Source organism: Podarcis raffonei, chromosome 6, assembly GCF_027172205.1.
Source record: "Podarcis raffonei isolate rPodRaf1 chromosome 6, rPodRaf1.pri, whole genome shotgun sequence".
Classification (NCBI taxonomy): domain Eukaryota; kingdom Metazoa; phylum Chordata; class Lepidosauria; order Squamata; family Lacertidae; genus Podarcis; species Podarcis raffonei.
The window spans coordinates 772921-829743 of NC_070607.1; the positions used below are offsets into that span (position 1 = coordinate 772921).

General features: G+C 44.3%; 2 protein-coding genes and 1 long non-coding RNA gene across 10 annotated transcripts; all 3 read left to right on the plus strand.

The window, feature by feature from the left end:
• Positions 1-1655: 1655 nt before the first annotated feature.
• PLPP6 (phospholipid phosphatase 6) lies at positions 1656-19545 on the plus strand. 4 transcript variants are annotated; one of them, XM_053391045.1, is made up of 4 exons: positions 1957-2075; positions 6647-7097; positions 16519-16624; positions 19322-19545. In XM_053391045.1, exons 2-4 carry the CDS (start codon positions 6680-6682, stop codon positions 19362-19364), a joined length of 567 nt encoding a protein of 188 aa, XP_053247020.1. In that variant the 5' UTR covers positions 1957-2075; positions 6647-6679; the 3' UTR covers positions 19365-19545. The 4 variants fall into 4 exon arrangements, with proteins under 4 accessions (XP_053247018.1, XP_053247020.1, XP_053247016.1 ...); XM_053391043.1 differs by lacking the exon at positions 1957-2075 and adding an exon at positions 1656-1761 and having other exon boundaries at positions 16519-19545; XM_053391041.1 differs by having other exon boundaries at positions 16519-19545.
• Positions 19546-25434: 5889 nt separating this feature from the next.
• LOC128415167 (flavin-containing monooxygenase 5-like) lies at positions 25435-56025 on the plus strand. Of its 5 annotated transcripts, XM_053391037.1 has the most exons (10): positions 27513-27603; positions 28060-28226; positions 32365-32535; positions 33504-33692; positions 37610-37772; positions 39125-39267; positions 41977-42176; positions 50937-51289; positions 52238-52310; positions 55208-56025. In XM_053391037.1, exons 3-10 carry the CDS (start codon positions 32401-32403, stop codon positions 55551-55553), a joined length of 1602 nt encoding a protein of 533 aa, XP_053247012.1. In that variant the 5' UTR covers positions 27513-27603; positions 28060-28226; positions 32365-32400; the 3' UTR covers positions 55554-56025. The 5 variants fall into 5 exon arrangements, with proteins under 5 accessions (XP_053247014.1, XP_053247013.1, XP_053247015.1 ...); XM_053391039.1 differs by lacking the exons at positions 27513-27603; positions 28060-28226 and adding an exon at positions 25435-25523; XM_053391038.1 differs by lacking the exons at positions 27513-27603; positions 28060-28226 and adding an exon at positions 25435-25518.
• LOC128415169 (uncharacterized) lies at positions 33701-37588 on the plus strand. Its single transcript, XR_008330879.1, has 2 exons — positions 33701-36094; positions 37266-37588. It is a non-coding gene; the product is annotated as an uncharacterized LOC128415169 (long non-coding RNA).
• Positions 56026-56823: the final 798 nt, after the last annotated feature.

Consider the following 56823-nt stretch of genomic DNA (forward strand, 5'->3'; position numbering starts at 1 on the left):
TTGCATGTGAGTCAACCAAAGGCCTGGTTGAAGAAGAATATTTTTGCCCGGCACCTAAAGGTGTATAATGAAGGCACCGGGCAAACCTCCCTGGGGAGAGGTTCCACAGAAAAGGAGCCACTACAGAAAAGGCCTTGTTCTCGTGTTACCACCCTTGGGACCCTTCATGGAAGAAGGGCACACAAAGAAGAGCCTCAGAGGATGATCTGGAGGTCTGGGTTGATTCATATGGGGAAATGCGGTCCTTGAGGTATGGTGGTCTTAAGCCAATAAAGGTACCACACAGAACTGTTAACAAGCCCCCCTTACCCAAGTTTCAGCCCTATGGAGAAAGATGAACCCCCCACCATTCTAGCTTATTCACTTTTATTACTTCCTTCCACAATCTGGAGGGCTATTAAATGGACTAGAGTGCCATATTGTGAAGAGCAAAAAAGAGGACGCTATGACGACTCTCATTTTAAATACACCTACTATATGTAGGCTATAGAAGTTGTGATCTATTGCTGAGCGGGGCATGAGAAGAGGAAAGCAAGTCTTCAACCACCAGTTATGTCTATGTCTCTTCCGGAAAGTATAGCCAGTTTTCAAAAGCAGAATTCAATCAATGTGTTGTTCAAAGCAAATAAATGCAATTTGTCCCAGATACAAACACATTAGGAGACCACTGCTAAACCCATGGCTCATCTACTAAGCTCCTCGGGTGAGCCTGGGCTTTCCTGTCAGGCTGTGTCTCGCTTATGAGAATAAAATGTGGAAGAGAAGAATTATGAATGCCATGAAAGGAAACCAGTTTCACTTTTCATGGGTTCAAAACAGAACATGGGAAGTCAGCAACATAAGCAAGCCAACATGGCAGCTTACTCCTGGGCAAGCAAGTGTGGGGTTGATATATTAACTGCATTTATATTGCCTCCCAAAGCAGGAGTTCTCTGGCCATCTCCCAAAGTGAAGCAAAATGGCTAGAGCTATGAATTAAAATTCAAACAGATGAGTGCCTTGGGTCCTTTGCCCCTTGGCTAGGAGCTGAATCTGTGCTTCCTCCATTAAAAATTCACTTTATCGCAATGACCACAAGGTGACCTCGAGCATTATTAAAGGTTGTATTTAAAGAGAGAGCGAGGGAGCGAGCAATGGGAAGTTTGCTGCTCCAGCTCCGTTCAGAGAGCTTGCTCGAAAACCTTCCGTGCCCTTTGCATTTGGGAAGCAAAGTGTGTGTTGGGGGGCTGTCTATGTCAAGGGTGGGCCGCCCCGGGCCCTGAGCCCCCGTCTCATTCCTGTTAGATTGAGCTTCCAGAGGCTTTTCCTTTATTCCTCGCTTCCCCCCACGAAGGCGAAAGAAGGCGCCAGGAGACCCTGTCAACGCCTGGGCCTGGGCGTCCTTGGTGGCGGATCCCCGTCGCCTCCGACTCGCCCAGGGATCCCCAACCAGGAAAGGCTGGAGCTGCAGCTGAATGGATTGGGGAAGTGCGCCAAAAGCTGCGAGATGAATTTATACCTAGGAGGCCGACGGGTGCGTCTTAAGGAGAGGCACCCGCCCTGTGGAGGCCGCCTGCCATCACGCGCGCCGGGGATCTGTGAAGGCCCTCAAGACAAATACTTCGGGCGTCTTGTGATTCTGACTCCTACAATCCCTTAGGCCGGCCATCTGCCCGAGGATGTTTTGTCTGAAACTCTTCCTGCCTGGCTGGGCTGGATGACCCTCGGGGACCCCTTCCAACCCAAGAGGCTGGGAAGCGGGCTGCGGCCAAAGAGCGAAAGGTCGGGTGGGCGGGCCACGCCTTGGCTCCCTGAGGGCGCCGTGAGAGCGAAGGGAAAAGGCCGAGGCCAGGGCGGTCGCTTTCATGAGCCCAAACGGCCGCCCGTTTCTAAAACAGGCCGGCGGAGCGCGGCGTGTCGTGTGAATTTGACCCTGAGGGAAAGGGGGGGAGGGGCGTCCTCGCCCGCCTTTTCTTTCCCGCCAGACAGCCCCGCCCCTCGGCCGGCGGCTGCGGCCCTATGGCGCCGGGCGGAAGCGGAAGCCGAGCCCAAGGCCCGCCTCCCGCGAGAGCCGCAGAGGGTGGCGAGGTTGCTAGGTAACGGCGGGGCGCGAAGGCGGGGGGGGGGGCGGCGCTGGCCGGGCTGAGGGCCCAGGGCGCTTGGGGCGCTGGAGGGGCGGGCGGGCGTGAGGGAGGCCCCCCCGAGACCTTTCCAGACCAGGGTCAGAGAAAAAGGGGCCGGGCCCAGAGCTGCCGCCCAGGGCCGCCTTCGCCCCTCCGGGAGCTGAGCCCATGGGGGCGGAAGGAGAGCTCCGGGCCGGGCTGGAGGGAGACTCTTCACGCGCCTAAAGGGTTGCCTCGCTAGGTTAGGCTACTGCAGAGCATTGCACGTGGGGCTGCCCCTGGAGACGGTTCGGAAGCTTCGGCTGGTGCAGAATTCAGCCGCCAAGTTGCTCACCGGGGGAAGCCGGTTCGGGCTTCTCACGCCGATCCTGGTCCGACCGCACTGGCTGCCCGCTAGCTACCGGGTCCAATCCAAAGTGCTGCTTTTGACCACTTAACCCTTAAAGGGCTCAGGACCACCTACCTCTCCCCCTATGAACCGACCCGAGCCCTGTGATTTTCAACAGATTGCTTACATTTTGTTCCATTTACATAATAATAATAATTAAAAAAATTATTTATACCCCGCCCTCCCTGGCCAGAGCTGGGCTCAGGGCAGCTAACACCAGTAAAATTACAATAAAAACATAATAGAAAAAAACCCAATTTAAATTGCAGCCTCTTTTTAAAAGTAGCCCATAGATCAAAACCGTAAGGGGAGGGAAACATAAGGGTCAGACTGAGTCCAAACCAAAGGCCTGGTGGAACAGCTCTGTCTTGCAGGCCCTGCGGAAAGATGTCAAGTGCCGCAGGGCCCTAGTCTCTTGTGACAGAGCGTTCCACCAAGTCCGGGCCAGTACTGAAAAGGCCCTGGCCCTAGTTGAGACCAATCTAACCACCTTGCAACTTGGGACCTCAAAAGTGTTGTCATTTGTGGACCTTAAGGTCCTCCATGGGGCAGACCAGGAGAGGTGGTCCCATACGTATGTGGGTCCTAGGCTGCAAGTGGGCTACAGCACTTCTGTTCTGCTTGTAGGTATCTGGTTTGCCACTGTGAACAGAATGCTGCATTTCATAGCCCTTTGGTGTGATCCAGCAGAGCTCTTCCTATTTTCCCAAGTTCTTATAACACCTTAGGTTTCTTACTGCTTAAGTAATCTAAAAAGTAAATCTTTTGCTGATTGTGGAGAGGAATGAAAGCCATATTTATTATTCACAAATTGGTTGCACACAGAAAAAAGTTTTGATCCTCTTAGGTTTATGAGTTTAAAGGTTTATGAGTTTAAAGTGTGCAGAAAGAAATGGATGTGATACAGTCCTCTTATATGAGTATCTCACATTTAATATGGGGAAACTTGTCTGTTAGTGTCCAGCATGCATATTGTACCCTACTTTTCTTGATCCAACTTCAAATCGCATCAGTGGACTGAAACTTGATTTAACCCCCCCCCCATTACAAAAACCTTCAAAAAGAAAGCAGCTAAATTCTGTGATATGTATACATAATTCCGTCAAGCCTTGCGGGACCTTGCTCCCCCTGGCGACTCACTGACTGAGCTTGTTGATGGCTGGAAAATCCAGCTCCTGGCAGCCATCGATGAGATCGCACCTAAGCGCCCTCTGCGACCCCGCAGAAACCGGGCTCACTGGTTTACCGAGGAGCTTCGGAAAATGAAGCGGGATCTCAGACGGCTAGAGCGAGTATGGCGGGGTGCCCATGACGGAGCCTCAAGAACATCTTATAGGGTTTTTATGAAAACCTACGAGATGGCAGTGAAGGCCGCTAAGAAGTCTTACTTCTCGGCCTCCATTGCATCCACTAGCTCTCGCCCGGCGCAATTATTTAGTATAATTAGGTCTTTAACGTCCCTTGAAGGACAGCCAAATTTAAATAACAATCTGACACACAGCTGTGAGGCATTTGCGAGCTTTTTTGCGAAGAAGGTCCTGTTGCTTCGCCATGACCTCCCTGCCAATTTGGGTACAATAAAGGAACTGGAGGCCCCTCGACTGTCCTCGGGTCCAGTATTGGACCACTTTGACCGGATATCCCCAGCCGATGTGGACAGACTCCTCCGAGCTGGAAAGCCCACCACCTGTCCTCTTGACCCGTGCCCGTCTTGGCTGATTAGAGCGTGTCCAGACGAGGTGCGGGCCCCCCTAGGGGATATCATCAATGTGTCCCTTGGCACCGGGACATTCCCAGGGGAACTGAAGGAGGCAGTGGTGCGCCCGCTTTTAAAGAAAACATCATTAGATCCCTTAGATCTATCCAATTACCGCCCGGTTTCGATTCTTCCATTCCTGGGTAAGGTGATTGAGAGAGCGGTTGCTGTACAGCTTGGTAGGTTTCTGGATGAAACATTGGCTCTGGATCCATTCCAGTCCGGCTTCCGCGCTGGTCATGGGACCGAGACGGCTCTGGTCGCCCTAACAGATGATCTCCGCAGGCAGCTGGATCGAGGCGGGTCGGGGCTGCTGATTCTTCTAGACCTGTCAGCAGCCTTTGACATGGTCGATCACGAACTCCTGGACCACCGCCTTGCCGACGTGGGGATCCAGGGCACAGTCCTTCAATGGCTGCGCTCGTTTCTCTCTGGTCGGGGACAGAGGGTGGCGCTTGGGGAGGAATTGTCATCACGCCACTCCTTGGTGTGTGGAGTGCCTCAGGGTGCGATACTCTCCCCAATGCTTTTCAACATCTTTATGCGCCCCCTCGCCCAGCTTGTCCGGAGTTTTGGGCTGGGTTGCCATCAGTATGCCGATGACACCCAACTCTATCTGTTGATGGGTGGCCATCCTGACTCGGCCCCAGACACACTGACCAGATGTCTGGAAGCTGTGGCTGGATGGTTACGTGGGAGCCGGTTGAAGTTAAATCCTTCGAAGACAGAGGTCCTCTGGCTGGGACGGGACAATATGGGATTGAGGGGGCAACTCCCATCTCTTGCGGGGGTGCAATTAGTGCCAGCACCGTCCGTTAAGAGTTTGGGTGTAATCTTCGATACCTCCCTCTCTATGGAGGCGCAGATTACAGCTATAACAAAGGCGGCATTTTTTCATCCCCGCCAAGCTAAGCAGTTGGCCCCTTATCTCTCTCGCCCTGACCTAGCCACTGTGATCCACCCGGCGGTCACCTCCAGACTGGATTATTGTAACTCGCTCTATGTGGGGCTGCCCTTGAGACTGACCCAGAAACTCCAGTGGGTACAGAATGCCGCGGCGAGACTCCTTATGGGGTCTTCGCTGTGAGATCACATTCATCCGGTACTATACCAGCTGCACTGGCTCCCGGTGGAGTACAGGATCAGGTTTAAGGTGCTGGTTTTAACCTTTAAAGCCCTATACGGCCTAGGACCCTCGTACCTACGGGACCGCCTCTCCTGGTATGCCCCACAGAGGAACCTACAGTCTGCAAATAAAAACATCCTGAAGGTCCCAGGCCACAGAGGTTAGGCTGGCCTCGGCTAGAGCCAGGGCTTTCTCGGCTGCGGTTCCAATCGGCTCTGTCACAAGAGACTAGGGCCCTGCGGGACTTGACATCTTTCCACAGGGCCTGCAAGACAGAGTTGTTCCACCAGGCCTTTGGTCAGGGCGCAGCCTGACTCCCTCCTCTGGCAACCTGCACAGAATTTTGCTTAACGGTTGCCATCAATTTGATTTTAATTAATTTTTATAATGAAATGTTTTTAGAATGTTGGATTATTTGATTGTTGTTAGCCGCCCTGAGCCCGGCTTCGGCTGGGGAGGGCGGGATATAAATAAAATTTATTATTATTATTATTATTATTATTATTATTATTATTATGTAATTTTGCATGTTCTTGCTTCTTGTAAGTGAACTGGAGGTCCAAAATATGTAGGACACTGAAGTGCTGCCCTCTAGAAATCCTCCACCTTGCCCTTCCAGCTTCTGAGATTTCAGCAGGCACTTGCAAGATACTTTTATATCCATGACAGCTAGAAATATGCTATTTCAAAAATGATGTTGAAATCCTTAGCATGCTGAATTCTGCACCCCTATTCTAAATTACATGAATGTGTGCTACAGCTGCAGAACTTTGCCATCAGTACCTGCATGTTTGAAACAATAGAAACTGGTGATTTATTGGATAACTGAAATAGACAATGCTATAGTTAAATGCTAGCATTATTTTATTTTATAGCATTATTTTAAACACACCAGTTGGTTGCTACTTGTAGAATGTGGAAGTGTGTAGCTTGCTTACAATGTTTTTCGGGGTACTTACTGATCAGTACAGATTTTTATTTGTCTGGTTTTTATTGCTTTGTTCAAGCTAAAATAGCTTTTGAATCTCAAAAGCAGGTAGCTCTAGCAAATGCTGCTACTTAACTGATTTAGACTACAGTCATATAACCACTATGTGGGAGTAAGACCCACAGAATTCAGTGAGATTTTTTTTCTGAGTAGACATGTGTTAGATTAGGCTGTGTTGTCTGTAAGAGGGAAAGGGGCACAATATGTTAAAATATGTGATTGAAGTATTAATGCATTTATTGCATAGACTGATGAATCAAACTGCCCCAACTTTTTATCTTCCCAGTTCTTCCGACAAATCAGCGACATCCGCACTATCATGCCTAGCCCTAGGAATAGCCCAAAGAGTAGCCGTGAGAGACGGGCCCCAGGCAGCAGACTGGAGTTCCTATCACTGACAAGTCAGAGGAGCTCAGCACCCCCAGAAAGCCCTTCTCATCGCAAGGAATCGACAGCCAGCGCTGGTCCTCCACAGGCTTTACCTGAAGAGGACTGCATGAAGCTTAATCCATCTTTTGTGGGTATTGCCCTGCGCTCCTTGTTGGCTGTTGATCTTTGGGCCTCTAAACAGTTGGGGGTATGTGCTGGAGAGAATTCCCCTTGGGGCAGTGCTCGTCCTCTGATGAAGGCTGTAGAGATTTCAGGACATGGCATTCCTTGGTTGGCTGGCACATTGTATGGGCTCTGTAGAAGTGCCAGCTCAGCAGGCCGTGAGGTGCTGCTCAACCTGCTCTTTGGTAAGAGCTCCCTTTCTTATCAAAGCTTTATCTTGTGTGGTCTTTGCTTCCCATATTTTTTATCTGATAACTGTGGGGAGTAGCCCAGCTGTCAGTGTATCTGGGAGAACTGGGCGGAGAGATTTCCCCCATTCATTCTATCTTTCCCTAAAATGTCATTTATGAAAATGATGTCCCATTGCAATGTTTTCTACAGACACGCTGGAAGCTATCCCTATCTGCATTAGGAAGATGTATATAACTAAAAAAAATTGGAGCTATAATAATTGTGTTTGACATACCATTTACTAATATTTTTACCATTACTTATATTTATTATGTCATATTTAAATCTGAGCTTCCACTTCTAGAAAATCTGGCTTGTGTTTGTATTTCAGACTTATTCAGCCTTAGAGTGCAAGGGCACAAAGAGTGTTGTGGCCATGACACTTGCCTTCATCCCAACCTTCCTGTGCTAAGGGGGAAATTACATACAATATTAACTATTGCAACACTCCAAAACTTAGTTTGACATAGAATCATAGAATCATAGAGTTGGAAGAGACCACAAGGGCCATCGAGTCCAACCCCCTGCCAAGCAGGAAACACCACCAGAGCACTCCTGACATACAGTTGTCAAGCCTCTGCTTAAAGACCTCCAAAGAAGGAGACTCCACCACACTCCTTGGCAGCAAATTCCACTGTCAAACAGCTCTTACTGTCAGGAAGTTCTTCCTAATGTTTAGGTGGAATCTTCTTTCTTGTAGTTTGGAACCATTGCTCCGTGTCCGCTTCTCTGGAGCAGCAGAAAACAACCTTTCTCCCTCCTCTATGTGACATCCTTTTATATATTTGAACATGGCTATCATATCACCCCTTAACCTCCTCTTCTCCAGGCTAAACATGCCCAGCTCCCTTAGCCGTTCCTCATAAGGCATCGTTTCCAGGCCTTTGACCATTTTGGTTGCCCTCCTCTGGACACGTTCCAGTTTGTCAGTGTCCTTCTTGAACTGTGGCGCCCAGAACTGGACACAGTACTCCAGGTGAGGTCTGACCAGAGCAGAATACAGTGGCACTATTACTTCCCTTGATCTAGATGCTATACTCCTATTGATGCAGCCCAGAATTGCATTGGCTTTTTTAGCTGCCGCGTCACACTGTTGGCTCATGTCAAGTTTGTGGTCAACCAAGACTCCTATATCCTTTTCACATGTACTGCTCTCAAGCCAGGTGTCACCCATCTTGTATTTGTGCCTCTCATTTTTTTTGCCCAAGTGCAATAGTGCTGCTGCGTCTCTCTCTTTTCTTATTTATGGCGCTTATATCCAACTTGGCATCTCAGAGTAGTCCCAAAGGGGTTTCCAATCTAATAGAAGTACAGGGGATGTACAGGGGATGTATGGATGTTGATGCCATGGTTCTTCATGAGATAGGTGCAGTAGGCCAATGGCCATGTATGAAAACAGTTTCTCCTGATTTAGATGAACCTGTACAGGTCTACCCAAATGTTTCATCCCAAACTATGTTTCGTATGTCATCCAAGTGGAACCTGCTGCCATTGGTTTTCCTATACAAGTCTTTTCAGGAACACGAATATACCAGAAACTCCCCGTTTATGTGCTTTGAAAGCATGCGCAACTGTGCACACATGCATTGTCGTGAACCCAAATGTGATTTTAAAAATGACAAAAACAGCTGTAAAAGAGTGCAAGAAGGTTAAAGAAGGCGCGAAAACAGCTCCTAGCAATCCCACAGGGCAGGGTGGATTTGATTAAATAAAATCAATTTAAATCACTAGTCAGTAAGACTTGATTTAAATCGTTTTTTTTACAGAAAGACTCATTCTTGCTGGTATAACTTTAATATTTACAACCAGATGAAGGTTTCATTTTTGGAATAATAAATTTTCAGAGTGGTTTTTACAGTTACTGTATTTTTTTTTTAATATAAAATATTTATTGAAGTTTTCCAAAACATATATCACATATAACAAAACAAAAACATCAACAACGAACAAAAAATACACACTTAACAAAAAAAAGGAAAAAAAGAAAGAAAGAAAAATTCCACTTTTTAAATTTCAAAAATCCATATCCCTCTTTCCTGACCTCCTCACATCCCCCTTTTTTTGTATTCCTCTTTATTCCGTCCAATTCAGCAAATTCTAACCCTTTTTCCAAACTCGTTTAAAATTATATATTTCCAGTTATTATGTCTTTAATTTCCCATATCTTGAACCTTTACACCACCTTATATACTTTGACATAATATTATTCTAGTCATACCCCCTCCTTATTAAGATTCCTCTTTTCAGAACTCTTTTAACCATGTCCCAAATGCCGTGTTGCCTTCACCTCCCACATCATTTTAACACTCAAACATTTTACAATATTTTTGTAGATAGTTCTTAAACTTTTTCCAATCCTCTTCCATCAATTCTTCCCCCTGGTCACGGATTCTGCCAGTCATTTCTGCCATCTCCATGTAGTCAATCACTTGCATCTGCCACTCTTCCACGGTGGGTAAATCTTGTGTCTTCCAATACTTGGCGAGAAGTATTCTTGCTGTTGTTGTTGCGTACATAAAAAATGTTCTATCTTTCTTTGACACCAATTGGCCGACTATGCCCAAAAGGAAGGCCTCTGGTTTCTTAGGAAAGGTAAATTTAAATACCTTCTTCAGTTCATTATATATCATTTCCCAGTAAGCCTTAACCTTTGGGCACATCCACCAAAGGTGAAAGAATGTTCCCTCAGCTTCTTTACATTTCCAACACTTGTTATCAGGCAGGTGATAAATTTTTGCAAGCTTAACTGGGGTCATGTACCACCTGTAAATCATTTTCATAATATTCTCCTTTAAGGCATTACATGCCGTAAACTTCATACCGGTGCTCCACAACTGCTCCCAGTCAGCAAACATAATGTTATGACCTATGTCCTGTGCCCATTTAATCATCGCTGATTTGACCGTTTCATCCTGTGTATTCCATTTTAACAGCAAGTTATACATCTTTGACAAAATCTTAGTTTTTGGTTCTAGCAGTTCTGTTTCCAATTTTGATTTCTCCACCTGGAAGCCAATTTTTTTATCCAAATTATAGGCCTCTCTTATTTGATAGTAATGAAGCCAATCTCGCACTTTGTCTTTTAATTTCTCAAAACTCTGCAGTTTCAATTTGTCACCTTCTTGCTCCAAAATTTCCCAATATTTTGGCCATTTGGCCTCCATATTGAGCTTTTTCTGGGACTTAGCTTCCATTGGCGACAGCCACCTTGGGGTTTTACTCTCCAACAAATCTTTATATCTTATCCAGACATTAAACAATGCTTTCCTGACAATATGGTTTTTAAATGCCTTATGAGCTTTAACCTTGTCGTACCACAAATATGCATGCCACCCAAAAACATTATTAAAACCTTCTAAATCCAAAATGTCCGTGTTCTCAAGAAGCAGCCAGTCTTTCAACCAGCAAAAAGATGCTGATTCATAATACAATTTAAGGTCTGGCAGGGCAAATCCACCTCTTTCTTTTACATCAGTTAGAATTTTAAACTTTATTCTAGGCTTCTTGCCCTGCCAGACAAATCTAGAGATATCTCTCTGCCACTTCTTGAAACAATCCATCTTGTCCAAGATTTGCAATGATTGAAACAAAAATAACATTTTTGGCAAAACATTCATCTTAATAGCTGCAATTCGACCCAACAAGGAAAGCTTCAGATTAGACCAAATTTCTAAATCTTTTTTAACTTCTAACCAACATTTCTCATAGTTATCTTTAAATAAATTCAGATTCTTCGCAGTCATATTAACCCCTAGGTATTTCACTTTCTTAACCACAGTTAGACCTGTTTCATTCTGAAACTTTCCTTTTCCACTGGTGTTAAATTCTTCTCTAAAACCTTAGTTTTTGACTTATTTAATCTAAATCCTGCCATATGACCAAATTCTTTAATCAGTTCCAAAGCTCTTTTCATACTAGATTCTGGCTCCTGTACTGTCAAGACCAAATCATCTGCGAAAGCTTTCAATTTATATTGTTTAGCTCCGACCTGAATTCCTTTAATAGACCGGTCCCTTCTGATCATATTCAACAGCACCTCCAGGACCAAAATAAATAATAATGGAGAGATCGGGCAGCCCTGGCGTGTTCCTTTTTCTATCATAAATTCTTCAGTCACCACATTATTTACTATCAATTTTGCTTTTTGTTCTGAATAGATTGCTCCTATACCATTTTCGAACCCCTGTCCCACTCCCATCCCTTTAAGATTTTTCTTCATAAAGCTCCAAGAAATATTGTCAAAGGCCTTCTCCGCATCAATAAAAACTAACACTGCCTTCGTATTAATATTCGTTTGTAGCAACTCCAAAATGTCAATTATATTCCTTGTGTTATCAGATAAATGTCTGCCTGGAAGAAAGCCTGCCTGGTCCTTATGTATTACTTCAGCTAACACTTTTTAAAGTCTATTGGCTAAAATGTCTGCAAAAATTTTGTAATCCACATTTAAAAGGGAGATGGGACGGTAGTTCTTTAGTTGTGTCTTTTCAGCTTCTGTCTTAGGTATCAATGTGATGTATGCTTCTTTCCACGACTCCGGCGCCTTCTTCCCTTCCATAATCTCATTGCAAACCTCCTTTAATGGTTGAATTAAAAAGTCTTTCAAAGTCCTGTAATACTTGGAGGTTAGCCCGTCCGGCCCTGGAGATTTGCCCAATTGCATATTCTGAATGGCACCTTCAATTTCTTGTTCTGTAATTTGATGGTTCAATGTTGTTTGGTTTTCTTGAGATATTTTTTGTAATCCATTGGTTTTTAAGAATTGGTCCATGTCAGTTTCTTTCTGCGGCCCTTGCGTGTAGAGTTGTTTAAAATATCTCTGGAAACACCTTCTAATCTCCACTGGGTTCTGTATATTTTTCCCTTCAATCTCAAGATTTGTAATCGTATTTAACTTCTGTCTTTTTTTCAACTGCCACGCTAATAGTTTTCCACATTTATTAGCTGACTCAAAAGTCTTTTGTCTCATTTGTTTAATTTTCCATTCTACTTCCTGATTAATCAGTTTCATATATTGTACCTGATATAACTTAATTTCTCTTAAGATCTCTTTTGAGTTTGGTTTTGATCTTAGCTTCTTCTCTCCTTTTATTTTCTCCAAAATTTTTCCTTTTTTCTCATTTTGAGATCTCTTTTTTATTGCATTCTGTTGAATCAAGAACCCTCTCATAACCGCTTTACTTGCGTCCCAGATTACTCTTTTTTCCACTGTAGTTTTCAGATTTACCTCAAAGTAGTCTCTCAAGGGCTTTTGGGCCTTCCTTACAATCTCTTGATCTCTTTGCAAGGTGTCATTCATCCTCAGTTTTTACAGTTACTGTATATCAAAAATTACTGATTTGGTTATACTATTAGAAATACATAGACAGATAATTATGAAATTATTGTGAGATTTAATAAGTTAACTTTATATTTGGACGTTTCTGCTGTACTTTACTGGAAGGAGAAAAATAATCATTTCCTCAATAACAATTTAAACAATTTATTTAACTAACACAATAACATTCTAGCACATGTATCCATATTTGTTGAACGGTTTTTTTAAAAAAACACTTAGACTGGGTTTTAGCACACATGAAAGACTTAAAACAAATCCTTATTTCCTGATGAATAGCCTTTGGACTACAGTGGTACCTCAGGTTAAGAACTTAATTTGTTCTGGAGGTCTGTTCTTAACCTGGGGCCTCCTGTTCTTAATGGGGCCTCCTGCTGCCGCTGTGCCGCCACCGCGTGATTTCTGTTCTCATCCTGAAGCAAAGTTCTTAACCCGAGGTACTATTTCTGGGTTAGCGGAATCTGTAACCTGAAGCGTCTGTAATCCAAGGTACCACTGTATGTTGTTGTTGTTTAGTCGTTTAGTCGTGTCCGACTCTTCGTGACCCCATGGACCAGAGCACGCCAGGCACCTCTGTCCTCCACTACCTCCCGCAGTTTGGTCAGACTCATGTTTGTGGCTTCGAGAACACTATCCAACCATCTCATCCTCTGTCGCTCCCTTCTCCTTGTGCCTTCCATCTTTCCCAGCATCAGTGTCTTCTCCAGGGAGTCTTCTCTTCTCATGAGGTGGCCAAAGTACTGGAGCCTCAGCTTCACGATCTGTCCTTCCAGTGAGCACTCAGGGCTGATTTCATTAAGAATGGATGCGTTTGATCTTCTTGCAGTCCATGGGACTCTCAAGAGTCTTCTCCAGCACCATAATTCAAAAGCATCAATTCTTCGGCGATCAGCCTTCTTTATGGTCCAGCTCTCACTTCCATACATCACTACTGGGAAAACCATGGCTTTAACTATACGGACCTTTGTTGGCAAGGTGACGTCTTTACTTCTCAAGATGCTGTCTAGGCCTGTCATTGCCCTTCTCCCAAGAAGCAGGCGTCTTTTAATTTCGTGGCTGCTGTCACCATCTGCAGTGATCATGGAGCCCAAGAAAGTAAAATCTCTCACTGCCTCCATTTCTTCCCCTTCTATTTGCCAGGAGGTGATGGGACCAGTGGCCATGATCTTCGTTTTTTTGATGTTGAGCCTCAGACCATATTTTGCGCTCTCCTCTTTCACCCTCATTAAAAGGTTCTTTAATTCCTCCTCACTTTCTGCCATCAAGGTTGTGTCATCTGCATATCTGAGGTTGTTGATATTTCTTCCGGCAATCTTAATTCCAGCTTGGGATTCATCCAGCCCAGCCTTTCGCATGATGTATTCTGCGTATAAATTAAATAAGCAGGGAGACAAAATACAGCCTTGTCGTACGCCTTTCCCAATTTTGAACCAATCAGTTGTTCCATATCCAGTTCTAACTGTAGCTTCTTGTCCCACATAGAGATTTCTCAGGAGACAGATGAGGTGATCAGGCACTCCCATTTCTTTAAGAACTTGCCATAGTTTGCTGTGGTTGACACAGTCAAAGGCTTTTGCATAGTCAATGAAGCAGAAGTAGATGTCTTTCTGGAACTCTCTAGCTTTCTCCATAATCCAGCGCATGTTTGCAATTTGGTCTCTGGTTCCTCTGCCTCTTCTAAATCCAGCTTGCACTTCTGGGAGTTCTCGGTCCACATACTGCTTGAGCCTTCCTTGTAGAATTTTAAGCATAACCTTGCTAGCGTGTGAAATGAGTGCAATTGTGCGGTAGTTGGAGCATTCTTTGGCACTGCCCTTCTTTGGGATTGGGATGTAGACTGATCTTCTCCAATCTTCTGGCCACTGCTGAGTTTTCCAAATTTGCTGGCATATTGAGTGTAGCACCTTCATGGATCACCACTGTATAATGTAACTTAAATAGAAAACTATCTTTAGAAAGATTTTTCCTCCAAAAGCATTTTTTTTTTTTGAAAATCCAATTGAAATAAAAAAAAATCCCATGTGGGAGCTGGTGCGGTTCACCCCAGTGATGGCTAGTCCCAGTGACCCGGACCATGCCAATCCCAGTAAGCTAATGTAGGGCCCCTTAACCCAGTGGCCCCGTCGCAGCTGGCAGCCCCGGAACAAGAGCCAAAACCAGGAACCCCTACCGAGGGACACCCCAGACCACAATGCATACGCAGGCAACCGGCATACCTTGATGACTACAATGGGAACTTAGAGGGGAGGGGTGTTACGTACTAAGCTTGGATCCTAGAACCATAGGCATGTAGGATCCTAGAATGAAACAACCTGGTTGGCCTGCAGGAGCAGCCCAATTAGACCCCAGCCTATTAGGCTGGTAGGATACTAGGATGCAACAACTCATTGGCCGGCAGCAGCAGCCCAATCAGGCTCCAGGAGGGAAAAATAATCAGGTGGTGCTCATTGTGTAAAAAATGAATATAAAGCCTGAGGTTTTTGGAGGAAATTCAATCACTGTTCCTTTGAGCTGAAATAAAGAGCAGGAAATTACTACTCAACTATTTCAAGCAAATTGGTTTGAAGGGAGTGATCAACAGGAGTTTTGTGGAATTTTGGGAGGAGGAGGTTCTGAAGGAATTTGGGTTGTTTTTTTGAGGGTTATTTTTAGCCTTTCTTTGAGATGGCACCTAAACACATGGCATTGTAATCCTCCTTGGGTGATGGCAAACCCAAGAGGTGGAGGAGAAATTGGAAGTGCTGGCCTGTTTACGGGATGGCATGAGAACGTGTACAATGGATGGCAGAGTTCTGGAATGGTTGTCCTGCATGTCTCAGGAATCTTGTGTAGCGCTTGCATGTCCTCTTTATGGAGAATGGTTATGCTGTTCATGGTAAAATACCGTGTACAACATTGTCACAATCACCTGCCCTTGAGTGAAGTAACGATGACAATTACTTCTAAGATTATTTAAAACATTTGAGAAAACATTGTACAGTCGTACCTTGGTTCTCGAACGGAATCTGTTCCGGAAATCCGTTCGACTTCTGAATAAGTTCGAAAACCAAGGCGCGGCTTCTGATTGGCTGCAGGAGCTTCCCAAACTCAATCGGAAGCAGCGGAATTTGCGACAGACATTCGGGTTCCAAAAAACTTTCACAAACCGGAACACTCACTTCCAGGTTTGTGGCGTTTGGGAGCCAAAACGTTTAACTCGCAAGGTGTTCGAGATCCAAGGTACGACTGTATTATGAATTTTTGACTTTTTTCATAACTAAGGTGTTCTTTCATTACTGATGGCTGTCATGGAATACAATGGCTGTAGGCTATATCATCAGCTAGAGTGGTAACAACAATTTAAGCAGGGACATACTGTTTTAAACCAGGCATGTTACCTCAACAGAGATATGATCAATCATTGATCAGTGTCAGTTAACAGGCTAAATGTAGAAAAGAGACCATTCTTCTACTTCCATGAACAATTCAATTTATACATGAAATCTAAAATATAAGATTCCCCCCTGCCCAGTTATATACAGATTTTGGACTGTTTCTTCTGCAGCTTTTCAATGATGCTCTCAAAAATTATTTGAGTACATTATGGATCTTTTCTGGACTATTTGAGCCCTTGTGGGCAAAATAGAACTATCAAATTGGATAGTAGATATTTTGGGTTATTTTTTCACATAATAAAGACAGGGAATCAACTGATAAATGTTTTGCCAACTGATAATTTTACTAGGGTTATATGGAAAAAATAGGCTACCTCATGTATTCACCTGGTAATGCCCAGAGATTAGTATAGGCATTCTACACAAGTCACTTTGTTTAATAGGTCCATGCAGCTCAAGGTTCTCAGGACTCAAATTATTTTAGGGTTGGGGAACTATGACTAGGAAACAAATGTAAGTTTGTAATATTGGTATGAAACCAGCCATGAATTCTGTGGCACCTTAAAGGCAAATCAAAGTACTATGTCCTGAATCTCTCTAAGCTTTGTTGTTTACCAAGTTGCTCTTTAAAATGTCTGAAACCTCTTTATTCACCTTGTCTCCCAGCTCTGATCCTTGATCTAATTTTGGTGGCAGCGGTGAAAGGATTGGTCAAGCGAAGGCGGCCAGCTCACAACAAGATGGACATGTTTGCCACGGTGTCTGTGGACAGGTATTCATTTCCTTCAGGTCATGCGACGAGAGCCGCCATGGTCTGCAGATTTATTCTACATCACCTTGTCCTGGCTGTCCCTCTGCGGGTGCTGGTGGTGCTTTGGACCTTCATAGTGGGAATTTCCCGAGTCATGCTAGGCAGGCACAATGTAACAGATGTGATATTTGGGCTAATCATGGGCTACATGCAATACAGCCTGGTGGAGTACTTCTGGTTGTCACCTGTCAGTGCTCCTGTTCTTTTTTCATTGTGGAGTTGATGGCCTTGTCTGCCTGAACACAAGCAATAAAAATGAACAAAGCTTCATATGGTCAGCAAGATAGATGGGCAGGACCAGCAAGATTCCTCTTCAGCGGGTGGGTGGGCTGCTTAGGTTCATCTCATAAGGGTTGTTTGGTGCCGCCTTGTTTTCTGAACGTGTTGCTGGGCTGGAGCATGGACCAACCCATGAAACTGCACAAACCATCCCATAGTAAAACTTCATTTCCTTGTGAGATTAGAAGCAATACTGTTTACATCAGGCAATTATTATGTCAGATGACTGACAGATGAGTGGTCCTGCACACCTCTCAAAATCGATCCACAAGGGTGGGGAGATAAAGGTCTGGCCCAGTAGGCCAAAAAGCTCCCACCCACCCTACCCCCCGCTGTAAACTGATAAAGATAATATCTCACATAAACCTCTGTATTCCAAGTAAGTGGTAGATAGGATTTTGTGCTATAGGTGTCTGGTAGTTACTGTGTAAGCTGTACATATTCCAACTGGTATTGATAACTTGCTTTTGCAATTGTCACAATGGCTATTTGGTTATTCTAGCATATCTCAAATTGTATTCTGCCAAACGCTGGGGTTCAGCAAAGCAGCCCAAGAGATTCCGCAGAGAAGACTGTAATAATAGTTGACAAGCATGCACAATGTGTGATTTCGATGGAGCTGCAGCCATGGGGATTAAACATACTAAAGCAGTTGTCCTGGGAATCCTTTCCCCTTATTTCCTTCCCTTACCATGCTTTCCACAGGCGGCATGGACAGAATGGCATTGCTTCCTTGGCTTTCCAACCCTGTGCATTGTTGAGAGTGACTGAGAGAGGGCAGCGTGCAGCTTGGTGCAGTGGGTGCAGCAGAAAAGCCAGTTTGCCACTGCCCACTGCCTGCCTCCTGCCCTCTCAGGTCTTAGTAACCAGCAGCAGTCTGCAGCATTAGGAAGCCAGGAGAGCAATGCTGGTCTTTCACGTTTCTGCTTGTCCTGCTGCTTTTCCCCAGGAAACCCTGCTGTTTGCTGCTGAATCAGAACAAATGTCAGTCATTTTTTCCTGTGGATTGATGATTGTCCAATTCAGTGGTAAACGGTGGGTTTTCCAGGGAAAGCAGCGGGGCAAATGAGAACCTCAGACCCATGCTTTCTAAGCACAGAACAAGTGGAAGTGGACGAGCCCTGAGTGTGATGGTATATTCTCAAGACTGAAGTGCCTTTGTACTATTCTAATGGCAGGAAGTAAATGGAAATGGGTTCTAGGAACATTGCTTACTCAAACTGTACTTAATACAGACATGGTCCCACCTGAACAATCAAACAGGAGGGACAGACTTTTTGCAGGACAAGAATATGGCTGAATAACCCAGCACTTCATGTTTTGCTTTTCAAAACTAGAACTTTGTGGTAGGAAGGTAGGACTTCAATGCAGCTTTAAATAAGACTGCTTTCTTAACTCTACAATATTAATCAGAAGCTGATGTTAATCCAGGCATTTGTTGCAGTGTTTGCCTGCTGTGAGAGTCTAATCATAATTTTTAGTATATTCAGTCCTAAATGCAGCCCTGTAAGAGAAACTGTGATATCCAGCCTTTTATCTGACTCCCACCTCATGAACTGTAGCTCAAGTTATGGTATAGCTCAGGTGTGGCAAACCTGTTTTGGCCTGAGCTCCACATTCACCCTTGGCCAATACTTGGGAATTGAACTGTACTAAACATACAGACTACACACCATAGACAGATCAGCTGAGGAAGCAGGTTATTGCCTTCTCCCCACTCTCCAGATCATTACTCTGATGGGCAGGGAAGAGACCATTTGCTTCCTTCTTGTAGTGCAGAGATGGGCAGAGAGGTTTAAAACTCACTGCCTGGTACCTCAAAAGGGGTGAAAATGGCTCTGCCCCATTTTTACTTGGCACAGGGTTTTTTTTCACCAGAGGAGCTGCGTAACATTGGGTTGAGGGGTTAGCAAGTCCCTGGGGAAGGCTTGGAAGGCTGGATCCAGCTCAAGGACAGGCAGATCACTGCAACTGATATAGCTGAATCAAGCGCAATAAAGTATATTTGGCAAACACATTTTTTTGCTCAATGCACCAGCACCCCATTGTGTTTGATCTGGAGTTCATTCTGTGTGTTTGCAGCCAGTCTAGAAACCTTGACAAGTAATTAAAAAAAACAAAAACCAGCAGTAGTGTTAGTCACCAAACTGTTAACTTTGGAATTCAAAAGTGTCTTATGTAAGCTTATCTTTATCAGTCTAGGAATTAGTTTTGTTGTTGTTGCAAAGTTACTTGAAACAAATTCATATAAGTTTACAGTGTTTTCACTAGCCTTCTGTTTCACCTTTGTGCCATTCTGTTTTAAAAGTGGATTTTCTGTATAAGAACATAAAACAAGCCTGCCAAGTGCTCATCTAGTCCAGCATCATGTTTTCACAGTGGCCGGCCAGATGTCTGTGAGAAGACGGCGAGCTGGAGATGAGCACCACAGCACTCTGCCCACCTGTGGCTCCCAGCAGTTCTGTCTATGATGCACATTGTACTCTTACTCTGTTCGGTTGTAATTCTCCATGCTCACTGGGCATTTGACTCTGAAACTATTGTGAGTTGTTGCTAAATGCTAGTTTTCCTGGAGCTTAGATCAATAAAATATTATTCTTGTCTGTGCCTTTCCATGACTTAACCTTGTGTTATGCCAAATGCATGTGTTCTTTTGGATTCAGTGGCAATAAGAACATCAGTGGAGAGAACTTCAGTGCTTTTATGAAGTAGCAGACTTCATGCATAATAAAAAGCAGTGAAACAGCCTGTAAGCAGAATAATGCAACATAAGCAAGATTAGACTTGCCCACTGGGGGCTGCAAACAAAGATGCCAATATGTAGCATCTATCCAGTCAGGGCCTACATCAAGACACGTTGGTCAGGCTCCATCAATCTGGGAGACTGATAGACTTCAGACTCGCAGTGGCTACATGCTGGCTGTCCTGATACCTAAATTCCTCCCACTTGTCAGGGAAGATGGGCCCATAGCCAGGGGCTAGCAGACTTAATTCTGCAGCTCTGCTACTGCTGTAAAGCGCTCAGCCTCTAGCAGACCCACGAAGGGATCTTCCCACATCCTGCCAACACTTATCCCTGAAGCACAAATATTAAACCAGTAACATAAAGCAATCCAAAAACACTTTAAAGGTAAAGGGACCCCTGACCATTAGGTCCAGTCGTGAGTGACTCGGGTTGCGGTGCTCATCTCGCTTTATTGGCCGAGGGAGCTGGCGTACAGCTTCCGGGTCACGTGTCCAGCATGACTAAGCCACTTCTGGCGAACCAGAGCAGCACACGGAAATGCCGTTTACCTTCCTGCCGGAGCGGTACCTATTTATCTACTTGCACTTGGACGTGCTTTCGAACTGCTAGGTTGGCAGGAGCAGGGACCGAGCAATGGGAGCTCACCCCGTTGCGGGGATTTGAACCACTGACCTTCTGATCAGCAAGTCCTGGGCGCTGTGGTTTTAATGGTGTCCCATTAAAAACGTGGGGTTTTTTTATTGACACATCCTAAAAACACTTTAGGATGTGTGAATAAGCATGCCCAACCTATTTCATCAAAAGTTCTGCAGTTGGAATGCCCTGCCCTTGCCTCATGAAGGCCATTAATATTTACTGTCAATGGCATATTCATGAGAAAACTTGTCACTTCCGCTTTAGTAAAAGCTCAGCTTGGCAGGTCTTATGAGTTTAAGTAAATTTCAGACTGTTCAGTAAGTTATTGTACAAGTGCAGGGTCGTGCTCATATTGTGTGTTTTGTATTGTTGCAGTTGGAGAATATTACAAACCATGTATATGTATTTATAGTCTGTAAAGTATAACGGGTTGCCAGATGATAATACTGCAACGGTGATTCTCTGATTGCCTTTGTCTTCTAGTGTGTACATGTTTTAACAGCTTTTGCTGGCAAATTGAGCCACACTGTAGATCTTAGAGGTACAGTGGTACCTCGTGTTACGTACCGTCCCCCTTACGAATGCTGTGGGTTAAATGCTCCGCTAACCCAGAAGTAGATGCCCCTTGTTGCGACCTTTGCCCTGGGATGTGAGTGGAAGTTGCGTGCTGGTGGCGCAGCAGCGGGAGGCACCATTAGAGAAAGCATGCCTCATGTTACGAGTGGTTTCCTGTTACGAACGGACCTCCAGAACAGATTAGATAGTAACACAAGGTACCACTGTACCACTTAAAATGTAGCAGACAGTTGCTCTTTCTAGCATTAGCTTTCATCGTGGTTTTTAACTACTGGATGGTGTGTTCAGTTACATGCTGCACTTTTTTTCTGTACTGTATCAAGTACAACGGGGCTTCATATCTCCCTTTCATATTAAAAAGTTGAGTATTTACTCCAATGTTTTTCTGGTTCTTTCAGTATATATTTCATATATACGTACATACATCTGCAACAGCCAGGAGCAATAAGTAGAGCAACGGAGTGGGGTCATTGCCTTTGTCCCTGCTACTTCCTTTCTGGGCTTCCTTTTATTCCCTCCTTCCATGAAAGTGGGGCAATGAGTCAAATGTCATGGTGTTTAACAGGAATTGTTTTTGTTTCAAATTTATACCCCACCTTTCTTCCAACCAGAACTTTCCCCCTTGTTTTTCCTCATTGAGAGCCAGTGTGGTGTAGTGGTTAAGAGCGGTAGTCTCGTAATCTAGAGAACCGGGTTCAAGTCTCCGCTCCTCCACATGCAACTGCTGGGTGACCCTGGGCCAGTCACACTTCTCTGAAGTCTCTCAGCCCCACTCACCTCACAGAGTGTTTGTTGTGGGGGAGGAAGGGAAAGGAGAATGTTAGCCGCTTTGAGATTCCTTAAAGGGAGTGAAAGGCGGGATATCAAATCCAAAACTCTTCTTCATTGGGAAGATTTTTTAAATCATTGGGACATGGGTGGCGCTGTGGTCTAAACCACTGAACCTCATGGGCTTGCTGATAGGAAGGTTGGTGGTTTGAATCTGCCTGAGGGGGTAAGCTCCCGTTGCTCTGTCTGGGCTTCTGCCAACCTAGCAGTTCAAAAGCATACCAATGAAAGTAGATAGGTAAGTACTGCTCCGGCAGGAAGGTAAACAGCGTTTCTGTGTGCTGCTCTGGTTCGCCAGAAGCAGCTTAGTCCTGCTGGCCACATGATCCGGAAGCTGTCTGCGGACAAATGCCGGCTCCCTCAGCCTGAAAAGTGAGATGAGCTCCACACCCCATAGTCACCTTTCACCGGACTTAACCGTCCAGGGGTTCCTTACCTTACCTTTACAATCATGTATTTGCACATAGGCAGATCCTAGAGTAACCCAGTCCACCCTTCCTATGTCACCTTTGTCTACAGTCTTCCAAACTGCAGGATATGTAGATTACCTGAACACCAGTGAAGATGTGAGGGTGAAAAGGTGTTTTTCACAAATTGTGTATGAATAGATAATATTAAAGGTATTCTTTCAATACAGTTGGTTTCAAGCTCCCCAGACTATCAAACAACAACATGCATTCTCCTAATGTTCAGGTATATGCTGAATCTCTTACAGAATATACAGTATGTGATTTAGTAAGATGTTTTTAAGTCACAGGAATAGTCTGTGAGAACCAAATGTGATCTTATTTTATAATTGCTTATATATTTAGTATGTTTGATGGGTCTGAATGCAGTTATGAATGGATATGAATGGCTGAAGTATGAATGAGAACCAGAGGGTCGGGTTCTGAAGAACCAAGGATAAAGATAGGATGGACGGAAATGGACTGAGAGAATGAACCAAACTGTTGAATATTGAATAGATGGATGAACAGTGAACCAGTTACTGGACTGTGTAAGACAGGGTGAGCAGTATGACAACATGTCTGGATGAAATAATGGACAACCTGAGAACTAAAAATATGATTAAGACAAGTTGAAATACAGTGGTACCTCGGGTTAAGTACTTAATTCGTTCCGGAGGTCCGTTATTAACCTGAAACTGTGCTTAACCTGAAGCACCACTTTAGCTAATGGGGCCTCCTGCTGCTGCCACGCCACCGGAGCACAATTTCTGTTCTCATCCTGAAGCAAAGTTCTTAACCTGAAGCACTATTTCTGAGTTAGCGGAGTCTGTAACCTGAAGCGTATGTAACCTGAAGCATATGTAACCCGAGGTACCACTGTACTTTATTGTCACTTGTACAACTTGTATACAGTGAGATTACACGAGCCCCCCCCCCCAGCTCACTTAGTCTTAATTCCCCTTGTTTACTGACGCACACCTACCAACCCCAAAAGTCAGTTGCCCTGTTGTTATCTTTTCATTCAGCAGCCTAACAGCCCACGGATAGAAGCTGTTCTTTACCCTGCTGGTGCAACTAATCACGCTTCTATATCTTCTGCCTGAGGGCAGGTTTCCTCACTCTCCTGAGGCAATGTTCTTCCGCTATTTCATCCAGCGGATTCACAGGACAGCCTATAATATCTTGTGCTGCAGTCACCACCGTCTGTAGACACTTCCTATCAGTTGATTTCAAACCAGCGTACCACACCGTGATGCAGTATGAAAGGACACTTTCTATTGTGGACCGGTAGAAGGAGATCATCAAATGTTGATTGACATTGTTCTTCTGCAATACTCTGAGGAGATGGAGTCTCTGTTGGGCTTTCTTAACCACCTGGGTTGTATTTATTTTCCAATTAAAGTCTTCACTGAGATAAACTCCCAGGAATTTAAAGGAAGAGACTCTCTCCACACAGCCCTCCCTGATGTACAGTGGGGCTAATTCTTCTCTCTTCCTCCGAAAGTCCAACACCATCTCCTTTGTCTTGCTGATATTAAGGTGCAAGTTGTTCCCTAGGCACTATGTAGATATTTTTTGGACCTCCCCTCTATATGCTGATTCGTCTCCACCTGTTATTAACAAATGACTGTTCTTGAAAGAAATGACTGTTCTTAAAGAAGACATGTTGGAAGAAACATATTATTCATAAGGACGGTGACAACACGGTGGAAACTAGACTGTTTGAAACATGCTATTCATATCTATCTGAGGAATCAAACATGTCGGAAACCAGACTGTTTTCAGCTATACCTGTTCATGTCTATTTGAGGACAACAGCTACCTGTTCATGTCTATTTGAGGAATAATCATGACAACAGCTATCACTTGGTCCAACCCCCTTCAATACAAGACAATGTAGCCATATGGAAACTGAGCCTATATAAGAAGCTGGAAAGCCTTGGGAACTTTGCGTGCTGTCCTTCCTGCAGGAGGATGCCGTCCGATGGCCCTTAGAAGAGACTGGCCATCTCTTCTAGTGGGTCCAACCATCTGGTAGGTATGTGTGTATGAATGAATGAATGAATGAATGAGTGATGAATGATTGAGTCCTTATTGCTTATTACTTGTTAATCAATAAAGGATTGTGATCTGAAGAGAATTGTGTCATTTTGTCTTTCTTGAAAATGCTCTGATAAAGGTAAAATAACTTAACTCTTTTCATGACAAAGAGACAGGATTATTGGGCATTAGTGAATATTAGAATAATGCAGAAGCTTGAGAGGTTTCTACATTAGTCAGATGAACTCTCCGTATTCCTATTCCTGACAAAAGCATATTTGTACTCTACAGGATTTATTTCACCTATTTTTCTGGTTGAAGTAAATGAACAAGGCAAGTAGGCTTCCATCCTGATGCAAACCTTACATAGAAAGGCCAGATATATGCGCTATTGTAGCAGTGCAAGTCACTGTTATGGTGGCTGACAAAATATCCTATACATGTCTACTTGGATGTAAGCCCCATTGACCTCAAGATGAGTGTGCGCAGGGTTGCAGCCTGGGTAATCCAAAACAGAACACATCTATGGCCATTGAAAATGTTTTTGAAGGGAAAATGCCCCTTTGGCTTCAAATCCCTGCTTGGAAAAGCTTTGAATTCTGAAATGATTATCTGTATTCCTTTCTCCGTTGGCACAGCTGCCACAGCATGCAAATCCTCTCCTGTGCCAAAGATGCACTTATGAGTTGAAGCTGCTGATGAAGTATTTTTCCATCAGCACAGAACAGGTTGCTCCTGAACAAATGCGTATTTAGTCAGGTAGGGACTTGCTCATAATTGGTGCTTGTGCACTTCTCACAACTGTGTTTCCAAAGGCATGAGATCATGTTAGTTATCCATAAACTACATTCTGACATATCACAGTGGTTGTGTGAATTGCCCCAAACCGTATTAAATATTTTTCAGCATTTTGTGAGTGTTCTTACGTTAATCTGTTCTGATAAAGCCCACGCTGTCAATTCCACCCATTCACTCCTTGGGAAGCAAGCGGGTGAGGCAAGCCTTGGGGCAGACTAGCCTCAGCCAGAGTGAACGGCGTTAGGATTTCTTTCATGTAAAGCACTGGAATTCTACGCTTCAGCCCCGCTCTCTCCGGAACAGCTCGAGAGCTCCTTCCGCTCTCGAGCAAGGGCCGCTTCCCGCCTCCCTGGCGCTGGGTGCGGGCGGGCAGCGCCCTTTGTTCCCGGCGCGTCTCCCGCCCTCGGAGGGGAGCTTCGCCCACACGGGAGCCTTTCTGAGGAGAGCCCAGAAACCCCGACGCTTTCCCACATCGTGGAGCTGAAAGGCTTCAGGTCTAAAAAGTGAGGTTTGTGAAACAGGAAAGAAAAAAGGGAACGTGCTAGCAGCGACCTTAATAAATTATCGAGCACGACCCGGAAAACTCACCTGAAAAATAGGTAACCTCTTTTGTCTCAGTTGGGCAGGATTTCATTGAATACATTAAAAAAGAAAAGTTACACTTGCCTCTTCTGCAGGCCTCTCAGTTTGGGCTAAGTAGCCTCGATTTGGTTGGGAAAAATTCCTGGTGTTAAAAAGAGCCATTTATTCTTGGTACTCCTTGTGCCTTTGACGGCTCAGCTCTGGACTTGTGTTTCTGTGCATCTTTCAAGCCATGCGCCCCACTTCCGGGTCTCTCATGTTCTATGACGGTGCTCTCCTCTTACCACCTCCTCTGTGTCTTATCACAAATATCCAGATAACCAGCTTTATCATTTTTTCTTGTGAATGTAACATCTCATGCCAGCCTTGGTTTGGTTTTTATGTGTTTTATCTCATGAAATTTCATTTTGTTATTTGGATTCTATGGATAAAATTCATGGACATAGCTAAGGGGGGGCAGCTTTCCCCTACAATCAAGTAAATTAATAAAAATATTTAACTAACTGAGGTTCTGGCTCCCCAACATGAAGCCTGCCCCCCACAACAGAAATCTTGATAACATTGCTCATGATAACATTTAATAAAAATACTTTAAAAAATCAGATTGCGGTGGGGGACTTCAATATATGCCCGGAAGCAGCTTATTATGAGGAAATGCTGTGGCATAAAGTGTTTCAGTAAACTCTCAATTGCTGAAAGCACAATTCAGGTTGTCACTTCTGCTGCCTTCTAAACTGAAAGAAACTGCATTTACCACAAACTGTTTTGTAACTCATGGCTGGCTATTTTTCTTTCCTACTCCTTGAGAGCCAGTGTGGCATAATGATTAGAATGCTTGCTGTGCCTATGAGGCTAGGGTTCGAATCTCCACTCAGCCATGAAGCTTACTGGATACACTTGGGCCAATCATGTCAAATGCACATCAGATTTGCAGAAGTCTAGTGACCAAGACAAGAAATAGTCCTGCTCCATTCTGCCATGGTCAGACCACACCTGAAATACTGTGTCCAATTCTGGGCACCAATTTAAGGAGGATGTTGACAAACTAGAAGGTGTGCAGAGGAGGGCAGCCAAGATGATCCAAGGTATGGAAACCAAGTTATGAGGAATGGTCAAGGGAGTTGGATATGTTTAGCCTGCTAAGTTCTTTCTTGACTTAAGCATTTATTCATTTACTAAGCCTTAGTACATCAAAATATTGAGGGAGAATTTCCTGAAGAAAGAAATTAAATATTGTAGCTTAAGCCAAGAAGAAATGTAACATATAGACTTGAATGTTTATAAATATATCAAAACTGTGAGAGAGAATTTACTGAAGAAGCCCGAGACTCTTCATGGGCGTAACAGGTGACAAATGCCGGCACCCTGTCTAATTATTGTGCGTAACATCACCGACAGTTCGTTTGATCAAACTTATCTTCGTTGATATCTAACCCTTGAGCGCAACATTGCTGACACTTCGTTTGATCAAACTTACTTTTGTTTATATCTACAGGAGCCTGGCTAAAGGACCTTTAAAGACTGAATCTTCCTTTTGGACACAATTTGAATGAGTTTTCTGTTTGTGGCTTCTGTAGTAGATCTTGTACATTGTTCTCTCAAGTTTTGGATTATTAATATAAGTTTTAGAACGTAGAATGGTTTCGTAGTGTTTTGTGTGCTGCTTATGTGCTGCTTACTTTATACTGGTCTACTACCAACTTTGAGAAGGAGCGGAGAGGGCTCTAGGACCCTGCCAGAGCCCTCATACCTGCTTCCCAAAGCCTGGTGTCTCCCCTACCTGGCTTTGGGAAGGCGGCTTTGGGCTGGAGAGGGTGTCAAATTTTGGCCTCACACAGGACGCAATATTACCCAGGTCCACCCCGATGACTGCCATGTGTCTTCCTCAGCCTGGCAGCAGACCGGCTTCCCAGTGCCCTGATCCTGCCCACCTGCCTTGCTCACCTGGACTATGGCTGTTATCAAGGAGACAGAGCAGTGGCCTATTTTCACCTAATCTTGACACGGTGAGTTTTTGCTTCTGGACTCTCACTTCTGTGCATTGCATGTCAACACATTCTCCAGCATTCCTAAAATTATAGAATCACAGGGACCTCATGGGTCATCTGTGCTGACCCCCTGCAAGGCAGGAATCTCAAAGCAACCCAGAGCTATAAAATAACCTTTCATACAATCTTTATCTAGGGTGTGTTTACTGAGATTGCTGGATTGTTGAGCTCAAAGGTTAAAAGTTACCTGACTGCTTTACCCTTTGCTATTGCAAATGCAACCAGCACAACTTCCACATCCCAGAGATCTTTCCCCATTGTCATGTGAAGAAGAATCGTAAGTGGAAGCATTTGGGAAGCCTGCCAAGCCATGTGATGTTGTTTCTCAACACTGTAGACCTTGTTTCTCAGTTACTGTTTTTGGCAATGGAAAAAGACTGCTAAATATTTTCAAACCCATGTCTTTCCTGCCAGGATTTGCTTCCCTCCGTCCAATTGGAGCAAACAGCTGGGAGGGACTGTTGCTCAATTACACCCTTTAAAAGCTCTCTTCTCTCCACCCTGAAGAAGAATTTCAGAGTGGAAGAGGCAGCACGGTGAATCCTTGGGCTATTGCCTGATCACATCTGCAGTCTTCACAGGTCTGTTGAATAGCTTTCAGTCTGCAAATATTGTTGTCAGGTATACCAGTTACAGTTGTTTAGAGCAGGTGAATGTCATATTTCTAGTCATCAGAAGGTATCAGGGTCTTTGTAAAGGACAGACTTGAAGGATAAAATGGCATATGAAATGTTGAAAGGGATCTGGACGAGTTTAACAGAGCACACCTGCTGGTTTCACTGGAGTAAAAGCACAGGAACTTACAAAGCAGCAAGAACAACTAAAATAGCTTACTTTCAAAAATGAATGTGAGAAATGGAGAAGACCAAATCACTAAGGAATTAGTGTCAGGATATCCTCTTTAATAAGTTTCCCAAGTGTAATATCCCGTTATGAAATCACTGTTTTTTTATTGAAAGGAATAACTGAGTATTGCTTTTACCCAGGCATAGGCAAACTCAGCCCTCAGATGTTTTGGGACTACAATTCCCATAATCACTGGCCACTGGTCCTGTTAGCCAGGGATGATCGGAGTTGTAGTCCCAAAACATCTTGGAGGGACGAGTCTGCCTGTGCCTGCTTTTACCTATATTACAATTTCTAGAGGAGTGCATAGAATGTTCTACAATCCTCATACTAATCTTGTGAGGTAGGTTATTAAAATTTTGCTAATAAAAAAGGGAGGATGAGAAAGTATAGTTTCTTCCCCGTCACTTAGTGGCAGAGGTGGTTTATAAACCCACTGGATCCATCCCTCTTAGTTGTAGAGAGTCTCTCTCTAGACCGTTCCATGATTTACTTCTCTTGCAAGAAAATATAGCCTGGACGTTAACCAAACCATCTGCATAGAGACAAGGCATGCAAAGGTCTGGCTGGAATCCATACTGCAGAATGGATAATACAGCCTGGGGCTGAAAGATAACAGCTTGTCAAAGCCATGGCAGTTGAGCTCACAGTGGAGGGTGAGATTTGAGCTGGGGCTTCTGGCTCATAGTTGAAGAAGCTCCGTTGTTATGAATATCAGGACACAGGTGTAACTTTTCATTTACCAAAAGTGAGGTACCTTGGTTGAGGGCTCCTCTTCCAGGCAGCACCTGAGGTGATGCATGGAGGCTGGCCATAATAAAAAAAAGAACATGTCTGAAGGCCCACTTGCTATAACTTTACATGTTTATGGACCTAGTCAGTTCTGAGACCTGGTGAATTATGGCAAAAAGCCATAGTCTGACAGAGGCATCATTTATGCTAATCATAGAATCAGAATTGTGGTCAGAAGGGACCCCAAGGGTCATCTAGTCCAACCCCCTGGAATGCAGGAATCTCAGCTGAAGCATCCCTGACAGATGGTCATCCAACCTCTGCTTAAAAACCTCCTAGGCAGGGGTGGTGGAAAGGGGAAAGTTGCCACCCAGAACTGTTAACAAGGGTTGCCATAAACGCCCAGAGCTATGAGAAAAGGTCCTCCTGCTTCTTCACTTCTAGACCTACTTTCCAGAATATGGAGTAACATTGTGGGACATTTATTGGATCTGGGAGAACAGGGTAAAAGCCACGGCTTGGCCCTCAAGTGAGGCCTTTGGCCAGTCATTGTCTCTCAGCCTCACCTACCTCACAGGGTCATTGTGAGGATAACATGGGGAATGGGAAACCAGGAGGGCCACCTTGAGCACCTTGGAGGAAAGGTGGGGTATAAGGGGAAAGGAGTCATAGAATCATAGAACTGTAATGTGGGAGGGGATCCCAAGCAGCTCAGCTGGTCCAACCCTCTGTGATGCAGGCATCTCAACTACAGCATCCCTGACAGATGGCCATCCAACCTCTGCATAAAAACCTCTAAGGAAGGAGAGCCCACAACCTCTCAAGGGAGACTGTCCCACTGCCAAACAGCTCTTACTGTCAAAAAGTTTTTCCAGATGTTTAGTTGGAATCTCCTTGCTTATCAGTTGAAGCCATTGCCTTGAGTCCTACCCTCCAGAGCAGGAGAAAACAAGCTTGCTCCCCCTTCCATGTGACAGACCTTAAGATATTTGAAAATGACTATCATATCTCCTGTCAGTCTCTATCATCTTGGTTGCCCCCCTCTGCACATGTTTCAGCTTGTCACCATCCTTCTTAGATTGTGGTGCCCAGAATTGGACAGAGTATTCCAGGTGTGGTCTGACCAAGGCAGAATCGAGGGGTACTATTACTTCCCTTGATCTGGATACTAGACATCTGTTGATGCAGCCTAGAATAGTGTTAGCCTTTTTTTGCTGCTTCATCACACTGTGGACTCATGTGAAGCTTGTGGTCCACCCTAAACCCTTTTCACATGAACTGCTAGTAAGCCAGGTGTCTCCCATGTTATATTTGTGCATCTGGTTCTTTCTGCCTAAGTGTAGAACCTGACATTTCTCCCTATTAACATTCATTTTGTTAGCTTGCACCCAGTTCTCCAATCTGTTAAGGTCATTTTGAATTCTGATTCTGTCTTCTGCAGCATTAGCTACTTCTCCCAGTTTGGTGTCATCTGCAGATTTGAGGAGCATTCCCTCAATTCCTTCATCCAAGTCACTTAGAAAGACATTGAACAACAATGAGCCCAAGACAGAACCCTGTGACACCCCACTTGTCACTTTTCCCCAGGATGATGAGGAATCTTTAATGAGTACTAACAATTTCCCTCTTAAACACACGTTTTACCTTTTGAAACATGGTAAAAATATGGCTGCTGAAAGACCTTTCTGATGGGGAAAGTCAACAAGAGAAAATGACATCAATGACTACCTTTGGTATCTCGCCTGCAGGGGGATTTTGTGGCTTCCTGGTGCAGAAATTGTTGCTGGTTTGAACTAGAAGAGAAATAAAGTAAAGCTTATCTTCACTGAGGGAGGAGTTCAGAGGTCATGGATGTATTTATTTTGTGGACGTGCTGGTCAGACCTGCCTGGTTGAAATAATTATCTCTCGAAGTGCCTTGGGGAAGGTTCAGAGATCCAGGTGATAAGTCAGCTAGTGCCTGAAATGGATATTCATCACTGTTTAGTGCTGTCGGCATACTTTGCCTGTCATGAAAGAAGGGACGTGTTGGGCAACAACAAATGGGATTAAATCGGTCATAGTGTTGTTGAAAGAGCATGACATATGCACACACCAGCTAAGACCAGGATGGAGATCCCTTCCCATGAGATGCTCAGGGAGACTGGCATGCACAGCCCTCTACAATTCCCCTGGCATGGTTACTGGCAAACCTGAGCTACACTTGGTGGGTCGTGCGGTGGGGGGGGGAGGCCAAGGGGCTCCCTCCCATAGGAACCACTTTCAGCTTGCTGTGCATGGCTTTCTTTCACAATCCTGGGCAGAAGCCCCTCTTGAAAAGCCTCTCAAGCCTTGCAGGCATCCTGATATCCCTTCCTTTCATCTACGATGAACCTCTTACGATATTGGTGCCCATTTCCATGACCCCACTGGCCCTTCTGCTATAGGAAGGAGGCCCCCTGCTTCACCAGTTAGCCTTGATGCCCCACCGTCATGTTCATCAAACAACATTCATAGGCAAATAATTCCTCCACACACACACACAAAACACCATGCATTTCCCCAAGGTGGATTCTTCCTAAGGCTTTCCCACAGTGACTGAAGCACAAATGTTCTCCTGTTGGCCAAGGCACAACTGAGCCTCCAGGCTGCCAGGAACTGCACACAGATCAGCTGTGAAAGCATGAACACAAGGAACGGAGCCAGCACTAAAAAGTGGATATGAGTGTTGTATTTAAGATTCTTTACTGTGTTTACCATTTGCTCAACTCTCCACTGCACTCCTGCTGCTGGTGTTTGAAGTTGTGCACACAATCCATCCGTATTCTGCAGCTTCCTGAGAAAAACCTACATTTGACTCATTTACCTTCACACCAGTGCAATTTCCTCATAGACACACTTTGCAAACAATTTTGACTAATACAATTCATTTTGTATGCTATTTTTAAAAATTTTAATATATGGCTTTTAATGTACACTTTCCCCTAATATATGCAATTTTGTTCCTCTTTTGGGTTGAAACCAATTTCAAAGGAAAGGTGCAGATCTGGTCAGGTATCATTTTGGGAATTGCAAAACAAGTTCAGGGAGATATGTGTGCCTGGATTATTGAAGGTGCAAGAGTGTGAACTTTATGGAAATAAGTATCTCTTTCTCCTCCTAGCCTAGTCCTAACATTCCTGAAATTGGGAAACCAGCCATGGCAAAGAAGAGAGTTGCAATTATAGGAGGTGGCTCCAGTGGACTTTGTAGCATCAAATGCTGTTTAGATGAGGGTCTAGATCCTACATGCTTTGAGAGCAGTGAAGACATTGGGGGGCTCTGGAGGTTCAAGGTAAGCCAGATCATTTCATAAATGTTAATGTTTTTCTTGCTGAGGATTCTGTCAGTGGGGATTTGTAACAACAACTGCTAAAAACCTAGGAGCAGGAAAGGAGCAGAAACTGTGATGGGAAAATGGAAGCTTTAACCTGCTAAAAGAAGTTCTTGGTCACAGGAAGGAAAGATTAACCATGCTCAGCCTAACTGAATACAGGGCCAGCAAGTTGGATGCCTGTCTAAGGAGGCAGCTCCTCCAGTATCCAGTTTTTCTGGATCTGCCTTTGCTGCTGCTCCCAAGCTCAAATGAAGCACTAAATACTGGCAGGTCGTGTGTGACGTGATGTGTGGGCTGTTTCTTATTGTGCATCAGTAGATCACAAAGATAGAACACCTGAGTTTGCCACGCACCTTTTCTGCAGTTTGACTTGCACAATATAATTTTTGAGGATGAGCTAATTCATGGTATTCCAATTCATGGTTTCTCTGAAAGTAGTGCCTCATGTATGTCTGTCTCTCCCCTTGCAGTACTTTTCAAACAGTTTTAACATGTGTATTGCAACTCTCCAGTGTTTTCTTCCACAAAGGAAATTGATCCTGTTAAGGCCTAGCCTAGATTTCCCAGTGATTGGAGAAGCAAGTGCCTCAAACAGTATTATAATTGCCTTTGTTACTTGCCTTTCAAAGAAAACATCCCTAAGTGACATACAGTGGTACCTCTGGATGCGAACAGGATCCGTTCTGGAGCCCCGTTTGCATTCTGAAGCGAACGCAACCTGCGTCTGCGGGTTGCGATTCACTGCTTCTGTGAATGTGCGTGACGTCATTTTGAGTGTCTGTGCATGCGCCGAAACGGAACGCGTTACTTCCGGGTCGCCGCAGAGCACAACCCAAAAACCCTCAACCTGAAGCAACTTTAACCCGAGGTATGACTGTGTACGAAATGAGCACAACCTCACCCTCTTAAAATTATGCTTCCTGCAGGAGAATCCTGAGGAGGGACGGGCCAGCATCTATAGATCTGTCATCATCAACACCTCCAAGGAGATGATGTGCTTCAGCGACTTCCCCATCCCAGACGACTTCCCCAACTACATGCACAACTCCAAGATTATGGATTATTTCCGAATGTACGCCAAGCACTTTGATCTTCTGAAATATATCCATTTCAGGGTAAGAAGAGTAGGACAGAGCAGCTGTGTTCTGGGATGTTTCTAGGTTTGGAAGAGCAAATTCTGGGCAGAAGAGTTCTTGACAATATACTATGCAATATACTATGAGTAGTTGGTCCAAGTGGCCTCTCTCATGTTCTCTCTTGCCATAAGCAGAGCATTCAGTCAACAGGGAGGACATTGAAGAAAAACAAAAATGATGCCAAAAACAAAAAGAGATTGGGGATTAAATCCTGCTGTCTTGTCTACCTGATGCAGAATTATACTCTGTCCTCCTGCTCATCAGCTGACAGCACCAGCTGTGGTTTGGGGGAAGTGGCCTCACAGGGTCGCATTGGACCTCCTGGCAGCCTGAGATTGGCCTGTGGCTGCAGGTTCCCCATCCTTCTTTTAGGTGGAAGGAAGTTGAGAGTGTGTTTCTTCAGCTCTTTTCAGCCTTTCCTGATCAATCTGTGTTCGCTTTTTTGTAGACCACTTTTTCTTTTTCTTTTTGCTTTGTCACAGCAGAATTTTTTAAGGATGAAAAGCTTGCAATCTTTATTTGTGGGAGAGAAGGGGGACACCAAAACTCTGTCTTCTTCCATCTCTAGCAACCATTGAAGATAGGGTGGAGCCAGTGGAGAGCAGAAGGCAGGAGACAACCTGTCTAGGGAGAAGGGTCACGAGGGTTTAGTGAAACAAGAGGCTATAGAAGGTGTGAGTGGATCCCTCATGCAGTTATTCACTCGGTTACATGCCTTCCTGTCAACCGTGCAGCTCTGCAGACTCCAAGAGGACAGCATAAAAATTGCTTTGCTAAACAGTTGATAAACAGGACTAATTGATGCCAGCTTACACAGAGCTAAGCTAAAACACAGGACTTGTCTGTAACGTCGCAAAAATGGCATGGTTTTTTCACTTGCAATCATTTTGTTTGAATGAACTATACAAAGTTCTGACTGAGTGGCTCAGCAAGATGCTTAGCAAACATATTCTTGCCAACTGCTGTGAGGTGTAACCTATCTCTTGCCAGAAGTCCTTACTCAAGAAAGCGGAGAAGAAGTCAAACCTTTCCTGACAACATCCCCTGTGCAGCCAGTGGTTTACTTCCAGTATTTTCCTCCTTCCTGGGCCACGACTTTCATCAGGAAAGAGTGTTGAAAAAAACCTCTGTGCCCCATGGTCCTTGAGCTTCCAGTCCAGAGTCTCATAGTTCCTTGCTATACATCAAGGGCTGTGTCTGGCAGTATCATTTGAATGCACGTGGATCAGAAGGGAGGGGTTGTGACCAGTGGGCTTTATAAGCCTTGGCAACTTCTCTGTCCTTGAATTGTTGCACCCAGGACATCCTGTTACCTCTGCACACTGCTGCCTCTGTCCCCCTCAGTAAGGAGTCCCCTTCCACCAACCCAAGTCCCTTCCTCCTCTGGGGAGTGGCAGGAATCATTCCATACACAGTGCCTTCCAAAACCACCTCAGAGTGTTCTAAGCTCTGCAACTTATATTTCTTGATCCTCTGGCCCAGTATCTGTGTCTGAGGTGAGCGCAAGGAATTAATTTTGCAGCTCCAGTGACACAGCATGGCTTCTGACAGTACTGCTTCTGTGAGCCAAGTTCCTCCAGGAGTTTGTCTCCTGCAACGGGCAATCTTCCTCCTCTGAAGTTGTTCTTCCAGGACAGTCCACTCAGCTCTATCAAGAAAGTCATCATCTTGCCCAGTAATTTGAAGGGTGACTTGGCTGGCCTCAAGTTGCTATACCTTCTCTTCCAGCGAGGCAACCAGCTTGCACTTGCTGCAGGTGTAGTTTTGCACATTCTGAGGCAGAAAGACAAATATGGCACAGGCGTTGCAGGTCACTTCAGTAGCCCCCTCATCATCCATGTCTCTTAGTCCTACAGACACCGTGAGACGGCACTCTTGGCCTTCTCTTCCAAATGTCCTCACCAACACTCTTGTTTATTTGCAAGCTCTCAGAAGCTGCTATCAGCCAAGTCTACCTGCTGCTAGCTGATAACCCCTCTGCCCACTCCCTCCCTTGTTCAGCCTGGCTTCCTCTTGGCAGTAGCATGCAGCCACACCCACAGCCAAGCCGCCAAGCAGCTCAGACAAGCAACCAGCCTTAATCCCAAAGAGATAAGCTCACTCTTTTTAGTCTCCTCCACCAATTTCTCCCACTGTTGTTTTGTCAAATCTATTGTGCATGTGCTGCTGCTGCTGCTGGGGGTTCCCAAAAGGAAGAAAGATGCAATAGAAATGTTTGAATAAATAAACAAAATACAGTGGTACCTCGGGTTACATACGCTTCAGAATTAAGTTCTTAACCCGAGGTACCACTGTACTTATTCTAGCATGCTGTAAAATTCATCTATTTCTTGGTACTGGAGGAATTGAAATTCACCCTTGAGATTCAACAAGGGTTGTAGGTGGTGCTTTTCTTTTTAATAATAATGTTTATTAACAGGCCAATCACATCACATTGTTCAAATCACATTAGTTCCAAATTATACAGCCAAATTTTAAATTTTTTTGAGGGTACCCATACATCAAGCTCGGCTCGAGTCCAAAGTTCCGGATGACTCCAGGCATCACTTATTTTACTGCTTTAATTAGACAGTTCTATCCAGTTCAATCCGAATAGTCCTTTATTACTTTCTTCTTCATCTTGTTGTTATCATATATTCCTTTCTTTGCGATCTCTGATGATTCTCACAAGCAGACTGAAAACTGACGTCTCCGTGTGGGTTTTGTACTCTTCAAAGCCAGGGACAGCCTCTAATCAGTTCTTCCATAAACAAAATTAAATTTTGGTCTGTCCTTTGTTTTTTCCTCCGGCTAGCCAAATAAATCAGATAGGTCAGGGGGCTCTGTCAGGTCCAGCTTTCATTCCAATACTCCTTCTCTTTCAGACAATCCTGATTCTCCCCCCCCCCCCGTCTTCTTTCTCCTGCTAGCCTGTCTTGGTGAGACGCCATTTTTTAACTGCGTCATAGAAATTTCCTCTTTCTCACTGTTTCTTCTCTCCTGTTGTAGTCCAATCCCACACAGTTCTTAAAGTCCTGCTTATGATAATAGAAACACGACGATCTTGTTTCTTTCTGGGGTGGGGGGTTATTTTATCACATTATACGAAGAGAAAAAAAAGGGTCCTTTCCCCCACCCCCCCTTCATTCCAAACATACAGTCTCCTAGTATTAATTCGTCAGAAGATTTACTTATCCATCCGTCACTCCAGGTCACAGAGATCCATTAATCAGCAGTCTTATCGTCGAACTTTACTTGATGTATGTGCTTCAGCCTTCTATCCAATCATAAATCTTCCAAATATAAATCCGAGCTGAAGCAACCAGCACGCGCTAATTGGAATCGGCGTCAGGAAGAGCTGACTTCACCGAGGGCTTGTGCCAAGTGTTCAGCACCCCCATCTCTCGGATCAGGGGGTGCCTTGTGAACACCGCTGGCAAGACAGAGTGCTCCCACATCCTGGGGCGTTAGGAAGGCTGCCTACTTCCCATAGCAGCCCCTTAATTACCTCGATGGGTCAGAGAGATGTTATTGTCGGCCATCTTCCAACGCGCCACCTAGTGGCCCCTGTAGGTGGTGCTTTTCTTCCAGAAAAAGAAAAGGTGTCAATACTCACTACGAAGTTGTAATAGTCAGTGCCACACTTTTAACCAATGCTTTTCATTGGCGGTGTGGGTGTGTCGGTACTGCGTACCCCTGAGTACCCCCAGAAAAGAATTTGCTCAACATGGAATAATCTAAGGTCTGGTCCCAATCAGTTTTATTTGGAAGCATTTATTTTCATTTCAAGTGTGTAGGTTTAAGACCGCAGCCCTTAGGTGTCTTCTGATATGTATTTTGTACCATATGCTGAGGTATACATTAATATCACAGAAATAAATCCTTCATCATTCTCTGGCTGACTTTTTTCTTTCCAGACTAAGGTGTGCAGTGTAAAAAGGCGCCCAGATTTCTCTAGCACTGGCCAATGGGATGTTGTCACAGAGACGGGTGGAAAAGAAGAATCATCCGTCTTTGATGCAATCCTGGTTTGCACTGGGCATCACACAAAGGCACATCTGCCGCTGAACTCCTTCCCAGGTACGCTCTGTAGGTGCTAAGGGGAGCGACGGAGCCATTGCAGGCAGATGTTACAGGCAATCCTTGTTTTGCAAGGGGGTTACGGACCCCCGCGTGCGCCAGCTGAGCACACGTAAGACCACTCTGCTCCTGCCCCTTCTCATGACGTTTTTATGACATTTTGTGACTGCTTTAGGGTTTACCACCCCTCAGTCGTTGCCTCTAGTATGGAAATGTGCATGCTCCCCTTGCCATGTCTCACTTGCCTGAGCTTCCCACAGCTCATGCTGTTTTGGGCACTGGCACTTACATAAAGGTGCTCAGCAGAGAAAACCACATGGCAGTGTCCGTCTTATCAAGGAACCAATCCTGTAACTGCATTTCTTTCTCTCTCTCTCTCTCTCTCTCTCTCTCTCTCTCTCTTAAAATAAGCTTAGTTCTTCCTTTATGTTTAACTTGCTACTCATTTCTATAGCCTTTTCCAGTGTGCAAAGTGTTGTGTATTTGTTATCCCACAGTTATTCTCACCACAACTCTGTGTAGTAAGTAGTGCTTAGACAGAGAACAGGTTGTTCATTTCAGCCAGTGAGTTTCAAAGTATCACACTGGCACAGCTGTATCACACTGGTGCAGCAGTTCTTTCCGTAGTTCCATGGGAACATTGGAAGCTGACTTATAATGAGTCTGGCCATGGATCCATCCAGCTCTGTATCGTCAAAATGGACTGGCAGCAGTTCTGCAGTTCCATTGCCTTTTCCCAGCTGTGCCAGGAGGTACTGAGGTTGAACTTGGGGCCTTTTGCATGAAAAGCGTCTTCTCTCACACTGGCCTTGAGTTGATCAGACTAGGGAGGGGGATAAGTGCTAAAATAAGCAACAAAGCATTAAAAACCAAAGAGCAAACCGTGTGTATGTCATAAAAAGCAAGTTTTCCAATCAAAAAAGATTACTTCACTAGCATAAAAGTTATTTTTTTCCTTCCTAGAACAGTACAGAAAGTACATTTGCTTAAAAGTTTAGGCTCACAAAACTGAACTAGTTTTGCAAATGTGGTTTGGAAAGATATTGTGAGAGAATTCAGGGTGGGGCAAGGAATAAAATTTGTCCAGATTGGTTGCCATATGACCTCTTTTTCCAGGACATGTCCTCTTTTTCATGTGTAGAGTCATCATAGAGATCCATAGTTCAAAGTAGAACTCAGCAAATGTGTCCTCGTTTTTGCTCTTCAAAATATATCCACAGTCCTTAGTGCAGTTAGTGTTGCAACTACAGAGTTTACCAGTTTCATACCAGCAGAAAACGACAGTGCCAGATCTCATGTACAAGATGCATCCACACTACCTGAGCTTGAACAATTTTGCTCTTCACTTACAGGAATTGAAAAGTTCAAAGGTCGCTACTTTCACAGTCGTGATTACAAGAGCCCAGCTGAGTTTGCTGGGAAAAGAGTAATTGTGATTGGCATTGGGAACTCAGGCGGGGACCTTGCTGTGGAGATAAGTCGCTCGGCACAACAGGTCTGGCTACTATTATTTATTATTGGTTAAATTTGTATCTCACCCTCTACCCATAGATCTCAGGACAGTTCTATATTGTGATGGTTTTGCCTGGTGTAGCAGCCCCAGAGCGTGTCAAAGATGTAGTAGCAGAATGCCAGTGGAAGGGATTGGTTATGGAAATGGTCTGAGAGCAGCGAAAAAGAGCTAGACCAACAAATCAGAGGCAGGAGCTGAAGCAGGAGACTGGGATGAGGCAGGCCAAGAGGCAGAGAGGAGTCAGTCGTGCGGCAACAAGCTCCCCTCCCACAACCAGGAGAGGCATGAAATGGAGAAGCAGTCTCCGATCGATTGCTTGGGAAAAGCCCTGGGCTGCAGGGAGGCAGGGGCTTTTTGTCTTGGTAACTTTTGCATGGGGACAAGACCTGCCGGGAATGAGTTGCTGTGTTTATTAGGCGTGACACTCCACCATGTCCCGGCGGATTGTGGTTTTGCTAATAAAGAGTTAGCTCCAGCTTGCACAGCATGATTGACTGCCGGCTCTCTTGTGACAGAAGATGGGCACTGAGGCAGGCCCCCATCTCTAGGGACCCCTGGGAGGTGCAGAAGGCAGGGAACAGCATCCCTGGAGAGAGAGAGCTCTAGCTGGTTGGAAGGAGAGGCTGTGGAAGGCGGGCAGATGATGTCTCAATTGTCACTCATGCTGCCAGGGGAAAGTGGGTAGTTGCAAAAAGGATGCCCAAAGGATAGGCTCTGGGAAGAGGGAGGAGGTGCTTGGATTCAAGCTCTTTTCACTTGCTGGCAAGGAGAGGATTTTTAGAGCAGGGGGGCTCCCAAACTGTGCTCCATGAGCTTCATTCAGGTGGTCCACAGCATGTCTGTGGATTTGTGGTTGAAGCCAGGAGACCCCACATACATGACGGGCAGCCCCCCATTTACACAGGGTTGACAACGTCCCAAGGTGCCGCACACATCAGTGAAGTCATGTAAAATTGAAACCCACTGACAAAGCCCGCAAGTCCCCCACCTGCCCCCTTTCCACCCTTTTAGTGATGTTTCAATGACATCTTTAAGACTTTTTCAGGTCACTTCCTGGTTTGGCGGCACAATAAGCATATATACTGTTGCACATGCACTGAACACACATAAACAGGGGCTGCCTGTACATTAAATACTCAAACTGAGTTTTAATTGTATTTCTTTGCCTTCTTTATTTCTTAGATTTGTAATATCTTAATATTTAATAAATAAAGGCATCTAGCACAATGCATTGTAATTGCTACAACACGCAGAAAAATAACTAGTCCATAAAGGAAGGCCCTCAGCAATTTGCAACTGGTCCATGGGGTGGGGGGTGGGGGTCTCGTGTCTGAGGCCCCTTCAGCTGGGGCCCAAAACTGATATCAGACAAAATTGGGGCAGTACTTGGCTTCAAGCAGTGTTTCCACGCCACCTCCCAAAGGAAGATATCATGTTCCCTATAATGCCTGCTCTTTAATTCTGTGTATTGTCACACTTTTAGTGACGAAGGCACTTTGCACATGCGTTGGCACTATTCTTAAATATTGCTGCACAAATTTCTGAAAATAAATTCCAGGGCTGATGATCACATACACAGAATCCCAAAATCGTGGAGTTGGAAGGGACCGCAAGGGTCGTCCAGTCCAACCTTGTGGCATTGAGATACCAGCACTGCTTCTATCATTTGCACATTCATTAACTAAATTCATACTGTTTTGTCTTTAGATGTGGTTTTCTCCAAGTTAAGCCGTATATCTGTGACTTCCTTTTACGTGCAAATGCTAATTAATTTTGTTACCCATTGTTATTTTCTGACTCAGATCCCCAGACAGATCCTCTGAATAAGTAATAAGTTGTTTAGCTTCAACTTCTTAATTTATTTAATTTTTAAGCTAGCAATTCAGGGGGTTGGACTAGATGATCCTCAGGGTCCCTTCCAACTCGTTTCTACGATTCTAATCTTTTGCTTTCTTTCTCAAAATTGCAATGAAGCCTTTTTAAAAGAGCTTTTAAGTTATCACCCAGATTTTAAATTTGTTTGTCATTTCTTCCATAGATTACACATTTGATGAAGATTTTAGTGTATTTAATTTGTAGCCATTATTTTTTTGTTCATTAAAAATGCGTTTTACCCTGTTTTCTATATGACAGCCTAAAACATCCATTGCATAGGCAGTTAGTTAATGTGGGTTAATTGTGCCTTCAGAATTTTGCAAAGTAGTTCATTACTGAATAAGCATCCGACAGCCAAACAGATACTGTCAATTTAAATGTGGTTTCAAGAAACTTGATAACTTATTCACGGTATCTGTCTGGCTGTCGGATGCTTACTCAGTAACAAATATATTAAACTACTTTGCAACGTTCTGGATACACAATAACTCATAGACTTGAATGCATAATATTGTATAGTTACTCATCTCCTTGGCTCCAATGAAAGTAGGGGCGTCCTAAGGAAAAGCGGGACATTCTGGCATCAAATCAGAAACTAGGATGGCTCTGTAAATCCAGGACTGTCCCTGGAAAATAGGGACACTTGGAGGGTCTGCACCCTCTGCTCTCTGCGTCCAGATATTTTCATCTATCTCACAGGTGATGTCCAACTAAAATGTTCTGCAGTTTTGGGGAACGTTGCAGGTGGAAGAAGGAACTTAATGAAGAACAGATCACATGGACATCTTAGTTAAATAATTGTCTTCCCATACCCAGGTCTTTCTCAGCACTCGCCGAGGTGCATGGATACTGAATCGTGTTGGGGAAGGAGGCTATCCAGCAGATGTGGTACTTTCTACTCGTTTTAACTTGTTACGGAAGAAGTGCGCAACCATGTCCATGCTGAATTACTGGTTGGAGAGTCGTTTAAATGCAAGATTCAACCATTCTCATTATGGCCTGAAACCTAAACACAGGTATGGCTCAGCAATATGCTAATTAGTCAATGTATGTCTATACATCCAGAACGGATTCCGTTTGACTTCCAAGGTACGACTGTACAGTACTGCATTTTCCAGAAAATGTCAGGTGTCAAAGAAATAAAGAACTATCTGACGTTTAGAAGACATCTGAAGGCAGCCCTGTTTAGGGAAGTTTTCAATGACTGATGTTTGAATGTATTTTTAATCTCTTGTTGGAAGCTGCCCAGAGCAGCTGGGGAAACCCAGCCAGATGGGCGGGGTTCTTCAGCAGCAGCTGAAGAAGGAGCAAAAAGGGTTTTCTTGTGTGTGTGTGTTTCTTTGTGGCTGATTAGCTGCTCTCCCTGTGCAAAGGTCAGAGGGGGCAGGGTTTCTGTTTGATCCATCTTTTAGATTTAGGGGAGCTAGTCTCAAACGTTTGTTGGGGGAGACCTAGGTTTTTTGAGGGGGGGAGTTATTTGTCCTGTCTTGACGCTTTTTATGATGGAGGACCGCTGTAGCCACCCCCAACGACACGTTCTCAAGATGGAGGGTGAGGGAACAGCTGCAGTCGCCTGCGGTTCCTGCGCAATGTTTGCCATCTTGCCAAAGGTTGCAGGCAGCTTTACCTGCAGCAATTGCATGTTGATTGCCCTCTTAAAAGACAAAGTCCAGCAACTGGAGGAACGTGTAGCTACGCTCCAAAGAATTAGAGAGCTGGAGCTCTTCTTGGAAGCAACAGAGCACACCGTCTCCACCAAGGAGGAGACAGGGGACTCCCCTGAGAAGGAGGCTAGTTCACCAACACAGGAGCCAGATATATGGAGAAACGTGACTCAAAGAAGTAGGAGGCCCAGGGTTCGCTCTGATTGTTTAGAAATACACAATCGCTTTGAGGTCCTCTCCCCTAGCATGGAAGACGAAGAGCAGACTCCATTTGAGGATCTCTCCCTCGTTACAGTCGATCAGGTATACGAAGACGAGCAGCAAAGGCAGTCCTCAGGGAATGTGCAGGCGACCTTGGAACGGACAGCTCACGGAAGAACCCCGACCAGACCTAAGAGGAGGTGTGTAGTGGTGATAGGGGATTCCCTACTGAGGGGAACAGAAGCAGTGATCTGTGGGCCTGACAAGATGTCTCGGGAAGTGTGCTGTCTCCCCGGGGCTAAGATCCAAGATGTAACTGAACGACTGCAAGGAATCATAAAACCCACTGACAAATACCCCTTCCTCTTGGTTCATGTGGGAACCAATGACACTGCAAGCAATAGCCTCCAGAAGATCAAAAGAGACTACGAGGCTCTGGGCAGGAAATTGAAGCAATTAAATGCACAAATTGTCACCTCATCTGTCCTCCCAGTTGAACAACGTGGCCCAGGGAGAGAGGGGAAAATAGTGGAAGTGAACAGCTGGCTTTGCAAATGGTGTAAACAGGAACAGTTTGGATTCTTAGATCACGGACTGCAGTTTCTTGAAGATGGACTTCTGGCAAGCGATGGGCTGCACCTCACAACGGTTGGGAGGAATGTTTTTGCCAAAAATCTCAGAAACCTCATCAGGAGGGCTTTAAACTGACTAATGTGGGGGAGGGAGACAGTGCTCCTGAAGGTAGGAGTCTATCAGTTGATGAAGATGATCATCCAAATGTCATAGACCAAATGGAGCAAATATCACGCAGACCTAGTGGTGGGAGGAAAAAATCCTTAAATAAGAGACACGGGGGAATGATTAATGGACTTCAATGTCTGTACACTAATGCACAAAGCATGGGAAATAAATAAGATGAGCTTGAGCTCTTGGTACAGCAAACTAAATATGACATAATAGGCATCACTGAAACCTGGTGGGATAAGTCCCACGATTGGAATGTAATAATGGAGGGATACAATCTATTTCAGAGAAACAGACCAGACAAGAAAGGAGGAGGAGTGGCGTTATATGTCAGGGATGTGTATACCTGTGAAGAGATCCAAGATTTAGAACCTCAAAGCCAAAGTGAGAGCATTTGGGTCAAAATTAAGGGAGAGAAGAATAACAGTGACCTCATTGTGGGAGTTTACTATAGATCCCCAAGCCAAACGGAGGACATAGATGATGCCTTCCTGGAACAGATGGCCAAGCATGCAAAAGGAAGGGAGATAGTAGTAATGGGGGACTTCAATTACCCGGATATTTGTTGGATGTCAAACTCAGCCAAGAGCATAAGGTCAAACAGATTCCTCACTGGCCTTGCAGACAACTTCATTGTCCAGAAAGTGGGAGAAGCAACAAGAGGAACAGCCATTTTAGATCTGGTCCTAACCAATGTTGATGACCTGGTTAGTGGGGTAGAAGTGGAAGGATCATTAGGCGTGAGTGATCATGCTCTTCTGAAGTTTACTATAGAGCGGAAAGGAGCAGCCAAGCATACTAGGACTCAATTTCTTGACTTTAAGAAAGCCGACTTCATAAAACTTAGGGAAGTGCTGGGTGAGATCCCATGGACAGTAATACTAAAAGGAAAGGGAGTTCATGATGGCTGGGAGTTTCTTAAGAGGGAGATAGTAAAAGCACAACTTCAGGCAATACCAATGAGACGGAAACATGGAAGGTGCCTAAAGAAGCCAGGGTGGCTATCTAAAGAACTTTTAACTGAGTTAAGATTAAAAAAGGATGTGTACAAAAAAATGGAAAAGGGGGGAAACCACCAAAGAGGAATTCAAACAAATAGCCAGCACGTGTAGACACAAAGTCAGAAAAGCTAAAGCACAGAATGAACTCAAGCTTGCTAGAGAGGTTAAAAGCAACAAAAAAGGCTTTTATGGGTATGTTCGTAGCAAAAGGAAGAACAAAGAAACAGTGGGGTCACTCAGAGGAGAAGATGGTGAAATGCAAACAGGGGACACAGAAAGGGCTGAACTCCTCAATGCCTTCTTTGCCTCAGTTTTCTCCAATAAAGAAAACAATGCCTGACCCGAAGAATTTGAGCAAATGATTCAGCAGAGGAAACACAGCCCAGAATAACTAAGGAGATAGTACAAGAATACTTGGCTAGTTTAGATGTATTCAAGTCTCCAGGGCCAGATGAACTGCATCCAAGAGTATTAAAAGAACTGACAGATGTGATCTCAGAACCACTGGCAGTCATCTTTGAGAATTCCTAGAGAACAGGCGAAGTCCCGGCAGACTGAAGGAGGGCAAATGTTGTCCCTATTTTCAAAAAGGGGAAAAGAGAGGACTCAAATAATTACCGCCCAGTCAGTCTGACATCAATACCAGGGAAGATTCTGGAGCAGATCATTAAGCAAACAGTCTGTGAGCACCTAGAAAGGAATGCTGTGATCACCAATAGTCAGCATGGATTTCTGAAAAATAAGTCATGTCAGACTAACCTGATCTCGTTTTTTGACAGAATTACAAGCCTGGTAGATGAAGGGAACGCAGTGGATGTAGCCTACCTTGATTTCAGCAAGGCATTTGACAAGGTGCCCCATGATATTCTTGTAAAGAAGCTGGTAAAATGCGGTCTTGACTATGCTACCACTCAGTGGATTTGTAACTGGCTGACTGACCGAACCCAAAGGGTGCTCATCAATGGTTCCTCTTAATCCTGGAGAAGAGTGACTAGTGGGGTGCCACAGGGTTCTGTCTTGGGCCCGGTCTTATTCAACATCTTTATCAACGACTTGGATGATGGACTCAAGGGCATCCTGATCAAATTTGCAGGTGACACCAAACTGGGAGGGGTGGCTAACACCCCAGAGGACAGGATCACACTTCAAAACGACCTTGACAGATTGGAGAACTGGGCCAAAACAAACAAGATGAATTTTAACAGGGAGAAATGTAAAGTATTGCACTTGGGCAAAAAAAAATGAGAGGCACAAATACAAGATGGGTGACACCTGGCTTGAGAGCAGTACATGTGAAAAGGATCTAGGAGTCTTGGTTGACCACAAACTTGATATGAGCCAACAGTGTGACGCGGCAGCTAAAAAAGCCAATGCAATTCTGGGCTGCATCAATAGGAGTATAGCATCTAGATCAAGGGAAGTAATAGTGCCGCTGTATTCTGCTCTGGTCAGACCTCACCTGGAGTACTGTGTCCAGTTCTGGGCGCCACAGTTCAAGAAGGACACTGACAAACTGGAACATGTCCAGAGGAGGGCAACCAAAATGGTCAAAGGCCTGGAAACGATGCCTTATGAGGAACGGCTAAGGGAGCTGGGCATGTTTAGCCTGGAGAAGAGGTGGTTAAGGGGTGATATGATAGCCATGTTCAAATATATAAAAGGATGTCACATAGAGGAGGGAGAAAGGTTGTTTTCTGCTGCTCCAGAGAAGCGGACACGGAGCAATGGATCCAAACTGCAGGAAAGAAGATTCCACCTAAACATTAGGAAGAACTTCCTGACAGTAAGAGCTGTTCGACAGTGGAATTTGCTGCCAGGGAGTGTGGTGGAGTCTCCTTCTTTGGAGGTCTTTAAGCAGAGGCTTGACAACCATATGTTAGGAGTGCTCTGATGGTGTTTCCTGCTTGGCAGGGGGTTGGATCCGATGGCCCTTGTGGTCTCTTCCAACTCTATGATTCTATGATTCTAATAATAATTATCACCACCACCACCACCACAGAGGACAATTTAAGGATAATAGACATAACAGCTAAAAATAATGCACTACAATATGTGGTTGCTCCTAGACTGGCTCCCTCTTTGTTGTCCTTCTGCTGGCATGTGACCACCTTGTTCCATCAGACTTTGGGAACTGACTGCTTTCAATGAAAGGGCTGCTGCTGTGCTGCTCTTATTGGAATAACCTATTTTTAAGAGATATATTCCCCTTCATGGATCACTGCCTTGCCGTGGCGAAGGGGCTTGAAGAACTCAGAGAAGCTATGAACTACGCCGAGCAGGGCACACAAGATGAACAGGTCATAGTGGAGAGTTTTGACCAAACGTGATCCACCTGGAGGAGGAACCGGCAAGCCACTCCAGTATCCTTGCCAAGAAAACTCCATGGACAAAGACAACAGGCATATAAAAGTTATGACGCTGGAAGATGAGCCCCTCAGGTCGGAAGGCGTCCAACATGCTACTGGGGAAGAGCGGAGGGCAAGTACAAGTAGATCCAGAGCTGATGAAGCGGCTGGGCCAAAGCCGAAAGGACGCTCAGTTGCGGATATGCCTAGAAGCGAAAGGAAAGTCCAATGCTGTAAAGAAAAATATTGCATAGGAACCTGGAATGTAAGAACCATGAACCTAGGTAAGTTGGAGGTGGTCAAAAATGAGATGGCAAGAATAAATATTGACATCCTGGGCATCAGTGAACTAAAATGGACGGGAATGGGCGAATTCAGTTCGGATGACCATCACATCTACTACTGTGGGCAAGAAACCCGTAAAAGAAATGGAGTGGCCCTCATAGTCAACAAAAGAGTGGCGAAAGCTGTACTGGGATGCAATCTCAAAAATGATAGAATGATCTCGATACGAATCCAAGGCAGACCTTTTAACATCACAGTAATCCAAGTTTATGCACCAACCACTGGTGCTGAAGAAACTGAAATAGACCAATTCTATGAAGACTTACAAGACCTTATAGAAGTGACACCAAAGAAGGATGTTCTTCTCATTATAGGGGATTGGAATGCTAAAGTAGGGAATCAAGAGATAAAAGGAACAACTGGCAAGTTTGGCCTTGGAGATCAAAACGAAGCAGGGCAAAGGCTAATAGAGTTCTGTCAAGAGAACAAGCTGGTCATCACAAACACGCTTTTCCAACAACACAAGAGACGACTCTACACATGGACATCACCAGATGGGCAGTATCGAAATCAGATTGATTATATTCTCTGCAGCCAAAGATGGAGAAGCTCTATACAGTCAGCAAAAACAAGACCTGGAGCTGACTGTGGCTCAGATCATCAGCTTCTTATAGCAAAATTCAAGCTTAAACTGAAGAAAGTAGGAAAAACCACTGGGCCGGTAAGATACAATCTAAGTCAAATCCCTCATGAATACACAGTGGAAGTGACGAACAGGTTTAAGGATTTAGATTTGGTGGACAGAGTGCCTGAAGAACTATGGATGGAGGCTCGTAACATTGTACAGGAGGCAGCAACGAAAACCATCCCAATGAAAAGGAAATGCAAGAAAGCAAAGTGGCTGTCCAACGAGGCCTTACAAATAGCGGAGGAGAGAAGGCAAGCAAAATGCGAGGGAGATAGTGAAAGATACAGGAAATTGAATGCAGATTTCCAAAGAATAGCAAGGAGAGACAAGAAGGCCTTCTTAAACGAGCAATGCAAACAAATAGAGGAAAACAACAGAATAGGAAGAACCAGAGATCTGTTCAAGAAAATTGGAGATATGAAAGGAACATTTCGTACAAAGATTACCATAATAAAGGACAAAAGTGGTAAGGACCTAACAGAAGCAGAAGACATCAAGAAGAGGTGGCAAGAATACACAGAGGAATTATACCAGAAAGATATGGATGTCTCGTACACCCCAGGTAGTGTGGTTGCTGACCTTGAGCCAGACATCCTGGAAAGTGAAGTCAAATGGGCCTTAGAAAGCACTGCAAATAACAAGGCCAGTGGAAGTGATGGTATTCCAGCCGAACTATTTAAAATTTTAAAAGATGATGCTGTTAAGGTGCTACACTCAATATGCCAGCAAATTTGGAAAACTCAGCAGTGGCCAGAAGATTGGAGAAGATCAGTCTACATCCCAATCCCAAAGAAGGGCAGTGCCAAAGAATGCTCCAACTACCGCACAATTGCACTCATTTCACACGCTAGCAAGGTTATGCTTAAAATTCTACAAGGAAGACTCAAAGAGTATGTGGATCGAGAACTCCCAGAAGTGCAAGCTGGATTTAGAAGAGACAGAGGAACCAGAGACCAAATTGCAAACATGCGCTGGATTATGGAGAAAGCTAGAGAGTTCCAGAAAGACATCTACTTCTGCTTCATCGACTATGCAAAAGCCTTTGACTGTGTCAACCACAGCAAACTATGGCAAGTTCTTAAAGAAATGGGAGTGCCTGATCACCTCATCTGTCTCCTGAGAAATCTCTATGTGGGACAAGAAGCTACAGTTAGAACTGGATATGGAACAACTGATTGGTTTAAAATTGGGAAAGGCGTACGACAAGGCTGTATTTTGTCTCCCTGCTTATTTAATTTATACGCAGAATACATCATGCGAAAGGCTGGGCTGGATGAATCCCAAGCTGGAATTAAGATTGCCGGAAGAAATATCAACAACCTCAGATATGCAGATGACACAACCTTGATGGCAGAAAGTGAGGAGGAATTAAAGAACCTTTTAATGAGGGTGAAAGAGGAGAGCGCAAAATATGGTCTGAGGCTCAACATCAAAAAAACGAAGATCATGGCCACTGGTCCCATCACCTCCTGGCAAATAGAAGGGGAAGAAATGGAGGCAGTGAGAGATTTTACTTTCTTGGGCTCCATGATCACTGCAGATGGTGACAGCAGCCACGAAATTAAAAGACGCCTGCTTCTTGGGAGAAGGGCAATGACAGGCCTAGACAGCATCTTGAGAAGTAGAGACGTCACCTTGCCAACAAAGGTCCGTATAGTTAAAGCCATGGTTTTCCCAGTAGTGATGTATGGAAGTGAGAGCTGGACCATAAAGAAGGCTGATCGCCGAAGAATTGATGCTTTTGAATTATGGTGCTGGAGAAGACTCTTGAGAGTCCCATGGACTGCAAGAAGATCAAACGCATCCATTCTTAATGAAATCAGCCCTGAGTGCTCACTGGAAGGACAGATCGTGAAGCTGAGGCTCCAGTACTTTGGCCACCTCATGAGAAGAGAAGACTCCCTGGAGAAGACACTGATGCTGGGAAAGATGGAGGGCACAAGGAGAAGGGGGCGACAAAGGATGAGATGGTTGGATAGTGTTCTCGAAGCCACAAACATGAGTCTGACCAAACTGCGGGAGGTAGTGGAGGACAGAGGTGCCTGGCGTGCTCTGGTCCATGGGGTCACGAAGAGTCGGACACGACTAAACGACTAAACAACAACAACAACAACAAGAGATATATTATATTTATATATGTATTTAGTTTATAGAATTGCATCCTTGACCATTAGCCATGCTGTCTGAAGCTGTGGGATCCAACATCACCTGAGGTTCCCTATCCCTGGTTTAGATTATGCATGCCCCTTGCTTCATATGTTAATTAGGCACCAGGCAAAAACATTCCTCCTCTCCCAGGCTAATTAAACAAACGGTGGCCTTTTAAAATGTAGAGGGCAGTATTGGTTTTTTTTTGTTATTATGCTATATATTTTTGTGCTATATATTTTTTGTATATTTTAAATTGTAAATGACCCTATGATTTTCATGAAGGGTGGTATAGGAATAATAATAATAATAATAATACCATTTTAATATTTTAATTTGTTGTTGATCTTTAGTCTTTGCACTGCTTACATATTTTGAAAATATTATACAGTTTAGAAATGCTTTAATAATAATAATAATAATAATAATAATAATAATAATAATAATAATAAAAAATAGCTATTTTGAGAATTCACCTAGCCAACACCGTCAGGAGAAGCCCTTCCCTTTTGCTTGCACAACGGCTTTCCCCGCTCCGACCGCCATGTGCCCCTGCAATTGGCTTGAGGTTGGGAGAAGTCCCAGCGCAGCATGTGGCAGGGAGCAAGCCTCTCTCTGACAAGCTGAAATGCTTCTGCCGATGGAACGACTGGAAGACCATGTCACTGACTTCCACCCTGTGTGTTTTTGTATCTTTCAGGGTTTTCAGCCAACACCCAACCGTCAACGATGAGCTTCCAAACTGCATCATTTCAGGGAAGGTGCTGGTGAAACCAAACATCTGTGAATTTACTGAAACTGCTGTTGTCTTCGAAGATGGCTCTAAGGAAGACGATATCGATTTTGTTGTCTTTGCCACAGGATACAGTTTCTCTTTTCCCTTCCTGGGAAACTCTGTGAGAGTCATTGAGAACCAGACCGCCCTGTATAAATTTGTCTTCCCCCCACACTTGGAGCAGCCTACTCTAGCAATCATTGGCCTTGTGCAACCCCTGGGGGCCATCATGCCCATTTCAGAGCTGCAGGCTCGCTGGGCAGTCCGTGTGTTTAAGGGTAAGAGCTTTCAAACTGCTCCATTTCATGCTGCTGGTGATCTCAGGAATCCTGTGTTTGAAGGAATGAGCTATACTGGCAAATTTGGAAAGTCTGGACATGGCAGGTGTTAATTTCATGGCACCAGGTCTATTTACTGTCACTTGACCTTGCTGAATGATGAAGGAGTAGTATCTCTTCACGGGAGCTGACCATGGAGCCGCCTCCTTTGTTTGAGCTTCCCTCCGTGACATTTCGGGGGACAGATTTGAGGGCACTGCTATGGGGTGCTGCCTGGCCCAGAGAGGCTCCTAGGGGCCAGAGGTTTGGAGAGAGGGCTGGCGGAGCTTGCTGCCACCTTAACTTTATGCAATAACTGAGAGTTTTTTTATTTCTTTTATTTTTTTAAAATGAAGGGGCTCCAACAGCTCATTTAAAAATAAGAAAGCAAAGCAACCCTCCTGCCTCCTTGAAGCAATGTGTCAACAATCTCTCTAAGAGGTTTTCCAGAAAGCTTTCGGAAAAGGGAAGTCTTCCTTCCCCCTGCATGGTAATAATGGGTGTGTGATATTTGACACTTTTTCTTTCTGATGAGTGAAAGGAAAAATACTCATTCTCTCCCACCTGCTTTATTACCAGGATGTTAAGTGGGGCTGGAAGGGGAGAGAGAAATTGGGGTGGGAAGGTAACATTTTCTTGGGGACCCTGAAACCTAGCAGCATTCCAACTCCCCTTATCTATCTGAAAGCTCAGAAATATCAGCTTTAGTTATGCACACAGGGAATCTAGGCTGATATTTCTCAAATGAAAAGAGAATTCCTGCTGACTAGGATGGAGCAATTCTGGTTTGTTGCAGGAGACCTCAGGACTTTCCAGAAAGGGCCTCTTGCCTCCCTTGATTACATTTTCCAGCTGCCTTTATCCAGGTCCTCAAAACGTTGCCTCTTGCCTTTTGCTTCTCTTTTCTAGGACTTGCTAAGATACCATCAATAAGTGGGATGATGTCGGATATCACCAGGACGTCAGCAGCAATGGCTAAACGGTAAGTGACAGGCTTAGCTTGAATGGTTACCAGGTAGGCTAGTCTTGTAGTGTTGCCACTTCCTACAACTGCACTTATTGCTGAGGTGCCTCAAGGTGGGAGTTCACTCTTGAATCGGAGCTACTCATGCATACATGTTTTTGGGTGGGTGGTTGTGGGTTTGTTTTTTTGGGTTGGTTTTCTTCCCCCCATTATCTGCATGATATTGTTGTCATAAAAATGTCAGCCTGTAGTTTTTATTCATTTAATCCAGCCTACCCATTCTGTGGAAGATCCAGTAAGTAAAACGAGCCCAGTATACAACTCTGGTCACTGCTGGTGTGGGGGCTTGCTAGTATATTCTTATGGTGGGGCTGGGGGACTGGCTTGGTGGTGGTTTTGTGGCTAGCTTTCATCTCCCTACTTCCATTTGCTTTTCATCTGAGCGTTTTGTTTCCGGTGGCCCAAACAATATTGTGTTTATTTCCATGGATTGCTGCTTGCATAAGGCTTCTTTGAATTTGAACTCAGTTCAGAGGAGATTCTAACTGCAGAACATACCAAAATAATAACAGAGATTTTTTTTTTAAGTTTTCGAAGTTTTGTTTTTTTAAAAAATAATATTTTATTAAGTTTAACAATAGAAAAATAGGACAATAAGAACACAAAAAAATATAAAACACAACAATACAAACTTTCACAATACATAAAATACAAACATTTAACAAGAGGAAAAAAAGAACAATCAACACAAAAAAAATAGAATAAGAAAAACACAAATCACTCTTTTCTAATTATTCATCTTCAATTAACTTATTTTCCTGACCTCCTCACGCCTCCCTTTTTTATATCCCTTTTTAACAATTAGTTCAGCAAATTCGTATTCTACTACTTTATCCTTATATATTTTACCTCCCAAATTTCAAATTTTTATCTCTTATTACTAGAACCCCTTCATTTTATTTCAATGTCATCAGCATTCATACATTTTACAGTACTTCTGTAAATAAATTTTAAATTTCCTCCAATCTTCTTCCACCAACTCTTCTCCCTGGTCTCGGATTCTGTCAGTCATCTCAGCCATTTCCATATAGTCGATTACTTGCATCTGCCATTCTTCCAAGGTGGGTAATTCTTGTGTCTTCCAATACTTTGCAATGAGTACTCTTGCTGCTGCTGTAGCGTACATAAAAAAAGTTCTATCCTTCTTTAACACCAATTGGCCGACTATGCCCAGGAGAAAGGCCTCTGGTTTCTTCACGAAAGTATACTTAAATACCTTTTTCATTTCATTATAAATCATCTCCCAGAAAGCCTTAATCCTCGGGCACGTCCACTAAAGGTGAAAGAATGTACCTTCAATTTCTTTACATTTCCAACATTTATTATCGGGCAAATGGTATATTTTTGCAAGCTTGACTGGGGTCATGTACCACCTATTAACAGAGATATTTAGACTGCTTTGCTGCCCTTGTGGACAAGACCTCAGTATTAATTAAAAATGAAATTCATGAAGTGGGCCTACCCTGCCCCAGCACATTTGGCCTATTGTGAAATATGATAACTAAGGGCTCGTAGCTACGTACGACGCATGCGTGTGACGCTGCACATGCACTGTGCAGCAAACTTAGTGGTTTGCTGCCGGCGCCGGGATCCCCTTCTCGTGGCTGCAGCCACGAACGGAGGATCCTCCAAAGGCGGCTGCAGTGGCTGCTCGTGCCACCACCAGCCCCTGCAATGTGACTTCTTGTCACCCTCGCAGGCATGGAACCCAGGGCGTACTGGCCCTCCCCCCGTTGCGACGCCACTGGGTGTAGATTCTGTACTAAGCCAAAGCCCTGAGAGGGTTATAGTGACCCATGACAAGGACTCCAGTTTCTGCTCTGAAACGTTGCTATCATAGTCATCTGTTTATTTGTAGGCCACAAAACTGTGTCCAAAGTATCTTACGACATATGAACAATAATAAATATAATTAAAAATACATATTAAGAGCAATTGAAAACAATCATCCTATCAATAAAGGCAGAACATAAATGCATGTCCTACTAGGTAACAATACAAATAAGCTAACCTATTTTAACAGCTTAAAACTAAGTAGGAGAACAATACACAACAGAAAAAATGGCAGTATATACCCCGGGAGAGGGGGAATCATTATTTCTGCAGAAGCTCGCTACAATTAACTGGCATGCATTGGATGGTAGAGCCTTGTAGCAACCTTCCTTCCCAGCTCTCACCTGGGCCTCCTATGCTCAGAGCTCATGTCATTCTCAAGGTGAAGACCTTCCCACCTCCTACCCATGCTCTTGTACCTGCCTCCAAGGTAAGTAACTGCAATGCTCTCTACAAAGGCCTTCCTTTGAAGAGCATCTCAAAGCTAGTGCAGACCGTGGCTGCTTGCTCACTGTATGGGGCAGCAAGAAACAACAACCACGCTATCCTTAATCTTGGGGCACTGCAGTGGCTGCCTGTGAGCTACTGGGCCCAATTCAAGGTGGGAGTACTAGGATGCAAAGCCCTAAATCACTTGCGAGCCAAGCAGCTTCCATCCTGAAGTTGGTGATTTGGGGGAAAGGCCCTACGCCTGGTCTTGCCCAGGAGCACCTGAGGTGAAAGAGGAATGTGCCACTCCCTGCCCCCTAACCACTTCTGCTGGGATGCGGGTTAGGACAGTCTCAGAAGCAGCATGCTGGCTATCAAACTCCCTCATCCAAGTTAGGGGCGGATAGTTTTATCACTTTTTTATACTGTTGGTTTTAACTGCTGCCTGTAATATTGTTTTGAATCGGTTTATGTAATTTTATTGTTGTGAGCCACCCTGGGCTCCCCATGGGGAGGAAGGGTGGGTTATAAATGTGACTGATTGAATGAATAGCAAAGTAAACTATATTTGTCTCTTCCCCCTTCCATGCCAGGTATGTGAAGAGCCAACGCCACACCATCCAAGTGGACTATATTGAGTACATGGATGAATTGGCTTGTCTGGTGGGGGTCAAGCCCAGTGTATGGCCTCTATTTCTTTCTGACCCCAAACTGGCCTGGGAGCTTTTGTTTGGGCCATGCACACCCTATCAGTACCGCCTCGAAGGACCAGGGAAATGGGATGGAGCCAGGAAAGCCATCTTGACGCAACACAACCGGATCCTGAAACCCTTGAGAACAAGGCCTGTTGACAATTCAAGCAGCAACACCTTCGTGCCCCTGTGGATCAAGCTGGTTGGCCTTGTGGCGTTCTTGGCTGCAATTTTTGCTTATTTTTAAATGCTGAAGAACAACATTGTTTAATAGAAAGAGGAATTGGCTGAAACTGATCATAAATCCCTCAAAACAAATAAATCCTGAGGATCTGATAGCTTCACTAATGAAATTTATAAATGTTTCAAAGATACTTCAATCCCTATTTTGCACAGACCTTTCAATTGAATTTTAGACGGTAACCTCCTCCCCCCCGACACTTGCAAACTCTCCTGGATTGCAGTTATTCCCAAATCTTTTAAAAACATTTTTAAGGAACCCTATTGTCCAATTGCTCTTCTTAATCACAAGTATAAAACCTAATTTCACAAAACATTTTAATACTATAATTAAATTAATTCATGTGGACCAATCAGGTTTTGTGCCAAACATACAATTATATGTATATTAAATGTTATTCAAATTTGTCAGTCAATTCAATTATACCTTACCTTTTTATCCCTCAATATTTTTAAAGTGTGGGTTGTAATTTTGTTAATTTTGTTAAAAAATAAATTGATTGCAACCCTAAATAAGATTTACAGACCTTCAGAAGCAGAATCAATGCTTCACAGAATCATAGAGCTGGAAGGAAGGGACCTCAAAGACGATCTTGTTTAACATCCTGCTGATGCAGGAAAATGCACAACTACATTTTCCTTTGAACTTTATAATTCAGGGCATGAAAAAAGATTGCTAAAAGACAACCTAGAGTCAATATGTAACTTGGAAATCTTCTGGCAATTGAACTTCATTCTGAATTAGGGTGGCTGTAAACAGCCAGATGAAAAGGTCAGGCAGCGCAGAGTAAATTAATCCGAATCCTACTGCGCCTTCCACCAGGTACGAGCGGAAGCAGGATTAAAGCCAACAGTGTTATATCCAGAGGACTATGTTTTCCTTCCACATAGTAAATGATCTAGTCAAGCTCTGTGTAGATCAGCTCAGAGTGCCCTCCAAAGATACGTGGGTGGCCAGCAGTAATCCATTGCTGTGGAAATTTAGTTTTGATCCCACAGCTCCTTTAGTAGCCAATATGCAGTCTAGCCAAGGAAACATCCAAGAGCACCTGCAGGAATTACTTGCAGGACTGGGCCCACATCAAAACCCAGTTCAGTCTAGAGAAATACTTGCCTGTGGTTACTTCCCCTTTCTTTTGTAGGGAATTTCTAGGTTTCAGGCAATGAAAGCCAACTTTCTGGATGAGCATTAGAAGTAAAGTCCTAGAGAACAGCGCTTTTGCATCTGTGGATGCCAGATAAGAGAGGACATTATATACTCTATGCTATATTGCAAG

Excerpts from the sequence above, each read along its gene's own strand:
- PLPP6 (XM_053391043.1), top strand. The coding sequence starts at position 6,680 with ATGCCTAGCCCTAGGAATAGCCCAAAGAGTAGCCGTGAGAGACGGGCC. Across the intron at positions 7,098-16,518 it reads GCTGCTCAACCTGCTCTTTG|CTCTGATCCTTGATCTAATT; the intron begins GTAAGAGCTCCC and ends CTTGTCTCCCAG.
- LOC128415167 (XM_053391036.1), top strand. The coding sequence starts at position 27,463 with ATGACTGCCATGTGTCTTCCTCAGCCTGGCAGCAGACCGGCTTCCCAG. Across the intron at positions 32,536-33,503 it reads GGGGGCTCTGGAGGTTCAAG|GAGAATCCTGAGGAGGGACG; the intron begins GTAAGCCAGATC and ends TGCTTCCTGCAG. Across the intron at positions 52,311-55,207 it reads TCAGCAGCAATGGCTAAACG|GTATGTGAAGAGCCAACGCC; the intron begins GTAAGTGACAGG and ends CTTCCATGCCAG.